A 63,168-nucleotide genomic window follows, 5' to 3' on the forward strand; every position below is an offset into this window, starting at 1 on the left:
GACCAAGGAGCTGTGAAATCAAGCCGACCAATCGCCCATCTAGCTCGGAACTTCGCGACGAGGCGGCCGTAACAACTGGCCGACGGGTTTCTAGGGTTCCGAAACTGGACGCCATGGAGGGTTAGGTACGGTGGAATCAGATGGAATCCGGGAGTATAGGGTTACCTGCGCCGACGAGAGCCGGGAGCTCCGTGCGTAGGGGAGCACGGGCGAGCTCTGCGTCGCGGCGCGGAGCGGCGGCGACGGCGGCGGAAGCGAGGCTTCCGGGTTCGCGTGCGGGAGAGAGAGGGGCCGGTGGTGGTACACGGATGGTTCGTTTTATTTATTTTTTGTAAGGGATATGTGTGGACCTGGTTTGAGGCGTGCACTGGCGGGCGCACTGGGCTAGTAGGCTTATTGGGTTGGGCTGCACAATGCATCGTATTACCATACTTGAAGGGAAAACATCACTACAAAACACTTGGAGGAAAAAAAAACAGCATGCTTTAAAAAAATGGAATGTCTATTTAGCATTTGACTGATTTTTAGTTTGATTTCATTCAAATTTCCCGACAAATCAAGTCTTGACATATGTATGTCTCGATACCATCGAGAAATTGTATGTTTGCATTTCCAAAAAAACGGATCGGACTGCTAAAAATCTGACTCGGTTCTATGCTAACCAAAACAAGGCCACGTAACTATCACAAAAGCATCTTGGACCCGTCGCTCACGCTCCTTTCCTCATTCCTGGACCACAAAGCATCTGACAAAGAAAAATAACAAAATCAGGAAACAGTTGGCGACTCCCAGGCCCCTCCTTCAACTTGTATCCTGATGTCGCTTGAACTACGTCGGTATTTCCCCAATAAGGAAGGGTTGGTGCAACACAGTTACGATAGGTATTTTCCTCAATTATGAAACCAAGGTTACCAATCCAGTAGGAGAACCAAGCAACCGCTATGTAAACGGTACCTGCACACAAAGAACAAATACATGCAACTCGACGCTTATGAGGGGTTGTCAATCCCTCTTAGGGGTAACTGCGTAGGAAATTGTCGAGTTGACGGGATAAATTTGTGATAGATTGGGTAAATAGATCTTGATAAAACGCAAAATAAAATAAATAATAAAAAAGGGCAGCAAGGTATTTTTTGGTTTTTAGAATAATAGAACTGAAAATAAAAGCAAATAAAAATAGATCTCAAAGGCAAATAATAGATCGGAACGCAAATATGATAAAGAATAGACTCGGGGGCCGTAGATTCCACTAGTAGCTTCTCTCAAGAAATAGCACACGGTGGGTAAACAAATTATTGTTGGGCAATTGATAGAACCTCAAATAATTATGGCGATATCCACGCAATGATCAATATATATCCATCACGTTCAAGATTAGTAGACCGACTCCTGCCTGCATCTACTAGTACTACTCCACACATCGACTCCTATCCAGCATGCATCTAGTGTGTAAAGTTCATGAAGAAACAGAGTAATGCAATAAGAACGATGACATGATATAGACGAGATCTATTCATGTAGGAATAGCCCCCATCTTGGTATCCTTAATAGCAATGATACATGTGTGTCTTGCTGCCCCTTCTGTCACTGAGAAAGAACACCGCACGATTGATATGTCTCCAATGTATCTATAATTTTTGATTGTTCCATGCTATTATATTATCCATCTTGGATGTTTTATATGCATTTATATGCTATTTTATATGATTTTCGAGACTAACCTATTAACCTAGAGCTCAGTGCCATTTCTGTTTTTTTCTTTATTTTTTAGTTTTACAGAAAACGAATACTAAACGGAGTCCAATTGACATGTTGATACGTCTCCGTCGTATCTATAATTTTTGATTGTTCCATGCCAATATTCTACAACTTTCATATACTTTTGGCAACTTTTTATACTATTTTTGGGACTAACATATTGATCCAGTGCCCAGTGCCAGTCCCTGTTTGTTGCATGTTTTTTGTTTCGCGGAATATCCATATCAAACGGAGTCCAAACGGGATAAAAACCGACGAAGATTTTTTTTGGAATATATATGATTTTTGGGAAGAAAAATCCACGCGAGACGATGCCCGAGGGGGCCACGACGCAGGGGGCGCCCCTGACCCTCGTGGCCACCCCGTAAGGCGGTCGGTGCCCTTCTTTCGCTGCAAGAAAGCTAATATCTGGATATAGATCGTGTGAAAATTTCAGCCCAATCGGAGTTACGGATCTCCGGGAATATAAAAAACGGTGAAAGGGTAGAATCTGTGAACGCGGAAACAGAGAGAGACAAAGACACAGATCCAATCTCGAAGGGGCTCTCGCCCCTCCCATGCCATGTAGGCCAAGGACCAGAGGGGAAACCCTTCTCCCATCTAGGGAGGAGGTCAAGGAAGAAGAAGACGAAGGGGCCCCCTATCCTCTTCTCTTCCGGTGGCGCCGGAACGCTGTCGTGGCCATCATCATCATCATCACCGCGATCTACACCAACACCTCCGCCATCTTCACCAACATCTCCATCACCTTCCTCCCTCTATCTACAGCAGTCCACTCTCCCGCAACCCGCTGTACCCTCTACTTGAACATGGTGCTTTATGCTTCATATTATTATCCAATGATGTGTTGCTATCCTATGATGTCTGAGTAGATTTTCGTTGTCCTATCGGTGGTTGATGAATTGCTATGATTGATTTATTTTGCTTGTGGTTGATACGTCTCCAACGTATCTATAATTTTTGATTGCTCCATGCTATATTATCTACTATTTTGGACATTATTGGGCTTTATTATCCACTTTTATATTATTTTTGGGACTAACCTATTAACCGGAGGCCCAGCCCAGAATTGCTGTTTTTTTTGCCTATTTCAGAGTTTCGCAGAAAAGGAATATCAAACGGAGTCCAAATGGAATAAAACCTTCGGGAACGTGATTTTCTCACCGAACATGATCCAGCAGACTTGGACCCTACGTCAAGAAATAAAGGAGGAAGCCACGAGGTAGGGGGGGCGCGCCTACCCCCAGGCGCGCCCTCCACCCCCATGGGCCCCCTGTTGCTCCATCGACGTACTCCTTCATCCTATATATACCTACGTACCCCCAAACGATCAAATACGGAGCCAAAACCCTAATTCCACCGCCGTAACTTTCTGTATCCACGAGATCCCATCTTGGGGCCTGTTCCGGAGCTTCGCCGGAGGGGGCATCCATCACGGAGGGCTTCTACATCAACACCATAGCCTCTCCGATGAAGTGTGAGTAGTTTACCTCAGACCTTCGGGTCCATAGTTATTAGCTAGATGGCTTCTTCTCTCTTTTTGGATCTCAATACAATGTTCCCCCTCTCTTGTGGTGATCTATTCGAGGTAATCTTCTTTTTGCGGTGTATTTGTTGAGACCGATGAATCGTGGGTTTATGATCAAGATTATCTATGAAAAATATTTGAATCTTCTCTGAATTCTTTTATGTATGATTGGTTATCTTTGCAAGTCTCTTCGAATTATCAGTTTGGTTTGGCCTACTAGATTGATCTTTCTTGCAATGGGAGAAGTGCTTAGCTTTGGGTTCAATCTTGCGGTGTCCTTTCCCAGTGACAGTAGGGGCGCAAGGCACGTATTGTATTGTTTTCATAGAGGATAACAAGATGGGGTTTTCATCATATTGCATGAGTTTATCCCTCTACATCATGTCATCTTGCTTAAGGCGTTACTCTGTTCTTATGAACTTAATACTCTAGATGCATGCTGGATAGCGGTCGATGTGTGGAGTAATAGTAGTAGATGCAGGCAGGAGTCGGTCTACTTGTCTTGGATGTGATGCCTCTATAAATGATCATACCTAGATATTCTCATAACTATGCTCAAATCTGTCAATTGCTCAACAGTAATTCGTTCACCCACCGTAAAATACTTATGCTCTTGAGAGAAGCCACTAGTGAAACCTATGGCCCCGGGTCTATCTTCATCATATTAATCTTCCAATACTTAGTTATTTCCTTTGCTTTTTTACTTTGCTTTTATTTTACTTTGCATCTTTATCACAAAAATACCAAAAATATTATCCTATCATATCTATCAGATCTCACTCTCGTAAGTGACCGTGAAGGGATTGACAACCCCTTATCACGTCGGTTGCGAGGAGTTATTTGTTTTGTGCAGGTACGAGGGACTCGCGCGTAGCCTCCTACTGGATTGATACCTTGGTTCTCAAAAACTGAGGGAAATACTTACGCTACTTTGCTGCATCATCCTTTCCTCTTCAAGGAAATTCAACGCAGTGCTCAAGAAGTAGCAAGAAGAATTTCTGGCGCCGTTGTCGGGGAGTCTACTGTTGGAAATATGCCCTAGAGGCAATAATAAATTGATTATTATTATATTTCCTTGTTCATGATAATCGTTTATTATCCATGCTAGAATTGTATTGATAGGAAACTCAGATACATGTGTGGATACATAGACAACACCATGTCCCTAGTAAGCCTCTAGTTGACTAGCTCGTTGATCAATAGATGGTTACGATTTCCTGACCATGGACATTGGATGTCATTGATAACGGGATCACATCATTAGGAGAATGATGTGATGGACAAGACCCAATCCTAAGCCTAGCACAAGATCATGTAGTTCGTATGCTAAAGCTTTTCTAATGTCAAGTATCATTTCCTTAGACCATGAGATTGTGCAACTCCCGGATACCGTAGGAGTGCTTTGGGTGTGCCAAACGTCACAACGTAACTGGGTGGCTATAAAGGTACACTACAGGTATCTCCGAAAGTGTCTGTTGGGTTGGCACAAATCGAGACTGGGATTTGTCACTCCGTGTAAATGGAGAGGTATCTCTGGGCCCACTCGGTAGGACATCATCATAATGTGCACAATGTGACCAAGGAGTTGATCACGGGATGATGTGTTACGGAACGAGTAAAGAGTCTTGCCGGTAACGAGATTGAACAAGGTATCGGGATACTGACGATCGAATCTCGGGCAAGTATCGTACCGATAGACAAAGGGAATTGCATACGGGATTGATTAAGTCCTTGACATCGTGGTTCATCCGATGAGATCATCGTGGAACATGTGGGAGCCAACATGGGTATCCAGATCCCGCTGTTGGTTATTGACCGGAGAGTCATCTCGGTCATGTCTGCATGTCTCCCGAACCCGTAGGGTCTACACACTTAAGGTTCGATGACGCTAGGGTTATAAAGGAAGTTTGTATGTGGTTACCGAATGTTGTTCGGAGTCCCGGATGAGATCCCGGACGTCACTAGGAGTTCCGGAATGGTCCCGAGGTAAAGATTTATATATGGGAAGTCCTGTTTTGGTCACCGAAAAAGTTTCGGGTTTTATCGGTAACGTACCGGGACCACCGGGAGGGTCCCGGGGGTCCACCAAGTGGGGCCACAAGTCCCGGAGGGCTGCATGGGCCAAGTGTGGGAGGGGACCAGCCCCAGGTGGGCTGGTGCGCCCCCCCACAAGGGCCCAAGGCGCCTCCAAGAGGGAAAGGGGGGCAAACCCTAGGGCAGATGGGCCCTAAGGCCCACCCCAGGTGCGCCTCCCCCTCTCCCCCCTTGGCCGCCCCACCATATGGGATCTGGGCTGGCCGCCGCCCCTAGGGTGGAACCCTAGGTGTGGCGCAGCCCCCTCCCTCTCCCCTATATATAGGTGAGGTCTTTGGGGCTGCCAGTACATGAGTTCTTGACCTCTCCCTGGCGCAGCCCTACCTCTCCTTCTCCTCATATCTCGCGGTGCTTGGCGAAGCCCTGCTGGATCACCAAGCTCCTCCATCACCACCACGCCGTTGTGCTGCTGCTGGATGGAGTCTTCCTCAACCTCTCCATCTCTCCTTGCTGGATCAAGGCATGGGAGACGTCACCGGGTTGTACGTGTGTTGAACACGGAGGTGCCGTCCGTTCGGCACTAGGATCATCGGTGATTTGGATCACGACGTGTATGACTCCATCAACCCCGTTCACTTGAACGCTTCCGCTTAGCGATCTACAAGGGTATGTAGATGCACTCTCCTTCCCCTCGTTGCTAGATTACTCCATAGATTGATCTTGGTGATGCGTAGAAAATTTTGAATTTCTGCTACGTTCCCCAGCAGTGGCATCATGAGCTAGGTCTATTGCGTAGATTCTATGCATGAGTAGAACACAAAGTAGTTGTGGGCGTTGATTTTGTTCAATATGCTTACCGTTACTAGGCCAATCTTGATTCGGCGGCATTGTGGGATGAAGCAGCCCGGGCCGACCTTACACGTACTCTTACATGAGACTGGTTCCACCGACTGACATGCACTAGTTGCATAAGGTGGCTAGCGGGTGTCTGTCTCTCCCACTTTAGTCGGATCAGATTCGATGAAAAGGGTCCTTATGAAGGGTAAATAGCAATTGGCATATTACGTTGTGGTTTTTGCGTAGGTAAGAAACGTTCTTGCTAGAAACCCATAGCAGCCACGTAAAACATGCAAACAACAATTAGAGGACGTCTAACTTGTTTTTGCAGGGTATGCTATGTGATGTGATATGGCCAAGACGAATGTGATGAATGATATGTGATGTATGAGATTGATCATGTTCTTGTAATAGGAATCACGACTTGCATGTCGATGAGTATGACAACCGGCAGGAGCCATAGGAGTTGTCTTTATTTATTGTATGACCTGCGTGTCATTAAACAACGCCACGTAATTACTTTACTTTATTGCTAACCGTTAGCTGTAGTAGTAGAAGTAATAGTTGGCGAGACAACTTCATGAAGACACGATGATGGAGATCATGATGATGGAGATCATGGTGTCATGCCGGTGACGATGATGATCATGGAGCCCCGAAGATGGAGATCAAAAGGAGCAATATGATATTGGCCATATCATGTCACTATTTGATTGCATGTGATGTTTATCATGTTTATACATCTTATTTGCTTAGAACGACGGTAGTAAATAAGATGATCCCTCATTAAAATTTCAAGAAAGTGTTCCCCCTAACTGTGCACCGTTGCGAAAGTTCGTCGTTTCGAAGCACCACATGATGATCGGGTGTGATAGATTCTTACGTTCACATACAACGGGTGTAAGCCAGATTTACACACGCAAAACACTTAGGTTGACTTGACGAGCCTAGCATGTACAGACATGGCCTCGGAACACAAGAGACTGAAAGGTCGAGCATGAGTCGTATAGAAGATACGATCAACATGAAGATGTTCACCGATGTTGACTAGTCCGTCTCACGTGATGATCGGACACGGCCTAGTTGACTCAGATCATGTAATCACTTAGATGACTAGAGGGATGTCTATCTGAGTGGGAGTTCATAAGATGAACTTGTTTATCCTGAACATAGTCAAAAGGATTTTGCAAATTATGTCGTAGCTCGCGCTTTAGTTCTACTGTTTAGATATGTTCCTAGAGAAAAAATTAGTTGAAGGTTGATAGTAGCAATTATGCAGACAGTAAAAGGCTGATGTCCTTAATGCACCGCTCAGTGTGCTGAACCTCGAACGTCGTCTGTGGATGTTGCGAACATCCGACATACACATTTTGATAACTGCGTGATAGTTCAGTTAAACGGTTTAGAGTTGAGGCACCGAAGACGTTTTAAAACGTCGCAAAACATATGAGATGTTTCGAGGGCTGAAATTGGGATTTCAGGCTCGTGCCCACGTCAAGAGGTATAAGACCTCCGACGATTTTCTTAGCCTGCAAACTAAGGGAGAAAAGCTCAATTGTTGAGCTTGTGCTCAGATTGTCTGAGTACAACAATCATTTGAATCGAGTGGGAGTTGATCTTCCAGATGAGAAAGTGATGTGTCTCCGAAGTCATTACCACCAAGTTGCTAGAGCTTCGTGATGAACTATAATATATCAGGGATATATATGATGATCCTTGAGATATTCGCGATGTTTGACACCACAAAAGTAGAAATCAAGAAGGAGCATCAATTGTTGATGGTTGGTGAAACCACTAGTTTCAAGAAGGGTAAGGGAAAGAAGGGATACTTCATGAAATGGCAAACCAGCTGCTGCTCTAGTGAAGAAACCCAAGGTTGAACCCAAACCCGAGACTAAGTGCTTCTGTAATAAGAGGAACAGCCACTGGAGCAGAATTACCCTAGATACTTGGTAGATGAGAAGGCTGGCAAGGTCGATAGAAGTATATTGGATATACATTGTGTTAATGTGTACTTTAGTAGTACTCCTAGTAGCACCATGGTATTAGATACCGGTTCGGTTACTAAGTGTTAGTAAACTTGAAATAAAAGGTTGCGGAGTAAACGGAGACTAGCTAAAGGTGAGCTGGCGATATGTGTTGGAAGTTTTTCCCAAGCTTGATGTGATCAAGCATCGCACGCTCCCTCTACCATCGAGATTGGTGTTTGCATTGAGCATAGACATGATTGGATTATGTCTATCGCAATACGGTTATTCATTTAAGGAGAATAATGGTTACTCTGTTTTTTTGAATAATACCTTCAATGGTCTTGCACCTAAAATGAATGGTTTATTGAATCTCGATCGTAGTGATACACTTGTTCATGCCAAAAGATATAAGATAGTAATGATAGTACCACCTACTTGTGGCACTGCCACGTAAGTCATACCGGTATAAAACGCATGAAGAAGCTCCATGTTGATGGATCTTTGGGCTCACTCGTTTTGAAAAGTTTGAGACATGCGAACCATGTCTAATGGTGTATATGCATGAAGAAACTCCAGGCAAATGGGCCGTTTGGACTCACTTGATTTTGAATCACTTGAGACATGCAAATCATACCACATGGGCAAGATGACTGAAAGCCTCGTTTTCAGTAAAATGGAACTAGAAAGCAACTTGTTGGAAGTAATACATTTTGATGTGTGTAGTCCAATGAGTGCTGAGTGTTGGAAATATGCCCTAGAGGCAATAATAAAAGCATTATTATTATATTTCCTTGTTCATGATAAGTTTCTTTTATTCATGCTATAATTGTGTTATCCGGAAATCGTAATACATGTGTGAATACTTAGACACCAACATGTCCCTAGTAAGCCTCTAGTTGACTAGCTCGTTGATCAACAGATAGTCATGGTTTCCTGACTATGGACATTGGATGTCATTGATAACGAGATCACATCATTAGGAGAATGATGTGATGGACAAGACCCAATCCTAAACATAGCACAAGATCGTATAATTCGTTTGCTAGAGTTTTCCAATGTCAAGTATCTTTTCCTTAGACCATGAGATCGTGTAACTCCCGGATACCGTAGGAGTGCTTTGGGTGTACCAAACGTCACAACGTAACTGGGTGACTATAAAGGTATACTACGGGTATCTCCGAAAGTGTCTGTTGGGTTGACATGGATCAAGACTGGGATTTATCACTCCGTATGACGGAGAGGTATCACTGGGCCCACTCGGTAATGCATCATCATAATGAGCTCAAAGTGACCAAGTGTCTGGTCACGGGATCATGCATTACGGTACGAGTAAAGTGACTTGCCGGTAACGAGATTGAACAAGGTATCGGGATACCGACGATCGAATCTCGGGCAAGTATCGTACCGCTAGACAAAGGGAATTGTATGCGGGATTGATTGAATCCTCGACATCGTGGTTCATCCGATGAGATCATCGAGGAGCATGTGGGAGCCAACATGGGTATCTAGATCCCGCTGTTGGTTATTGGCTGGAGAGTCGTCTCGGTCATGTCTACGTGTCTCCCGAACCCGTAGGGTCTACACACTTAAGGTTCGGTGACGCTAGGGTTATAGAGATATTAGTATGCGGTAACCCGAAAGTTGTTCGGAGTCCCGGATGAGATCCCGGACGTCACGAGGAGTTCCGGAATGGTCCGGAGGTAAAGATTTATATATGGGAAGTCTTGTTTTGGTCGCCGGAAAAGTTTCGCGCATTATCGGTATTGTACCGGGAGTGCCGAAAGGGGTCCGGGGGTCCACCAAGGGGGTCCACCTGCCCCGGGGGGGCACATGGGCTGTAGGGGTGTGCGCCTTGGCCTATATGGGCCAAGGGCACCAGCCCCAAGAGGCCCATGCGCCAAGAGATAAGGGAAAGGAAGAGGCCTAAAGGGGGAAGGCACCTCCTAGGTGCCTTGGGGAGGATGGACTCCTCCCTGGCCGCACCCTTCCTTGGAGGAAGGGCCAAGGCTGCGCCGCCCCCTCTCCCTTGGCCCTATATATAGTGGGGGGAAGGGAGGGCAGCCACACAAAAGCCCTGGCGCCTCCCTCTCCCTCTCCAACACATCCTCCTCCTCCATAGAGTTTGGCGAAGCCCTGCCGGAGTACTGCAGCTCCATCACCACCACGCCGTCGTGCTGCTGGATCTCCATCAACCTCTCCTTCCCCCTTGCTGGATCAATAAGGAGGAGACGTCGCTGCTCCGTACGTGTGGTGAACGCGGAGGTGCCGTCCGTTCGGCGCTAGGACCATCAGTGATTTGGATCACGACGAGTACGACTCCATCAACCCCGTTCTCTTGAACGCTTCCGCGCGTGATCTACAAAGGTATGTAGATGCAATCCGATCACTCATTGCTAGATGAACTCCTAGATGGATCTTGGTGAAACCGTAGGAAAATTTTGTTTTCTGCAACGTTCCCCTTCAAGTGGCATCATGAGCTAGGTCTATGCGTAGTTCTTTTTGCACGAGTAGAACACAATTTGTTGTGGGCGTAGATGTTGTCAACTTTCTTGCCGCTACTAGTCTTATCTTGCTTCAGCGGTATTGTGGGATGAAGCGGCCCGGACCAACCTTACACGTACGCTTACGTGAGACCGGTTCCACGGACTAACATGCACAAGTTGCATAAGGTGGCTGGTGGGTGTCTGTCTCTCCCACTTTAGTTGGAGCGGATTCGATGAAAAGGGTCCTTATGAAGGGTAAATAGAAGTTGACAAATCACGTTGTGGCTTTCACGTAGGTAAGAAAACGTTCTTGCTAGAACCCTATTTCAGCCACGTAAAACTTGCAACAACAATTAGAGGACGTCTAACTTGTTTTTGCAGCAAGTGCTTTGTGATATGATATGGCCAAAGTTGTGATGAATGATGAATGATATATATGTGATGTATGAGATGTTCATGCTATTATAATAGGAATCACGACTTGCATGTCGATGAGTATGACAACCGGCAGGAGCCATAGGAGTTGTCTTTATTTTTGTATGACCTGCGTGTCATTGAGAAACGCCATGTAAATTACTTTACTTTTTTGCTAAACGTGTTAGCCATAGTAGTAGAAGTAATAGTTGGCAAGCAACTTCATGGAGACACGATGATGGAGATCATGATGATGGAGATCATGGTGTCATGCCGGTGACGAGATGATCATGGAGCCCCAAGATGGAGATCAAAGGAGCTATGTGATATTGGCCATATCATGTCACTACTATTATTTGATTGCATGTGATGTTTATCATGTTTTTGCATCTTGTTTACTTAGAACGACGGTAGTAAATAAGATGATCCCTCATAATAATTTCAAGAAAGTGTTCCCCCTAACTGTGCACCATTGCGACAGTTCGTAGTTTCAAAACACCACGTGATGATCGGGTGTTAGATTCCAACGTTCACATACAACGGGTGTAAGACAGATTTACACATGCAAACACTTAGGTTGACTTGACGAGCCTAGCATGTACAGACATGGCCTCGGAACACAGAAGACCGAAAGGTCGAGCATGAGTCGTATAGAAGATACGATCAACATGAAGATGTTCACCGATGTTGACTAGTCTGTCTCACGTGATGATCGGACACGGCCTAGTTAACTCGGATCATGTTATACTTAGATGACTGGAGGGATGTCTATCTAAGTGGGAGTTCATTGAATAATTTGATTAGATGAACTTATTTCTCATGAACTTAGTCTAAATTTTTACAATATGTCTTGTAGATCAAATGGCCAACGTAGTCCTCAACTTCAACGCGTTCCTAGAGAAAACCAAGCTGAAAGACGATGGCAGCAACTACACAGACTGGGTCTGGAACCTGAGGATCATCCTCATAGCTGCCAAGAAAGATTATGTCCTACAAGCATCGCTAGGTGACGCACCTATTCTCCCTGCAGAACAAGACGTTATGAACGCTTGGCAGACACGTACCGATGATTACTCCCTCGTTCAGTGCGGCATGCTTTACAGCTTAGAACCGGGGCTCCAAAAGCGTTTTGAGAGACACGGAGCATATGAGATGTTCGAAGAGCTGAAAATGGTTTTTCAAGCTCATACCCGGGTCGAGAGATATGAAGTCTCCGACAAGTTCTTCAGCTGTAAGATGGAGGAAAACAGTTCTGTCAGTGAGCACATACTCACTATGTCTGGGTTGCATAACCGCTTGACTCAGCTGGGAGTTAATCTCCCGGATGACGCGGTCATTGACAGAATCCTTTAGTCGCTTCCACCGAGCTACAAGAGCTTTGTGATGAACTTCAATATGCAGGGGATGGAAAAGACCATTCCTGAAGTATTTGCAATGCTGAAATCAGCAGAGGTAGAAGTCAAAAAGGAACATCAAGTGTTGATGGTGAATAAAACCACTAAGTTCAAGAAGGGCAAGGGTAAGAAAGCCTTCAAGAAGGACGGCAAGGGAGTTGCCGCACCCGGCAAGCAAGCTGCCGGGAAGAAGCCAAAGAATGGACCCAAGCCCGAGACTGAGTGCTTTTATTGCAAGGAAAGTGGTCACTGGAAGCGGAACTGCCCCAAATACTTAGCGGACAAGAAGGCCGACAAAACGAAAGGTATATGTGATATACATGTAATTGATGTGTACCTTACCAGTACTCGTAGTAGCTCCTGGGTATTTGATACCGGTGCGTTTGCTCACATTTGCAACTCAAAACAGGAGCTGCGGAATAAGCGGAGACTGGCGAAGGACGAGGTGACGATGCGCGTCGGGAATGGTTCCAAGGTCAATGTGATCGCCATTGGCACGCTACCTCTACATTTACCTTTGGGATTAGTTTTAAACCTTAATAATTGTTATTTAGTGCCAGCTTTGAGCATGAACATTGTATCAGGATCTCGTTTAATTCGAGATGGCTACTCATTTAAATCCGAGAATAATGGTTGTTCTATTTATATGAGAGATATGTTTTATGGTCATGCTCCGATGGTGAATGGTTTATTCTTAATGAATCTCGAGCGTAATGCTACACATGTTCATAGTGTGAGTACCAAAAGATGTAAGATTGATAATGATAGTCCCACATACTTGTGGCACTACCGCCTTGGTCACATAGGTGTCAAACGCATGAAGAAGCTCCATGCTAATGGACTTTTAGAGTCTCTTGATTACGAATCATTTGACACGTGCGAACCATGCCTCATGGGTAAAATGACCAAGACTCCGTTCTCAGGAACAATGGAGCGAGCAACCAACTTATTGGAAATCATACATACTGATGTGTGCGGTCCAATGAGTGTTGAGGCTCGCAGTGGCTATCGTTATGTTCTCACCCTCACTGATGACTTGAGTAGATATGGGTATGTCTACTTAATGAAACACAAGTCTGAGACCTTTGAAAAGTTCAAGGAATTTCAGAGTGAGGTTGAGAATCAACGTGACAGGAAAATCAAGTTCCTGCGATCAGATCGTGGAGGAGAATACTTGAGTCACGAGTTTGGCACACACTTAAGAAAATGTGGAATAGTTTCACAACTCACACCGCCTGGAACACCTCAGCGTAATGGTGTGTCCGAACGTCGTAATCGCACTCTATTAGATATGGTGCGATCTATGATGTCTCTTACCGATTTACCGCTATGTTTTTGGGGCTATGCTTTAGAGACTGCCGCATTCACTTTAAATAGGGCTCCGTCGAATTCCGTTGAGACGACACCGTATGAAATATGGTTTGGGAAGAAACCTAAGCTGTCGTTTCTAAAAGTTTGGGGATGCGATGCTTATGTCAAGAAACTTCAACCTGAAAAGCTTGAACCCAAGTCGGAAAAATGCGTCTTCATAGGATACCCTAAAGAAACTATTGGGTATACCTTCTACCTCAGATCCGATGGCAAGATCTTTGTTGCCAAGAATGGATCCTTTCTAGAGAAGGAGTTTCTCTCGAAAGAAGTAAGTGGGAGGAAAGTAGGACTTGATGAAGTATTACCTCTTGAACCGGAAAATGGCGCAGCTCAAGAAAATGTTCCTGAGGTGCCTACACCGACTAGAGACGAAGTTAATGATGATGATCAAGATACTTCTGATCAAGCTCCTACTGAAATTCGAAGGTCCACAAGGACACGTTCCGCACCAGATTGGTACGGCAACCCTGTCTTGGAAATCATGTTGTTAGACAACGGTGAACCTTCGAACTATGAAGAAGCGATGGCGGGCCCGGATTCCGACAAATGGCTGGAAGCCATGAAATCCGAGATAGGATCCATGTATGAAAACAAAGTATGGACTTTGACTGACTTGCCCGTAGAGCGGCGAGCCATAGAAAATAAATGGATCTTTAAGAAGAAAACAGACGTGGATGGTAATGTGACCATCTATAAAGCTCGGTTTGTCGCTAAGGGTTATCGACAAGTTCAAGGGGTTGACTACGATGAGACTTTCTCACCGGTAGCGAAGCTGAAGTCTGTCCGAATCATGTTAGCAATTGCCGCATTCTATGATTATGAAATATGGCAAATGGACGTCAAAACGGCATTCCTTAATGGTTTCCTTAAGGAAGAATTGTATATGATGCAGCCAGAAGGTTTTGTCGATCCTAAGTATGCTGACAAGGTGTGCAAGCTCCAACGCTCGATTTATGGGCTGGTGCAAGCATCTCGGAGTTGGAACATTCGCTTTGATGAGATGATCAAAGCATTTGGGTTTATGCAGACTTATGGAGAAGCCTGTGTTTACAAGAAAGTGAGTGGGAGCTCTGTAGCATTTCTCATATTATATGTAGATGACATACTTTTGATGGGAAATGATATAGAGCTTTTGGACAATATTAAGGCCTACTTGAATAAGAGTTTTTCAATGAAGGACCTTGGAGAAGCTGCTTATATATTAGGCATCAAGATCTACAGAGATAGATCAAGACGCCTCATAGGTCTTTCACAAAGCACATACCTTGATAAGATATTGAAGAAGTTCAATATGGATCAGTCTAAGAAGGGGTTCTTGCCTGTGTTGCAAGGTGTGAAATTGAGCTCAGCTCAATGTCCGACCACAACAGAAGATATAGAAGAGATGAGTGTCATCCCCTATGCCTCAGCCATAGGTTCTATTATGTATGCCATGCTGTGTACCAGACCTGATGTAAACCTTGCCGTGAGTTTGGTAGGAAGGTACCAAAGTAATCCCGGCAAGGAACACCGGACAGCGGTCAAGAATATCCTGAAGTACCTGAAAAGGACTAAGGAAATGTTTCTCGTTTATGGAGGTGACGAAGAGCTCGTCGTAAAAGGTTACGTCGACGCTAGCTTCGACACAGATCTGGATGACTCCAATTCACAAACCGGATACGTGTATATTTTGAATGGTGGGGCAGTAAGCTGGTGCAGTTGCAAGCAGAGCGTTGTGGCGGGATCTACATGTGAAGCGGAGTACATGGCAGCCTCGGAGGCAGCGCACGAAGCAATTTGGGTGAAGGAGTTCATCACCGACCTAGGAGTCATACCCAGTGCGTCGGGGCCAATCAAACTCTTCCGTGACAACACTGGAGCTATTGCACTTACCAAGGAGCCCAGGTTTCACAAGAAGACCAGGCACATCAAGCATCGCTTCAACTCCATTCGTGAAAATGTTCAAGATGGAGACATAGATATTTGTAAAGTACATACGGACCTGAATATAGCAGATCCGTTGACTAAACCTCTCCCTAGGGCAAAACATGATCAACACCAGAATTCCATGGGTGTTCGATTCATCACAATGTAACTAGATTATTGACTCTAGTGCAAGTGGGAGACTGTTGGAAATATGCCCTAGAGGCAATAATAAAAGCATTATTATTATATTTCCTTGTTCATGATAATTGTCTTTTATTCATGCTATAATTGTGTTATCCGGAAATCGTAATACATGTGTGAATACTTAGACACCAACATGTCCCTAGTAAGCCTCTAGTTGACTAGCTCGTTGATCAACAGATAGTCATGGTTTCCTGACTATGGACATTGGATGTCATTGATAACGAGATCACATCATTAGGAGAATGATGTGATGGACAAGACCCAATCCTAAACATAGCACAAGATCGTATAATTCGTTTGCTAGAGTTTTCCAATGTCAAGTATCATTTCCTTAGACCATGAGATTGTGCAACTCCCGGATACCGTAGGAGTGCTTTGGGTGTACCAAACGTCACAACGTAACTGGGTGACTATAAAGGTATACTACGGGTATCTCCGAAAGTGTCTGTTGGGTTGACATGGATCAAGACTGGGATTTATCACTCCGTATGACGGAGAGGTATCACTGGGCCCACTCGGTAATGCATCATCATAATGAGCTCAAAGTGACCAAGTGTCTGGTCACGGGATCATGCATTACGGTACGAGTAAAGTGACTTGCCGGTAACGAGACTGAACAAGGTATTGGGATACCAACGATCGAATCTCGGGCAAGTAACATACCGATTGACGAAGGGAATTGTATGCGGGATTGATTGAATCCTCGACATCGTGGTTCATCCGATGAGATCATCGAGGAGCATGTGGGAGCCAACATGGGTATCTAGATCCCGCTGTTGGTTATTGACCGGAGAGCGATCTCGGTCATGTCTGCATGTCTCCCGAACCCGTAGGGTCTACACACTTAAGGTTCGGTGACGCTAGGGTTATGAAGATATGTATATGCAGTAACCCGAATGTTGTTCGGAGTCCCGGATGAGATCCCGGACGTCACGAGGAGTTCCGGAATGGTCCGGAGGTAAAGAATTATATATAGGAAGTGCAGTATCGGCCATCGGGACAAGTTTCGGGGTTATCGGTATTGTACCGGGACCACCGGAAGGGTCCCGGGGGTCCACCGGGTGGGGCCACCTGTCCCGAGGGGCCACATGGGCTGTAGGGGGTGCGCCTTGGCCTGCATGGGCCAAGGGCACCAGCCCCAAAAGCCCATGCGCCTAGGTTTCCACAAAAGGGAAGAGTCCCAATGGTGGAAGGCACCTCTAGGTGCCTTGGGGGGGAGGGAAACCTCCCCTTGGCCGCCGCACCTAGGAGATTGGATCTCCTAGGCTGGCGCACCCCCCTTGGCCCTCCTATATATAGTTGAGGAGAGGGAGGACTTCATACCTCAGCCTTTGGTGCTTCCCTCTCCCGTGTTACATCTCTCCCTCGTAGTACACGGCGAAGCCCTGCTACTGTGACGCCCTGCATCCACCACCACGCCGTCGTGCTGCTGGATCTTCATCAACCTCTCCTCCCCCCTTGCTGGATCAAGAAAGGAGGAGACGTCATCCACTCCGTACGTGTGTTGAACGCGGAGGTGCCGTCCGTTCGGTGCTTGGTCATCGGTGATTTGGATCACGTCGTGCTCGACTACATCAACCCCGTTCTTTGAACGCTTCCGCTCGCGATCTACAAAGGTATGTAGATGCATCCAATCACTCGTTGCTTGATGAACTCCTAGATGGATCTTGGTGAAATGACTAGGAAATTTTTTGTTTTCTGCAACGTTCCCCAACAGTGGTATCAGAGCTAGGTCTATGCGTAGTTCTCTTGCACGAGTAGAACACAATTTGTTGTGGACATTGATGTTGTCAACTTTCTTTTTCATATTCGCCATGACTTTCTTTTTCATATTGTATTTTTTGATGTCATTGGTATAGGTTTCTTTAACTATAGGCTTGCTCTACCGGCAAGATGCCCCCACCCCACGCTCCACTCCCGCCCCACCTCCTACCCGCATCGCCGATGGCCCAAGTTGCCGGCGGCCAACCGCAACCCCCCCTCCCCAACACTCCTCCACATCCACCTGCAACCTCGGAGACCGACTTCTCCATGCCAGAAACTACACTTGCTTCCAACTGAGCCTTGATGAAGCGGACGGGCTAGATTTCCAAAATCTTGTCTAGAGTGAGCTTCCCTCTCGCGTTCCGCCATCGAGCTTTGGTCTTCAACCTGCAACCACGCTCCTCATCGACTTTCGCCCGTCCACCCTGTCTCTCGACACCTTCCTGGTCGCCACCCTGCTTCAGTTCCACTTTAGTGGTGAAGCTCCGATTTCGCGGTCTCACCCATCTCCAGCTGCAGCTTCTCCTTCCTATCGTCATCAAACTCTGTCACCACCCGCATTGCTGCATGCTCATCATTCCCTCACCGCACTACTTGTCCTACAGATCCATCAAACCTCTGTCACCCACATGTTTGATCCCCACTCCTCCACGCTTGGAAGGGCCATGGAACCCGCAGATGCTACCATGGGGATGTGATTTGTGCTTCTTCCTCCTTCTCATGCAACGACCCGTGTTGAACTCCAATCGCCGGACCGTCATGGCTTGAGCTCCTCCTCATCGATTCAATAGTTGCTCTCTCACCAGAGCTCTAAGGATAGGCCATTTCACCCTGGTTTTGCTTTTAGTAATTTCATCTTGCATGATTACCATTGCAGATTACCTCTCCTCTAATCCCATAAAAAATAGCCCAAATCAGATCTTTGGTTAGTCTTTGACCTTCAGTGTGTAATCCCAAATGTAGTGTTTGTTAATTCTGCTCTAGAGACCACTTTTTTGAAAAAAAAATGTTTTCAACTCCAGAGAGTTGGGTACTTGCTTGTTCCAAGTTCAGTCTTATACAATAGTGTGAGGAATGAGATGATCTCCCGCTCCTAGTGCTCTTCCAACATTTCAAAATCTCTATATTCACTACCATTTATCACGCCAATGACGCTGCAACAATCGCGCGATCTCGCCTCAAAGCGACCATTGAGGCTCGTTTCATATTCCAGTTCCTCCTGCCTCCGTCAATCCCGGGACTTCTCCCTCTCTCACCCAGGCTTGCGACATGCAACGTCTCGATTGACCAGTCCACTCCCATGGAATCCCCCTAGGGTTTCGCACCGCCAACGCTGCAGGAATTCCCCTCCGCACCGCCGCCGGTTCTCCCTGTCCTGCTTTAAAGAAGGAAGAGCCAACCACTAGTGCCTCATTTCATTCTCATGCCCTCACAACGTGGGAGGGAGGAACTAGAGAAATGAGAGTGATACATCTCCATCGTATCTACTTTTCCTAACGCTTTTCCTCTTGTTTTGGACTCTAATTTGCATGATTTGATTGAAACTAACCCAAATTGACGTTGTTTTCACTAGAACTACCATGGTGTTGTTTTTGTGCAGAAATAAAAGTTCTCAGAATGGCACAAAACTTTTCGGAGTTTTTTATGGAATAAAAGAATAATACTGGAGCCAAGAACCACCGGAGGGGGCCCCTGGGTGAGCACAATCCACCAGGGCGCGCCCCCCTCCTGGCGCGCCCAGGTGGGTTGTCCCCACCTGGTGGCCCCTCAGACCCTGATTCCCACGCTATAAAACCCTATTTTCAAAGAAAAAAGGGAGAAAGAATTATTGCGTTTCACAAGACGGAGCCGCCGCCACCTCCTGTTCTTCATCAGGAGGCCAGGTCTGGAGTTCGTTTGGGGCTTCAGAGAGGGGGATCTTTGATCTTCGTCATCACCAACCCTTCTCCATCGCCAATTCCATGATGCTCCCCACCGGGAGTGAGTAATTCCTTCGTAGGCTCGCTGGTCGGTGAGGAGTTGGATGAGATTCATCATGTAATCGAGTTAGTTTTGTTAGGGCTTGATCCCTAGTATCCATTATGTTCTGAGATTGATGTTGCTATGACTCTGCCATGCTTAATGTTTGTCACTTTGGACCAGTGTGCCATGATTTCAGATCTGAACCGTTTATGTTATCACCATTATATCTATGTTCTAGATCCGATCTTGCAAGTTATAGCCACCTCTTACGTGTTATGATCCGTAAACCCCAGAGTGACAGTAGTCGGGATACTTTCCGGTGATGACCGTAGTTTGAGGAGTTCATGTGTTCACTATGTGTTAATGCTTTGTTTTGGTTCTCTATTAAAAGGAGGCCTTAATACCCTTAGTTTCCATATGGACCCCGCTGCCATGGGAGGGTAGGACAAAAGATGACATGCAAGTTCTTTCCATAAGCACGTATGACAATTTACGAAATACATGCCTACATTATATTTATGAACGAGAGCTAGTGCTGTATCGCCCTAGGTTATGACTGTTATATTATGAATATCATCCAACGAATTCACCGACCCAATGCCTACGAATTTCTCTTATATTGTTCTTGCTAAGTTACTACTGCTGCTTTTACCGTTATACTTGCTACAAAATAATTGCTATCACTGTTACCGTTACTATTGTTGTTGCTACTACTAGCAAAACTATCATATTACTTTGCTACTGATCATACTGCTGCAGATAATTAATCTCCAGGTGTGGTTGAATTGACAACCCAGCTGCTAATACTTGCAAATATTCTTTGGCTCCCCTTGTGTCGAATCAATAAATTTGGTTGAATACTCTACCCTCGAAAACTATTGCGATCCTATATACTTATGGGTTATCAAAGAGCTACCATGCTGACGGAATTAACCTCGGGATCGCGGCAGAGATTCTCATTGGAGGCTAAGAAGGAAGACGGTGGGGGAGGGGTGCTGGTCAAGGCAGCGACTGGGCGTATTAGGTGAGGGAGTGGTGAAGCCGGAGGGCTGAGATGCCCCCGCCATGGTAGCTCGATGCTGCTTGTGATAGGTGTTGGGATTTCCCTGAAGAGGAAGGGTGATGTAGTATAGTAGCAGATAGTATTTCCCTCAGTTAAGAACCAAGGTTTATCGAACCAATAGAAGACACCACACAAAAAGGTAAGCGGTAACTGCACACACACACACACACAAAGCAAATACTTGCACCCAACACGTGCAAGAGGGTTGTCAATCCCCTTGTACTTGTTAATTGCAAGGATTAAATCTTAAGTGGTAGATAGATAATATAAAAGGAAAATAAAAGTAAATAAATTACAACAAATATTTTTAGGGTTTTAGTAAATATAAAGTGAATGGAGCATGGGGGCATAGCGTTCACTAGAGGCACCTCTCTCATAAGCATATCAATAGTGGGTAAACAAATTACCGTTGGGCAATTGATAGAGTAGCGCATAGTTATGATGATTCTTCATGGCATGATCAATATATAGGCATTACGTCCGAGACAAGTAGACTGACATCCATTTGCATCTACTACTATTACTCCACCCCAAGACCGCTATCCATCATGCATCTAAAAGTATTAAGTCCATAACAAAGAGAGTAATGCCTGAAGCATGATGACATAATGTAGACAAAGCAAGACCAAATAATATGTTCGAGCCCCATCGTTTTACACTTAGTAGAAACAATACAAAAACATGTTCTAAAAGTATTAAGTCCATAATGTAGACACAGAGTAAGGACACAACAAGATTGAACCTACCACCAAGCACCTCCCCACTGAAGATAAATGAATCTAATTGGTTGAAAGAGATAGATAGACCGGAGAGAAATACAAGGCTATAAAATCTACATAAATAAAACTCAGAAAAGACTCAAATACTTTCATTGAATAATCTGATCAAACCCATAATTCACCGTATCCCCAACAAACACACCGCAAAAGTTTACATCATATTGATCTTAGATGAGATCATTGTATTGAAGATCAAGAGAGAGAGAGAGAGAGAGATCTAGCTACTGCTATGGACCCGTAGGTCATGTGGGAACTTCTCACACATCATCTGGAGGCAACAAAGGTTGATGAAGATGGTCTTCGTGATCGATTTTTCATCTGGCAGAGTACTAGAAAAGTCCTTCAGATGGGATCACGGAAGAATAGAGGTTTGCGGCGGTGAAAGTAGTTTTTTGGACCTCTCCTGGGGGTTTCTGGATATATGAGAATTTGTAGCATTGGAATTAGGTCAAGCGGAGCCAAAGGGGGGCCACAAGGCACCAGGGCGCGCCCCCCTGCCTGGCCGCTCCCTCGTGCAGCGTCTGGTCTCCTCCCGAAGCTTCCAGGGTCTATTTTTGTTTAGAAATAATCATCAAAAAGTTTCATCATGTTTGGACACTGAGTTAATAGGTTAGTTCCTAAAAATGATATAAAATAACATGTAAAGCATACAAAATTGATAATATAATAGTATGAAACAATCAAAAATTGTAGATACATCAGAGACATATCACGATGGCGCACCATAGACCAAGCGAAGGAGGATGTCCTACTGGAGCTTGGCAGAGGCGAGGTCCTGGGAGGAGACACCATGGAGCCTACGCCAGCTGCTCATGGGCTCAGCGAGGACGAGCATTGGGCCGGGATAGAGATTGCATCCTCATTTGCTCTCGTCAATAGTTCTTATTTCCTTCTCTTTATCACACGCCGACACGACTGAATCGTCATTAACCAGTAGTGGAATTGTGCGAAGAGCCATCCTGAGGCTGAGCGTGGAGCCGGCTGTCGAGACCTACTATCGAGGTAGTGGCACCGACTGCTTTCTCTTTAGCTCACCCAAGTATAACTACTTATCCTCCCCTTCCCTCCTTAATTTTAGTTTTGTGGCTGCACGAATTGACATGAATACAGTGTAATTTGAATTATATTTTCTTATAAATATGTAATATCGTGTACATAAATTGTCTCGGTTAAACGAACATTTTTTTATTTAGCAATACGTCTGCGCCTTAACTTAACGTGCAGGTGACTTAGTTGGGACACCAGCTCGCTAGCTTGCACTATAAGGGCTGACTAGAGCTCCCGGTTGACGCTCCTTCACTATGTGAATTTGGGGTGGCCCAAGTAGCGCAGGCTCCTCTTCCGTTATTTTGTTTTTCTCATTTTTATTTTTATTTGTTTTCTTTTCTTTTTTCAATTTTCATTTTCTTTTCTTCATGTTCTTTTTTCTTTTCTTTTGCTTTCCTTTTGCTTTTTTCATTTTGCAATGTCTTTTCAAATTCTCAAACATTGTTTGAAATGGTGAACATTTTTTTTGAAATTATAAACATATTTCAGTTTGCAAACATTTTTGAATTGTGTCCACTTTTTTTAAAATTCTGAACTTTTTTTGTAACAGCGAACAATTTTGAAATTTGAGAACATTTGTTTTACAAATTTGCAACATTTTTCAAAATTATGAACATTCTTTTACAAATTCACAAACTTTTTTTCCAACCGTGATATTTTTTCCAATTTGCGAACAATATTTGAAATCATGAACATTTTTACAAGTCATATTTTTTAATTCATGAACGATTTTTTAAATTCGTGAACATTTTTTGAATTAGCTTCATGAACTTTTTCCAAATTTGGGGACACTTTTTGAATTCATGAACATTTTTTTAAATCACTAATATTTTTTGAATTCACCAACATTTTTCAAATTCAAAGTGTTTTTTCAAACTCATGAACATTTTTTGAATTTGAGGGAATTTTTAAATTTTGAGAAGATTTTAAAATTTGGTTTTGTTGAAATCTTGAACATTTTTAATGAAGTAAATAAAAATAAAAAATAAAAGGAAAAAAATTGGGGTGGGGGTGGGTGGGTGGGTGGGAATCTCATGCCCCACACAAGGGCCAGCCCAAAAGCATGCGTGAGAGGGGGGTGTTTGCTCGTTCTCCGCCGTGCAGGTCAATGAATAGGAGGTCCCGCCGGACAGTCCAGACTGATTCATCCAGACGGTCCGGATGAATGCCTGGACGCTAAAACAGGCTAGCCCATGTATGCCAGCTACCACCCTTCGTCCCTTACCTATACATACATTTCCTTGGGTCAGATCTAGGGTTAGTAATAACATAAACTGAGAACTTGATAGAGCTTTGGTCATCTAACTTCCGAAATTGGGATAAGACCTCCAAGGGGAGAAGACTCTGTGAGGAGTACAAGCCCGCCCATGGGAGAAGACTCCGTTCGACTACAATACCCCCACAGGTGAAGGATTCCATGAAGCACAAGACCTCCATCTCTAAAATTTGGGGATGAACTATGTTTCTTCGTTTTACCTTTCTCCCTCGGAGTTGTTGGATCAATTGTACCTCGTTCAGTAGAATTGGCCGTGAGATGTATGGTCGGTTTGAGGATGTTATGTTTCTTGAGTGAATCCTACTTGTATATACTCCCTCCGTCCAGAAATACTTGTCCTTGAAATGGTTGTATCTAGACTTATTTTAGTTATAGATACATCAATTTTATCCATTTCGAAGACAAGTATTTCCGGACGGAGGGAGTATATACAAGTAGGATTCACTCAAGAAACATAAGATCCTCAAACCGACCATACATCTCACGGCCAATTCTACTGAACGAGGTACAATTGATCCAACAACTCCGAGGGAGAAAGGTAAAACGAAGAAACATAGTTCATCCCCAAATTTTAGAGATGGAGGTCTTGTGCTTCATGGAATCCTTCACCTGTGGGGGTATTGTAGTCGAACGGAGTCTTCTCCCATGGGCGGGCTTGTACTCCTCACAGAGTCTTCTCCCCTTGGAGGTCTTATCCCAATTTCGGAAGTTAGATGACCAAAGCTCTGGATACAACCATTTCAAGGACAAGTATTTCTGGACGGAGGGAGTATGTGTGTTGACTAGTGTTTTTTCACTCTTGTTCTTTGTGTCTCTTATGTTCTTACACTCGTCCACCTTCAATTTGTGAAATCGGACACACGTCCCGGAATGATCTGTAACTCGTTTGGTGCTAGTTATGATGTTGCCAATTTTTTTTTATAATAACACCTGGCCTCACATCCCTTAGCACCAGTGCTAGTAAATTTCCCCACATCTTAGTTGATATGTGTTATTGAGTAAAAGGGTTTTTGCTTAGTGCAGTAATCTGAGAGTTACTATTCACTTATGAAGAATAGATTATTGTGACAAGAGGAATAATTTGAGTGGGGCTGAGGATGAGTGAGGTAGCAGACTTGAATGTTCGAGTATCCACTTTGGTATATCTTTGCCTTTTCTTGTTCCTCATGGCAATTCATTCATGCTTCACACACAGACATGAAGAATCCATCCCCACTTTCCTTCCAGCACCAGCAGAGGGCAGAGGGAGATCACATAGCTAGCTTCCTACTTTGTGAAAAGCAAGAAGAGAAAGGGAGAAAGGTTGCTTTCCATCTCCCACTTTCCTAGATTATATGATGGTCATGATGATTACCAGCTTCCTTAATCACCTTTGCTCGCTCTTGTCTGGTCTTAAGTCTTAACTGCTAGCTAATTCACCAGCCATGGATATACACATGCATCTTCCTTGGCAGCTTTAGCATCTTGTGATGTAGCCTAGCCAGCCATGGACGTCTCCATCAGGGCAGGCAGGCAGGCAGGGGCAGGTGCTTTTCTTCCCCTCAGGCCAAAGGGGAAAATGGAGTGGAAAGACAACATGATGGTTGATGCAGCAGCAAGCAAGAAACCATACATTTCGATCATCATAATTCATAATCACCACTAAGAAGATGTTTACAAAGTCTCAAAGTTTATTAGTGGTTATATCAACTACCACTAACTATAACCAGAGAAAATATATACTGGTAGTGCCACTCACAAACCTTATCTCAGCTCACACGCACGCCTCTCTCTCTCTCCTCTTGTGCACCACCATGTCTCGCATCACGGATGACCCCGAGCACTCCCCGAGGGACTGCGCCACCAAGCACCGCCACCACCACTCGGCTGGGCGCCGCCGGCTGCTGATCGGGGCGTTGTCGGCGGCGGCCTCGCTGCTGGCCTTGGCCATCATACTCTGGCTCACCCTCCGCCCTTCCAGCCCGCGCTTCACGCTGCTGGCCGCCACCGCCACCGCCCCCAACGCCACCGCCGGCGGCATCGTGCGGCTCGACGCGGCCTTCGTCGCGCACAACCCCAACGCGCGCGCCGCCGCGCTCTACGACCGGCTCCAGGCGCGCGCGTCCTACGCCGGTGTCCAGCTCGCCGCCACCGCGCCGCTCCCGCCGTTCCAGCAGGCCCAGGGCGACGCCGTGCTCACCGCCTCGCTCTCGGCGTCATCTACGGCGGCGTCGGCAGCCGAAACCGCAGAGGCCGGGCGCACGACGCTGCTGCTGAGGCTGCGCGTCGAGGGGCAGCTCCGGTGGAAGGTGTCCGCCTGGGTGTCCGGCAGCCGCGCCCTCGCCGCCGAGTGCGTCGCTGTCGTCGTGCCGTCGCAGCTCACGGCCGTCGTCGTGCAGGGTTCCCAGTGCGCCACCACCCTCCAGTGAATGAATAATAAATCTACATATGTGCACATATGTATGCATCAGTCGATAAATTACTTTTGCAATTAGCGCCTGTGTTTAGCTTAATTGCACTATTGTTCTTGTACTTATGAGAGACATTCTACGTCCTCTGCTTAATTTTTTTAAAGGAGAAGATCCACGGCACGTGCATGTTATGGTTGCCGCGTTTGCTAAATCTCAGGTTCCTGAGAAAGTTATAGCGTTAGTCATTTGTGCTTCCCCCTGAGGCCAAAGGCGAGGAGGACGTGAGGAGCGACATGAACGATCGTCGGCCACGGCGAGGCCAAGCCATGAACGAGCAGGAGCCGGTGGGTCTGAGACAAAAACTTGACAGGTATATGCCGGGACGAGGACGGCGATGCAGGGGTTACCGGAGTGAACATGCATACTAAAATGTGTCTAGATACATACAATTCAATAAAATCCTAAAATGTCTTATATTAGTAAACGGGGGGCTATGTTACAGCGTGGCAATGACTTGGGAGATATTGGATTTGCCTTCTTGACTCTAGGGTGGGGAGGGCGTCATGGATGGCGCAAGCCTCCTCCTCCCCCCCCCCCCCCCCCCCCCCCCCCCTCTCCCTGATGGCGGTGGCGGATCGGCACAAACACATGGGGATGGGATCAAGGCGGATAGCGAGGGACTCCTCCTTGGCAATCCATGAGAAAGTATGGTGTAAAGGAGAGAAGGTGAGATGGCATCATTTGGTTTTAAAGAAGAGGACTCTAGCAAGAAATTTCCCACTATGGCGTGAAACCGAGCGAGAAGCGGAGGGTCGCATAGGAAATGGGAAGGGACTTTTGTGTTGTGCCCGCATGTTGAAGATAACATAAATGATAGTTCAAACAACCATAACCCCCTGGTCTGGATATATGGGTGCCCGGATTGTCCAGACACCAGTTTGATGTCAAAACACGCTCAGACGTATGAGTAAAGAATGAGCATCGACCTTCAATTTGTAGGCGAAAGCTAAATCAAACCTTGAACTCTCAATCTCTGAAATCAGCACACCAAACTCTTTCACCCTGGTCTATTTTAAACCTTGACAGAACATAGTCGGCTTTGCTGAATTGGGTCGGCCCAGTAGCGCAGTTGCTCGCGCGCGCGCACTAATCTGTTTTTTTTCTTAGTTTCTTCCTTTTTCGTTTTCATTTTTACACATGTCTAATTTTTCTCAGTACTCAATGTACATTTTAACACACACATTAAATATTTTTGGATAAACTTTTGATATTTTCAAATATGTTATGTACATTTATAAATTACATGTTTTCAAAACTTTTTTAATACATGGTAATATTTTTTTTCAACTACATGTTTTACATTTTCTTTATGATGATAAACATTTTATAAAACTACACAACACTCTTTTACGTGGTTCAACATTTTTAAATTTGCATACACTTTTTTCAAGGGCATGCCACATATATTCTGTTAAGGTTTTAGCACATTTTTTTACATCACGCAAACATTTTTTTACATTGTAAAAACATTCTTTTAAAAATGTCACAAACACATTTTTTGGAACTCGTGATCATTCTTGAAATGTTACATTTTTTAATGTATAAAACATTTTTTTGAATCACACAAATATTATTGTACATTGTATAAACATTTGGATTGGCCCATACATTTTTTGAAACTTGTGATATTTTTTAGATGTCACAAAATATTTTCAGGTTTCAGAAAATGTTTATGTATCAAAACATGTCCGCACTTTAAAATTTTGTTCAGGTTGCAGAAAAAAATTTATGTTTCAAAAAGTGTTTGCACTTTAAAATTTTGTTCAGGTTTCAAAAAATGTTTATAAATGTGTTTGCTTTTTCAAAGTTGTTGGTTTTTGAAAATATTCGAAATTATCAAAAAGTTCTCTCACATTATAAAATGTTCAAAGATTTCATAAATAAATATGTTTTTAATAAATTTTTTCCCCTAAAAAATGTTTACAAAGTTCGGCGCTTTGGTTTCTGATTAAATATTTTGGGCCTCTGACTATGCCAGTCATAGTCGTCTGGTGTAGTGGCTACCAGGCCCAAGTTCAACTCCACAGCATGTTTTTTTTGTTTTGGAATTATTACGTCGCCGTTAAGAAAAAGAAAGAAAGAATTTTGTACGTGGTGTGTTAAGGAAAAAAAACTCGCTACATGTCTGGTGGGTTGGCGCAGTCGAGTCCACTCCCAACAATCTGAAACATTTTTTAAATACATTATTTATGAAATAATTTATGAAATTACAAAAACAGAATTAAAAAATGTAACACAATTTTGAAAATACGAAATATTTTTCATAGGATGTGAAAAACTGTTGGAATTCTGAACATTTTTTATAAATATGTTTTTTTGTAAATCGCGAACAGTTTTTTAAAATGCTAACAGAGTTGATTTTGTGCGAAACACGAAATTCCAAACAGTTTTTAAAAACACAAAACGAATTGAATTTGCGCGAAAAATAGAAAACAGAAACATTTTTAACTTTTGAACAATTTTAGAAACGTGCGAACATTTTTTAAACCTCACGAATTCTTGTTGTTTTATAGTGGGCCGGCCCAAATTCTAGTCCGTGAGAGTAATAGGTGGAATCCCGGCCGGGATTGTAGTCTTCCCAGCGTGCCAAACAGGTCTAGGGTCTAAAATAGACCGAGATTACAAGTTCAGAGTGCCAATTTCCGGGATTCAAAGTTCAGGGTTTGATTTAGCTTTCGTCTACAATTTCAAGGTTTATTTTGGACTTTTTCCCTCCATAAATAATGGCACCCTTGGCCCCGTTTCCCTTGTCCTTTGCCTGTCTCCCCTTTCCCTCCCATTGCTTGCCCTTCGCCAGAGCCCAGACGCAGTCACACAGAGGACTGCTGGTGCTCTTCCCTCCTCTCTTGCTTGTTTAGTGGCCAGCAATTCAGCTGATCACTAATGGCGTCCGCCTTGCAGATGAGTAGCACCACCGGCACCATCACCGACCTGGAAGCCGCCACGACGGTGAGCCAGATCGCTCAATCGTTGTGCCCATGGGCTTCGCCCACGAGGGCGCAACTGGCGCGCTCGCTCTGGGCTACAGGGTCTGTGACGCTGGTCATGGGCATGACCACCGCGTTCCACCTGCCGTCGGTCGGACCGATCTTTGGCCCGGCTGTCTACTACTTCACCCTCATCCTTGTCCTCACCGCCGCCGCCGTGGAGATGGCGACGGCTTCGTCCTGCTCCGCTCCGACGAGCCGCGCTGCCACACCTTCGCGAGGCGCCTGCTGCCGTTCGCCTACCTTCTTCTCCTTGTCGCAGTCTCAGCTAGTGGCTTCCTCGTACCATTCAAGATCGCCTAGTAAATTTTAGAGTGAATTCCAGTTTTTACCCTTTACTTCCACATTTTTTACACTAATTATCTCATTTAACATTTTTTCATTCCAATTACCCCATTTAGCAAAAGTCTTGCCAGTTTTTACCCTAGTAAGATTTTTGAGAGTGATCTTCTTGCTAACTCCCCGCCATCAGATTTCTTGGCATTTTTTCCAAGAGTTAAATGCACTGGAGGTCCTAAAAGTTTCGTCGTTGTGTCACTTTAGTCCTATTTCTTTGAAAATGCACCTTTAGGTCCCAATTCTTTCATAAGTGGTTCACCCGAGGTCCTTTTCTTCACTAGCGCTCGCTGACCTGCCCTCGTGGCGCGTTGACCCACTCGAGGTCCTTTTCTTCACTAGTGTGGCTGCATCTACCACAACACATGTGTATGAGCGGAATGTTTCAGTGTTGGAGATACTACAGGAACAAGTATGTTGTAATACTCAAGTTAACTGTGTTGATCTCAAACCATTTCAAACTCAAAATATTTTTTGTTCTTTCAGGCCATATCAACTCAGCAGTCTCAAACCACTGCTCAAGGCCCTCTACCAGAAAGTGCATTCATTGCAAACTGTAGAGATGCTATTCCAAAGCCAAGACCTACTACAGCAACTCTTGGTTTAAAAAGGCAGAGGAAGAAAAGGGTAGTGAAGACCAAGGAGAACACAGTTCCTGAAGTATAGAAGAAGTGTTCTGATGTTGTACTTTGAGCTTGAAAACTAAAAAGCTTCTTTTGGGCTAGCACTGATTGGTTTGAAATTAAACCTAGTGTTCTCATGATGTAGGTTTCATCCAAACCATCAACAGTTTCTTATGAACTAGACAAGCAGGGCATGTTTATGTGCTTGCCTAGTACTAGTATGGCCAAGTGAACTATTCTGTGAACTATGCAATGTTGGAAATGAACTATTGTGTGAGCTTTGTTGTTCTCAATGTGGACGAAAATGAAGCTATTCATCAATGTGGATGATCGTCGCGACCGTCCACATTGACCAAAATGAAGCTATTCATCAATGTGGACGATAGCCGCGACCGTCCACATTGACCAAAATGAAGCTATTCGTCAATGTGGACGATCGCCGCGGCCGTCCACATTGACCAAAATGAAGCTATTCATCAATGTGGACGATCGCCGCGACCATCCACATTGACCAAAATGAAGCTATTCATCAATGTGGACGATCGCCGCGACCGTCCACATTGACCAAAATGAAGCTATTCATCAATGTGGACGATCACCTCGACCGTCCATGAGACAAAAAAGAGTAAAAATAAGCTAACTTTCATTCAAATCAAACACTTCATTTAGATCAAAATGCTTCCAAAATCTCAATCTTGCTTTTCAATTCAGATTAAACACTTCATTCAAATAGTTCATCCCAATAGTGCTTACATGTACTTCATTCATTTCAGAGCCACTACATAAACCATCACAACCAACAAAGTGACAATACAAAACAAGAACATCCTAACTAAGCAGATCAGCTCATCCAACTTCTTCACAACATCAATCATCACACCATTGCAAATCTTCTGAACTTCAACACCTCTATCTTCTTCCTCCTCTGCCTCTTCACTTTCTATGTCGCCCAATGAATGACCAGAGAAACCTCTAGATCTTCCTGTTCTTGCAATAGATATGTGGCCATTCTTAACTAGAAAATCAAAATAGTTATCTGGGCCATCTTCCCACTAGTAGTGTTGGCATGGATTCGTTCCAACCTGGACGAATTTGACACATTCAGAAAAAGAGAAATGGGATAGAATCAAAGATAAAGGCTTCAAAACATCAAACTCTTGGTTCTTACACGATGGTTGGGGCACTTGTAGAACACCCGTCCAGGGTTGGCAGCAGATTTCGAACGGAGCACAATGGTGTCACGGACATGGCAGCAAGGGCAAGCCACGAGCGGCAACATACCAGACGAAATTGGAGCTTGCACCGGCAGCGACGGTGGCGCTGACGACAACGCTACCATGCTCCTCTTCTTCAACTGCTTCCCCGCCGAGGAGCTTGAAGTGCCGGCCATGGCTAGGGTTAGGGCACGGGAGAGACAGAGGGGGATTTTGGGAAGAAATAGAGCAAGGGACCGGGGAATGTGAAGAAGAGTGTTTCTAAGGGGTTTTCTGTAAAAAAGAGCAGCCTCCGCAGCCCCTGTGTCGACGTGGCGTGGGTCAACGAGGGCAGGTCAGCGAGCGCTAGTGAAGAAAAGGACCTGGGGTGAACCACTTATGAAAGAATTGGGACCTAAAGGTGCATTTTCAAAGAAATAGGACTAAAGTGACACAACGACGAAACTTTTAGGACCTCGAGTGCATTTAACTCTTTTTCCAATGCCCGACCAGGTCACTTGGTTTAGTCGCACCCAGTTTTTTTCTCATGGCTGTCAGGTACGTGCGCACCACATCGAGGAAAAGAGGAATAGTTATCTTCGGCGGTCAAGTACGTTAAATTTTGCATTGTGGGTTGTGGTTTGTAGGTTACCGAAAAAAGCTTTCGTCCCACTTTATATATAAAACAACGATCATCCACAACCAGTACAAATGCACGCCACCACAACACACGCACACACCAAGGCATGATACATAGGCGTTGAGCACAACAACACCACCCCTAGCACTACAAGAGCAACCGGGGTCCTCAACCGTGAACACGCCATCGCGAAGAGATGAAGCCGCATATAACAAACCGTGGGCTCCAAGATGGCACCTTCAGGAAGGTTATGATACCAGAGGGCCATCACCACCCGACCTGAGAATCAGAGTTTCCCCTGGAGCAACACGATGGGCAATGAGAGCCGCGACGATGCCTTCAGGAAGGGAACGAGCTTCGCCACCGCCAGTCCATCTGAAGATCGAACATGTTTTCACCCTGGTCAACACTCACCGCCACCGTACGCCACACCCCGTCGACCACGCCGCCCACCACCCCGCCCACCCGGCCATGGCCACCGGGCAACACCGAGCCACGGGCTCTACCCATGTGCACCGTGCTACCACCACCAGGGCCACCGCCCTGGCATCCAAGACCTTGACACCACCTCACCCGAGACTCGCTGGTACCCCAACAAAAGATACGAGTGGAAAGGCCCCGCCTTTCACACCCCTGGGTAGCCCCCCAGCGCCGAGACCCAATAGGCCAGCCAAAACTGGCCTCCATCGACCCGTCTTGCTGCACCGGGTGCGAGACGAGCTCGGTTGTGCTGTAGGGCATGAGACGAGGTCAGTCGTGCTGCCGGGCGCGAGACGAGCGATGGACCACAGCTTGGAGAGGTCCAATCCTTCGACCAAAGTAGTGCCCGGACGACAAGGAGAGGAATCAAAGGCCGACATAAGCCGCCTACGCGCCAGCCGACACCAGGACATGCCAGCCGCCACCAGCGCTGGCGAGGCGTCGCTCGGCCGCGGACTCTGGCGGCGGCGAGGGAGGGAGGAGGGGGCCTGGCGGCGGCGGTAGGGTTTGCCTCCCCTGCCGCTCGTGGGAGCGCCAGATGAGGTCGTGCCCGGCGCGTAACACTTTCGTACTCGGTTTCTAGGTTTAATGTGTTGATATTTTAGTTTTCTTCGTTGATGCAAAACATCGAAGGAACCACTTATTTTAAGCTTTGGGAGATCATTAAACAAAAACACCACAGTCTATTTTACATGTCTGCAGTGCTATTGTCGTACATGTGTTTTTTTAGTGGGCTCCAATGATGTGTGTCCATTGAAAATTAGTACCATCAATTTTTGACATGATTCTTGCAAAAAAAAATTATTGGCATCATAGGATCGGATTTTTTTTCTTTTTATAAAAATGTACATTTGGGCACTTAGTCTCAAGTAAAATTAACATGATCTTTACAAGAAGGCTCTTAAAATTTAAAAGGGGTAAGAACAGACAAGATTGTCACTAAATGGGGTAATCTGGATAAAAATTTGTTAAATGGGGTAAATAGTGCCGAAAATGATTAATTAAGGGGTAGAAGCCGGAATTCACTCTAAATTTTACTGCCACATTTCCACCGCTTTACTCTGCGGTGTCCGTGAACACCAGATCAGTAGCTAGGCTTGCTATCCTGTCCGATTCTGTGTTGGTGCATATTCTTTCCGGGCGGGGAGACAACGGTCGCTGGTGTATGTAGTACTGCTCTTGCACTGTTGTGAACGTATCAATATTGTGTAATAATTGCACTGTGTTGTAGTAGTACGTGCTGCCCATCATCAATCAAAAATTATGAAATGTGTTGCGTACCAATCCAAGCGTGCGACCAGATGAATACTCTAAATACCCTCAAATACTACTGGTACGGGAGTACAAAAGAAAGGGAAAGCATTTTAATTTTGTGACCGTACAAGTACATTAAATAATGTCCCTGAACCACACAAAATTAGCTAATTGTGATCTATGTCATGCCAAAATTTGAGGGAAAACATTCGGTGCTTCTTTCTTTTAGTCTAGAACACTGAGCAATGCTAGACGTGTGGGGGGTTTGCTATGGAATTGACGGACAGAGCAACATGGAGGCTTAGGATTGGAAGTAGAGGGAGGTGAGGATACACCCTGGTGAAATTAAGAGAGAGTTTTTAAAACTTGCATAAAACATACGTAGATGTACTGCCTCTGTAAACAAGTCTCTAAAATGTCCTATATTAGCCTACATAGAAAGTAGTAGTATTATTGCTAAAACCCAACACTCCAGATTGTTGCCATAAATTTCGATGTACGATGTTTCATTAATTTCGCTTCGCACTTTTGCGGAAATTTCACCGTGCGATTTCGCGGAAATATGTTGCAACGGCAACAAGAAGCGATGGACAAAAGAAGCAATCGGAGCAGTCTACATTGACATGAAGGATAAATTAATTTATGAACCAACCTGTGGTTGGATCGTTAGATGAACAGTGTTATCATCAGCCCACCAGGGTTTAAGTTTTGATTATCGCATTTATTTCTGTATTTATTTTGAAATTTTTGGCGATGCGTGTTTAATGGAAGGAGACGTTTCTGTCGACTACGAGGCGTCTATGGTGACTTCATCAGTTTTAAGATGATATGTCTTTGCATGATGCTCATAAGGGTAGGGTTTACGTGTGTATATTTATAGGAATGAATGTATGCGTGTATGTATGAGGGTGTACATCTATATTGAGTTCTAAACAAAACATTATGAATTATATACAGACCGAAACGAGTGAACAAACACACTACAGTATGTTTATATATGGACTGAAACAAGTATCTGATTTAGAAAAAGAAATAGAACACGTTATACTTCTTCCGTCCGGAAAAGCTTGTCCCTCAAATGGATATATCTATCATCAAGTTAGTGCTAGATACATCCATTTGAGAGACAAGTTTGGGACAAGTTTTTCCGGACGGAGGGAGTATTTGTGAACGAAGGGAGTATCTAATTAATTTTGTAATTAATTTTATAAAGAGAATCCCTCGCAAAAAACAATTTTGTAAAGAGAAAACTGGATTGGAGTGTGTAGCTCGTCGGCACGATCGACGGCGAAATCCGGGCCCATCACCCGTGGGCGAAGCAACCGATGACAGACAGGTTCATCCATACCTCGTCCGCCCCCGGCCGCGTACGTAGGTGGAGCGCGTCGCGTCAGTCCCACGCAGTCACGCACCGACCTCCCCTCCTCCGCCACGTCTAACGCCACACGATCGCATCCGCTTATATAATCCCCCGCGGCCCACCGACCGACCGACGGACCCGATCGCTTTCCTCTTCCTCCCACACCCGCTCCGCTCCGCTCCATCCATCCTCCCGATCACCGCCGAATTCCCCCACCTACCCCCGCCGGCCGGCCATGGGCGCCGCCAACAGCCGCGAGGACCTCGACCTCACCTCCTCCTCCGGCGAGGAGGAGGAGGAGGACGCCGACGAGGAGTACGACCCCGGGTCCGCCTCCGGGGCCAAGCAGCGTCAGGACGACCCGCTCCGGGCCACCACCCCCGCCTCCATCGAGTTCCTCGACGCCAAGCTCCGGGCCCTCGACCTCAAGTACAAGCAGCCCGACAACGCTGCCCGCCTCTACCTCCACGTCGGCGGCGCCTCCGCCGACGCCCGCTGGGTCCCCGCCGAGCGCCGCGCCACCTACGCCTTCCTCGACAAGGCGGCCGCCGTGGACGACGACGACTACTACGACGACGAGCGCCGCGGCCGTCGCTCCTCGTCCTCGGCCTCCTCGCGGGGGCCCCGGTGGGTCCTCGAGGTGGACCCGGGCCGGCGGGTCTCGGCGCCCGTGGGGCAGGAGCTGCAGCTCAAGGCGCTCCCGGGGCAGCGCCGGGCGGACTTCGCCGCGGCGGGCTCCGTGTGGGCGCTGCGCTTCCCCAACGACGCCGCCTTCCGCCGCTTCCGGGAGCAGTACGACCGGTGCCTCTTCGAGAACACGTACGGGGTGGAGGCCACGGACGAGGGCCGCCGGGAGGTCTTCGGCGCCGACTTCGCCGCCTGGGCGCGCCCCGCCGAGGCCGACGACGCCGTCTGGGCCGACGCGGAGGACGACCTCGCCCCTCCCCCCGCCGCGCCCGCCAGGGACCTGCTCGAGGAGTTCGAGGAGGAGGCCGGCGACGGCAGCGGCATCCAGAGCCTCGCGCTCGGCGCGCTCGACAACAGCTTCCTGGTCGGCGGCGCCGGGATTCAGGTGGTCAAGAACTTCCGGCACGGCGTGCACGGCAAGGGCGTGTCGGTCAGGATCTCGGGCGGCCGCGGTGGCGGCACCAGCACCAACTACTCGACGCCCAAGAAGGCCTTGCTGATGCGCGGCGAGACCAACATGCTGCTGATGAGCCCCGGGGACACCGGCGCGCCGCATTCCAACGGCGTGCACCACGTCGACATCGAGACCGGCAAGGTCGTCGCCGAGTGGCGGTTCGAGAAGGACGGCACCGACATCACGATGCGGGACATCGCCAACGACAGCAAGAGCGCGCAGCTGGAGCCCTCCGGATCAACCTTCCTGGGGCTGGACGACAACCGGCTGTGCAGGTGGGACATGCGCGACGCGAGGGGCAGGGTGCAGACCATCGGCAACTCCGACGACTCGCCGGTGCTGCACTGGTCGCAGGGCCACCAGTTCTCGCGGGGCACCAACTTCCAGTGCTTCGCGAGCACCGGGGATGGCTCGATTGTTGTTGGCTCCGTCGATGGCAAGATCAGGCTCTACTCCAGGAGCTCGATGCGGATGGCCAAGACGGTCTTCCCGGGGCTTGGGTCGCCGATCACGCATGTGGATGTTACTTATGACGGGAAGTGGATCCTGGGCACCACAGACACATACTTGGTTTTGATCTGCACCATCTTCAAGGACAAGGATGGCAAGGAGAAGACCGGGTTCAGTGGGCGTATGGGAAGCAGGATCGCCGCGCCGAGGTTGCTGAAGCTCAGTCCGCTTGATTCAATCTTGGCTGGGAATGACAACAAATTCCATGGTGGACAATTTTCATGGGTAAGTGTCATATTCTTATTCCGGCACATACCATTGACTGTTCCTACTGCTATCTGGCAATGCACTTTCTAGTCTTAACCAAATTTTATCTGGAATATGCAATATTAGCTGTTCATCTAGACTTATGTAGTCCTGGTTATAGGTGAATTCAGTGAAGGCACTATGCTAGTAATCAGTTAAGGCAAAATGTTCGCTGTCCATAATGGCAGTTCGCTAACTTACTAACTTGTCATAGCTCTAACTGGAAGTCTGTACTGATTAAATACCAGTTTACAGGAAAATTCATGCGGTACTAATTATTAACTTTGAATATGCGGTACTAATTAGCATATCCATCTCGACATGGCAGTGTGCCTACTTCTAGGGTAATCAGTAGCCAGACAGTTTGTTGATACTCTCAGTTTAGACTGCATTACTTTTGGTACTAATGAGTAGAACAAGTTCAGTTCATAGTACAAATGTCAATTCAGAACCAACACCAATTGAACCCTTTCTGAAATCTCCTCTCTGTTTTTTTACATGAAACTAACTTGTGACTTCAACGCCACTACCAATGGAAGTACTCCGTATGAAATTTGTCCATCCTTTCTGTGGTTCCATGTTTTCATGGATTATAAACATGTTTCTTCAATTGGAAACAGGGTATAGTGTTTGGGAATAACAATTTCTGCAGTGTACGAATTAGTGTTCTTCCTAAATGACACTTGAATGCAATAGTCTGTCTCTCATGCCATTGCTCGTTTCAGATATTATATCTCTGTTATGTTCATTTGTACGCAAATGGCTTCTTACAGCTTCCTTAATTCTTCACTGTTGATAAGCATATCCTCTGATCCGTGTTCCTCTGCTGTGATTTTGCCCCCAGGTAACGGAGAACGGGAAGCAAGAAAAGCATCTCGTCGCGACAGTCGGCAAGTTCAGCCTCATATGGAACTTCCAAAAGGTGAAGGACAGCAACCATCACTGCTACCGCGACCAGGAGGGCCTGAAGAGCTGCTACTGCTACAAGGTCGTCCTCAAGGAAGAGTCCATCGTCGACAGCCGGTTCATGCACGAGAACTTCGCAGGATCCGACTCCCCTGAAGCTCCCCTGGTTGTCGCCACCCCAATGAAAGTTAGCTCCTTCAGCATCGCAAGCAAGCGTTGATTCTGAACCGTAGTGTTAGAAGTTACGGGCCTCTGTGCAGATTGGTCACTCGTCTAGTTTTTTCTGGTTCTTTTCAATGTAGAGTCATGTACTTATTTGCTTGCGGTTTTAGACTTGCGTGTTTGCTTGTTGATAAAACATATGGCCTCATTCTGAATGTTCGGACAAGAGTGTAGTGAGTAGTGTTCTGTGTGTGTAATGCAAACATCATTTTCACGCGTGTGCAATGGAAGTGTGTTGAAAAGAAGCATCTGAATGTTTGTTCTTTCTCCTCCCTCGTTTTTGGTATTCAATTTCGTACCGCTCCGCAATTCATCGGTGGCATAGATCAGTAGTGCCATACGCTGACATGTCACCAGATGGCATTACAAGAGCGAGACGAACTTGCAAGTGTTCAGCATAAGAAAATTACTTACTGAATCCCTCAAGAATAAAAACGATTAACTGAAGGTACTTCGAGAAGTCTGAGCGCAGGAGTACACATCATATAAGACGTTTTCGCAGTTAGTAGAAACAAATATTTCATGAACTGGTTCCAGTAGAAATTGAAGATTTCACTTCACCCGACAAGACCTAAAGTATCGCTAGGCACCCATCATTCTGAACCGTAGTGTTACAAGTTACAACAGGTTCCTGTGCGGCACTCTCTAATGATTTTTGGGCCAGACAGACGCAGCGACCATTGTCAGATCGAGGCACACTGCTGATAAACAGAGCCCAAAAAACCCTTCTAAAGACCAACCTGTGGTCAACTACGAATCGCAGCACAACCTCAATCAGCAGTGCTTCAGCTTGCAGCACCTCCGCGTCTTTTTACAGCGCCGCCTTCTCATCGCCTTCCGGAAAACCTGCACCATCATCTCAAATTACGTGTGTTCAAGTTGTAGACAGAAAGAAATTCATGAGCTTGCCAGCAAAGAGGAACACACGGTAGGTTTAAGTATCTGGCGACACGGTAAAATTGCTCACGAAAAATATCTCGGGAAGAGGCAAAATACTAGTAGGGCTCAACGCAAAGCACACACAATGCAATGCAGAATCATCCTTACAATCCTCACCCTTTTTACCCGTTGTCCTTGGAATACATGGCCAGACAGGCATGTGAACGCAAAGAAATAAATACAGCAAAGGGCTTCGGAGCGGTAAAAGAAATGGTAGCTTCGTGTTGCCGGACTTCTCTTACGGCGTGTTTGGTTGCCCGCATCGAGCCCAACCAGGCCCGCGCAAAAAGGAAGAGGCCTGTTTGGTTGCCTGGTTTTCCTGTTGGGCCTGCATCGCACGCTCCTCAAAGCAGCCCAAAGCCTGACTCGTTGGAAACCCTCGGATCGACAGTTTCTCGCGAGTCAGGCTCAGTGCGGCGCGAGGTCGCACGGGCGGGAGTGAGGCGAGGGCGAGGGGGATGGCGGGAGATGGAAATCTGGCGCGCCGTCCTGGCGCCAAATTAGCCTCACCCCCTTTCACTCGCTCACCCATAGCCACTGCCCCCCTTTCTTCCCTACTGCCTCACCACCGGCGGCGGTTGCGATTTCAGATCTGCGCTATAGGCGGCGGAAGAGGCGGCGGCGTTTGCGGCGGATCTGGTGCTGCCCTTGCTGTTGGCCACCGTCTGTGCCATGGCTCCCCCTACGCCGTCCTCGTCTCCGATGTCGGTAAGCAGCACCCCTCCCCCATTTGTTACCTTATTGGTTAGGCCGTTAAGCTAGGTGTACGATCGATTTCCCACTGAACGAACCGTCGATGTCGACTAGGTTATGGACACACGGATGAGGCTGATAATCCAGGCAGCAACACTGATTAGTGTGATTCAGACATAGGTCATGTTCATGCACCAGAGAGTTGTTCGTCGTGCTGGGAGACCTTTGCTCCACTATGGTCCCTTGTTTCCCCGGGAATAGGAGAGGATCCAAAATCTGAACTACATCTACAACTGCAATGACGTCGAGGCTCTGTAGATGCTTGGAATGAAAAGAGCACCATTTGCCAGGCTTGTCGAGACCTTTAGGAGCAGGGGCTGTTACAAGATAGCATCAACACCGGTGTAGAAGAGCAAGTGGCGATGTTCCTCCATGTTGTTGGCCATAACCAGAGGTTCAGGGTCATTCACAACACGTTCAGGAGGTCAATGGAGACCATCTCTAGGTACTTCAAGCAGGTGCTTTATGCTGTTGGGGAGCTTAGAGGAGAGATGATCAGGAGACCATCTGGCCAGACACCACCCAAGATTCATGGAAGCCCAAGATGGTATCCATACTTTAAGGTGAGCATTGACAATATACACTTTTCATAGCTTGATATGCTTGTATTGTTCAAGTTGAGCACTAACACAGGCTTGTGATGCCATTTTCAGGATTGCATTGGGGCAATAGATGGCACTCATATCACTGCCAGAGTTTCTAGGTCACAGTCTGCAACATACAGGGGGAGGAAGCACTACACAAGCCAGAATGTGCTTGCTGCTGTTGACTTTGATCTGAAGTTCACATATGTGCTGGCTGGCTGGGAGGGGTCAGCGCATGATGCTAACATTCTCACTGACAGCATGAGTTGACCTGATGGGATCAACATCCCGACGACAAGTTCTACCTTGGAGATGCTGGCTATGCATGTCGGCCGGGTATTCTTCCACACTTCAGGAAAACAAGGTACCATCTCAACCAGTTCTCTGGTAGGAACTATCCTAGGACTGCACAGGAACTGTTTAATCTCAGACACTCCAGCCTTAGAGTAACTGTTGAGAGGGTATTTGGAGCTCTGAAGAATAGGTTTAAGATCCTGGATCAGAAGCCATTCCACCCATACCCCACTCAGGTTAAGCTAGTTCTTACTTGTTGCATTCTGCATAACTGGATCCTACAATGGAGCTTTGATGAACACGTGCCTGAGGAGGAAGATGTCGAGCCTGACGATGTTGTAAGCTCCGCCATGGTGTGAAGGCATTTGACAATGACGCTTGGAATAACAAAAGGTTGGAGTGGGCAGAGGCGATGTGGCTTAACAGAGGTCAGTGCAGGATTTGAAGAAGATGGAAGAAGAACAAGAAGCAGCAGGAGCAGTAGCAGAAGCAGAAGTAGAAGAAGAGGAGAGGAAGAGAAAGATCTGGCAGCACCGATGAACTAGCCTCTATTTAGCCAATGGCTCTTAATAATTTGAATTGTCATTTGATAGTAGTTAGGATGAACCGTCATTTGTTTAAGTAGATGGCGCTACATATTCAGATTCTGTGTGGCAAGCTCACCACTAATTAGAAGTGGTGACAACACCTTATGCAGGTTGCAACCAAACACCATGTCATATGTGCGCCTAATGCAATGCGGGCAACCAAATGCCGGGTCGAAAATGGTTATCTCATGCAACTAGGGGCATGCAGGCAATCAAACTATGTGCATCTGATTTTTTTTGACCTGTATCCCCTCAAACCGGCTTAATAGAGCCAGGCTCGCCGGACCAGGCTGAATCAGCAATGTAACCAAACACGCCCTAGTGATTCAACAGATTTCTAACTCATATTTTTAGAATAACAGGGAGTGAGCTGAGTTCCCCGGCTCCATTACTGGAAAACAAACCTGTGATCAGGTACAGTTTTACAACGTTCAAAACAAAAGAAGCGCTCTGCAGCAGCGTTTTAGGACAGACCCCCTCCCCCCCCCCCTAATGTGCTTCGATCCCACTGTTTTTCCTACGCGTGGCTGCAGTTTACCATCCAGCAACGGCTCATGTGGTTGCGTCGCGCTTGAATCATACCGCCTCTGATGATAACTGAAAGTCTGAAATTACCATAGGTCAAGTGCGAGTGTAGGATGAAAAAAGTGTCTATAAATTGCTTCAATATTTTTGTTGTGCTTTGTTTATATAGAAAGCAAGTCATATGCTGCTCTGATATGAGATTATTGCATAAACAGATTAACTTTTTTTATCTTAAAATTATATCTATGTATGGAGGTGCTACTGTTGCTGGAGGCAGCACTTCCAGTTTTCAGTTGAGACCAGATAATTGTGATCGATTTCACCCCCTCTTTTGGGTCATCTGTTCTTACTTCTGCTTTGGCTCACCAGCATTCATCTAGTGTGAATCCCCAACCTGCATTTAAATACTGCACTGAATATCTATAGTCTAGCAAATCAAGTTTGTTTGATGCAAAAATTCTGAGGATGTTGCTCTCTGCTATTGTCTTCGCAAATTGCCTGCTTCACGGTTTTGACTTCATTGTGGTTGTGTTTCTTTACTGCTAAAATACGAAGGATTGTAGTGACATGTCCTGAATCCTATGAATTAGAAAACTACATGAATTCGAATAAAAGACTGTTTGATATTATCCCTATAAAAGCAAAGGAAGTCTACAAAGATATTTCAGTGGATGCGCATTTTTCTCTAGAATAAAGTGCAAATGAATTTTAAGGAAAATTACTAAACATTTCAATCCTATAAATCAAACAGCAACATAGAGTGTACATTTGGCTTCAAAATTTGTCCACAAAAGAGTGTACTTCTATCTTCCCAATGCACTTTAAAGTAGAAAAACATACTTCTCTCTCATCACACGGTAATCAAGACAAGTAACAATCTACACATGATCTTTTTAATTTCTACATACACTTAGCTCATTAGGGTTGGATAATTAAAGATGAGAGAGATGATGGCTTGCATCTTTTCAATACATTTTTTACTTCACTTCATAATTTGTTCTAAAATCTCTAAGGACAAATTACCGGACGGAGAGAGTAAATCGTCTAAAAATCCTATAATAATTTCTTTTGAATCAAAGCCCTTAGCTTCTCGTATGCTTCGTCGTTACATGCCGACACTTTGGATCTTCCATCCTCTTATCTTAAGCAAACAATACCATTTTTGCAAGCGAAAAGAAGGATCAGATTTTTCGGGGAATCATCTTCTTCCCGGCCGGACGAGGACGAATGAGCTGGGACGTGGCGACCGGGACGCGCCAACTAGCTTAAGAGGCCCGGCCCCTCTAGTCGGCAGCCATCTGCCGACCACCGATGCCACCGCACGTAGCGCCCAGCCGCGGCGATTCGTCCATCTGACCACCCCTCTTTATGGGCTAGTCGGCACTCACCTGCCCGTCCACTCACGACCGCGCACGTCGTGCTTCGTCTACCCTCCACCGGCCTATAAATACTGGCCCGTGCTGCACATACTTTGCACAACCACCTGCTTCACACAGCCAAGAGAAGTAAACACATCAGCACTAGTAGATTTCACGAGTCAGAAGCTCAGCGCAAGATGGAGAACCAGGCACACATCGCCGGCGAGAAGAAGGGCATCATGGAGAAGATCAAGGAGAAGCTCCCCGGCGGCCACGGCGACCACAAGGAGACCGCTGGTACCCACGGGCACGCCGCCACGGCGACGCATGGTGCCCCGGCCACCGGTGGTGCCTACGGGCAGCAGGGTCACGCTGGAACCACCGGCACGGGGTTGCATGGCGCCCACGCCGGCGAGAAGAAGGGCGTGATGGAGAACATCAAGGACAAGCTCCCTGGTGGCCACGAGGACCACCAGCAGACCGGTGGCCACTACGGGCAGCAGGGACACGCCGGCACGGCGACGCATGGCACCCCGGCTACCGCTGGCACCTATGGGCAACAGGGGCATACCGGCACGGCGACGCATGGCACCCCGGCGACCGGTGGCACCTATGGGGAGCAGGGACACACCGGAGTGACCGGCACGGGGACGCACGGCACCGGCGAGAAGAAGGGCCTCATGGAGAACATCAAGGAGAAGCTCCCTGGTGGCCATGGTGACCACCAGCAGACCGCTGGCACCTACGGGCAGCAGGGACACGTCGGCACGGGGACACATGGCGCCCCGGCTACCGGCGGGGCCTACGGGCAGCATGAACACGCCGGAGTGGCCGGCGCGGGAACATACGGCACCGGCGAGAAGAAGGGCGTCATGGAGAACATCAAGGACAAGCTCCCTGGCGGCCACGGCGACCACCAGCAGACCGGTGGCACCTACGGGCAGCAGGGACACACCGGCACGGCGACGCATGGCACCCCGGCCGGCGGCGGCACCTATGAGCAGCACGGACACACCGGGATGACCGGCACGGGGACACACGGCACCGGCGAGAAGAAGGGCGTCATGGAGAACATCAAGGAGAAGCTCCCCGGTGGCCACGGCGACCACCAGCAGACCGGTGGAGCCTACGGGCAGCAGGGACACACCGGCACGGCGACGCATGGCACTCCGGCTGGCGGCGGCACCTACGGGCAGCATGCACACACTGGAATGACCGGCACGGAGACGCACGGCACCACGGCCACCGGCGGCACCCATGGGCAGCACGGACACGCCGGAACGACTGGCACTGGGACACACGGCACCGACGGGGTGGGCGAGAAGAAGAGCCTCATGGACAAGATCAAGGACAAGCTGCCTGGACAGCACTGAGCCCGGTGTGCCGACGGCCGCTCCCTTGCAGAATAATAACCCTACCGTGTATAAATTGATCTGAGTCTAGTTCACCTAGCTCACTTGGCCGTTGGAGGAGCGAATGTATCTTGTATCTTGTTTAAAGTTTTCACGGACAATATTGTGTTCACGGTTTTCGTCTGTTTACACTCTGTAGTGCAAATTTCCTTTTGTTCTTCCTTTTTTGTCCATCTTATTATCCGACAGACAGACGCAGCGACCATTGTCAGATCAAACTCCGGGTTAATTTCAATCCTAGTATCAGGCGACACTCAGAGTTTGATCTCGATCCTAGTATCAGGCGACACTCGGTGAAATTGCTAACGCTTACGAGAAGAGGTCGGCAAGAAGCAAAATGGCTGAGACAAAATACAGCGACGGCGACGTGGCCACACAGGCATCCTAGAGTACAATGCATGGCCAACCAGGCATCCTACATTGGAGTAGTGCTTAGCGCAAATCACATACAACGAATACAGAATCATCCTCCAAAAGTCCAAATCCTCGCTCTTTTTACCCATTGTCCATGGAATACATGGCCAAACAGGCATGTCAACAATGTTGAAATAAATCTTGCAAGTACTTCGGAGCTGTAAAAGAAAGGAATGGTAGCTTCGTGCTGCAGGACTTTCCAAGTGGTATGACAGTTTTCTCTTCTTTAGAATAAACCCTGGCTTCGTGCTACTTGAAAGAAGCCTGTGATCAGGTTCAGTTTTACTTTTACAAAGTTCAAAACAAAAGAAACACACTCTACAACAGCGTTCTAGGACAGATTTCTGGCTTATAGGCCACTTAAAAAAAGCTGAACACAAAACCCGAGGTCGCCCCTGCCGGCGACAGGGATGAGGATCCCTTGACGTGGGCTATCCTACCTTTGAGTCAATGACATATGTGTCCCACCGAGCGTGGGGCCCATCTCAGTGACTCAAAGGCAGGGTATGGCAGGGGTTGCTACGTCGGAGGATCCATGTCCCGGCGACAGGGGGCGAACCCTAGCGCGCCGCAGCTTCTCCCTCCCCTTCCGGCCTCCCTCCCTCGTTGCCGCCATGAGGTGCCATCGAGCAAAGCCCCGCCGGTGTAGGTGCTGGCGGGGCTCGCGTTCCTCTCTGCTCGGGGCTTGGGCTGGCGCGGGACGACCCTCTCGGGCGGAGTCGTGGGCCTAACGTGGGTCTCCTCGGCACAGCGGCGGGCATGCTGGACGGCGGCGCGGTGGCATGCTGCTGCATGTCCAAGGCGCAACGGCCACTGAGGGTCCTTCTCTAGCCGATGCGTGCGGGATGTGCCTTGGCCAGGTCCGGCCGGATCTAGTGCCAGTGGCCTAGAGCGCGGCACGGGTGGTGACAGGAGGCCTGGCCGAGTCTCTACAGGAGGTGGGCACGGTGGCCTGGGTGCACCGGGGTTCCGAGTATGGCGGCAGCAGGCAGCTGGGTCTCGGCCCAGATCCGGTTCTCTGGTGCCTCAGGGGGCCTTGGTTGGTGTTCGACAGTCGTGTAGTGGTGGCACTCTGGTTGCCCAGGCAGCCACATCTTCTTGGGCAGCGACGGTTGGTGCTCAAGGCCGGTGTGCCTGTGGTGGTGGCGCATCCCTTCTCCTAGTTCCGGGCCAGCGGCACGAGCTTCTCTCGCGCAATGGAGATGGCAGGGACGTGAGGCTTGTGCTCGGGAAGATATGATTGGGTCCTGATGTGGGTCGGGGCTCCCGCTCCTGGTAGGTGATGTTGGGCTTGGCCCCGGTGGTCCCACGGGCGATGAGGTCCCTCTTGTTGTTGTTGCGGTGCTCGGGCCCCCGCTACTTTGTTGGGCAGATCATCGTCGAAGAAAACTACCGAAGGGGGCCCACCCAGGAGCCACAAGCTCAGGGGGTGTGCCCACCCCCAGGACACGCCTAGCAAGCTTGTGGGCCCCTGGAGCCTTCGACAACCCTAAGTCCAACTCCATAAGTACCGTCTCACAGAGAAAAAAAAAATCAAATAGAAGGAATCGTCACATTTTACGATACAGAGCCACTGCCAACTCCCGATCTTCATCGGGAGGGCTGATCTGGAGTCTGTTTGGGGCTCCGGAGGGTGGAATTCATCGTCGTCGTCATCATCAACCCTTTTCCATCAACAATTCCATGATGCTCACCACCGGGAGTGAGTAATTCCTTCGTAGGCTTGCTGGTCGGTGATGGAGGTTGATGAGATTTGTCATGTAATCGAGTCAATTTATTAGGGCTTGATCCCTAGTATCCATTATGTTCTGAGATTGAAGTTGTTATGACTTTGCTATGCTTAATGCTTGTCATTAGGGCCCAAGTGCCATGATTTCAGATATGAACCCTTTATATTTTCATGAATATATTTGAGTTCTCGATCCTATCTTGCAAGTTAATTGTATGCACCTATTATGTTTTATGATCCGCATACCGCAAGGTGACAAAAATTGGGATTCTTTCCGATGATTACTGTAGTGTGAGGAGTTCATGTACTCACTAAGTGCTAATGCTTTGTTTCAGTTCTCTTTTATAAGGAGGCCTTAATATCTCTTAGATTTCCTTATGGATCCCGCTGCCACGGGAGGGTAGGACAAAAGATGACATGCAAGTTCTTATTATAAGCATTTATGACCATATACGGAATACATGCCTACATTACATTGATGAATTGGAGCTGTTATGTATCGCTCTAGGTTGTCACTGTTACATGATGAATATCATCCGAAACAATTATCCATTGCTGATCCAATGCCTACACTTTTTTCATATTGGTCTTTGCTAAGTTACTTTCGTTGCTGCTGATGTTACAATCACTACAAAACTGCTTCTGTTACTATTACTGTTACTACTGCCATCAAACTATTATATTACTATGCTACTAAACATTTTGCTGTAGAAATATAATTTCCCAGGTGTGGTTGAATTGACAACTCAACTGCTAAGGCTCATAAATATTCTTTGGCTCCCCTTGTGTCGAATCAATTGGGTGAAATACTACCCTCGAAGACTGTCGTGATCCCCTATACTTGTGGGTTATCACTAGACTCTGTGGCTGATGCCGGGCTAGGAGTGAAAGGAGATGCCTTTTACTCCTACTATGTTAGTGAGTGCATTGTGATGTGGGGGTGTGGTGGTGTCTCGGACATGGATGCCGGGGCGCCGACCCCGGATGGCAGTTCGCATGGTTGGCTCTCCGGCGGGCACCATTGTGGTAGTGTTTGCTTTTCATATTGGTCGTGTGGGCGGCGAGAGGTGGAGTGCTCTGGGGGGGGGGGGGTGGGGGGCTCGGGCGCGCTCTCTGTCACTGGCAGTGGAGGCTCCCCAATCTGGATCTGGAGTTCTGAACTCTTCACGCTTGTCATGGAGGCCTCGTGGTGGCACAAGGGAGCTGTCGAGCGAAAGCTTTACACTTTGTCACCCACGAGAACAACACTTGTGGTCGTCTATCTCTTCTTGAAGATGTCATTGTGGTGCATCTCCCCGTGTTTGGGTTTGATACGTCTCCATCGTATCTCCTTTCCAAACACCGTTGCCCTTGTTTTGGACTCTAACTTGCATGATTTGAATGGAACTAACCCGGACTGACGCTGTTTTCAGCAGAATTGCCATGGTGTTATTTTTGTGCAGAAATAAAAGTTCTCGGAATGACCTGAAAATCAACGGAGAATATTTTTGGAATATATAAAAATACTGGCGAAAGAATCAAGGCCTGGGGGCCCACACCCTGTCCACGAGGGTGGGGGGCGCGCCTACCCCCCTGGGCGCGTCCCCCTGCCTCGTGGCCCCCCTGGTGCTCCACCGACCTCAACTCCAACTCTATATATTCACATTCGGGCAGAAAAAAAATCAAAGAGAAGGATTCATCACGTTTTACGACACGGAGCCGCCGCCAAGCCCTAATCTCTCTTGGGAGGGTTGATCTGGAGTCCGTTCAGGGCTCCGGAGAGGGGAATCCGTCGCCATTCTCATCATGAACCTTCCTCCATCACCAATTTCATGATGCTCACCGTCGTGCGTAAGTAATTCCATCGTAGGCTTGCTGGACGGTGATGGGTTGGATGAGATTTATCATGTAATCGAGTTAGTTTTGTTAGGATTTGATCCCTAGTATCCATTATGTTCTGAGATTGATGTTGCTATGACTTTGCTATGCTTAATGCTTGTCACTAGGGCCCGACTACCATGATTTCAGATCTGAACCTATTATGTTTTCATGAATATATGTGAGTTCTGGATCCTATCTTGCAAGTCTATAGTCACCTATTATGTGTTATGATCCGTTAACCCCGAAGTGACAATAATTGGGATACTTACCGGTGATGACCGTAGTATGAGGAGTTCATGTATTCATGAAGTGTTAATGCTTTGGTACGGTACTCTATTAAAAGGATGCCTTAATATCCCTTAGTTTCCAATAGGACCCCGCTGCCATGGGAGGGTAGGACAAAAGATGTCATGCAAGTTCTTTTCCATAAGCATGTATGACTATATTCGGAATACATGCCTACATTACATTGATGAACTGGAGCTAGTTCTGTGTCACCCTATGTTATAACTGTTGCATGAGGAATCGCATCCGACATAATTATCCATCACTGATCCATTGCCTACGAGCTTTTCACATATTGATCTTTGTTTAGTTACTTTTCCATTGCCACTGTTACAATTACTACAAAACTGCTACTATTACTTTTGCCACTGTTACTGCTGCTATCATATTACTTTGCTACTAAATACTTTGCTGCAGATATTAAGTTTTCCAGGTGTGGTTGAATTGACAACTCAGCTTCTAATACTTGAGAATATTCTTTGGCTCCCCTTGTGTCGAATCAATAAATTTGGGTTGAATACTCTACCTTCAAAAACTATTGCGATCCCCTATACTTGTGGGTTATCAAGACTATTTTCTGGCGCCGTTGCCGGGGAGCATAGCTCTATTCTTTGAGTCACTTGGGATTTATATCTTCTGATCACTATGAAGAACTTAAAAGATAAAAGAACCAAGATTTTCCCCTCAACTACGAGGGGAGGTAAGGGACTGCCATCTAGCTCTGCACTTGATTCACCCTCTGTTTTGAGTAAACTTGCGACACCTACTCTTGCTATTCATTCTAATATGTCGCATGTTATTGATGATGCCACTTCTCCTTTGCATGATGCTTATGATGAAACTACTTCTATGCTTGATAATACTGTGCCACTAGGTGAATTTCTTGATGAACAACTTGCTAGGGCCAGGGAGAATGAAATTATTAAAACTGATAATATTGATGAAAGTGATGATGAAGATTATCCCCTAGATATGAATTGCCTGTTGTGCCTGAGGGCTATGTTATGGATGAAGAAACTGCTAGAGACTTCTTAGCTTGCAATGATAGATATGATCTTAAGAAATTATTAGCTAAGCTTAAAGAAAAGTCTTTGAATGCTAGAATGAAATATGACCCTGCTTTTGCTACTTCACCTATCTTTATTTCCGATAAGGATTATGATTTCTCTGTTGATCCCGAGTTAATTATTTTGGTTGAATCTGACCCTTTTTATGGCTATGAATCTGAAACTGTTGTGGCGCATCTTACTAAATTAAATGATATAGCCACCCTGTTCACTAATGATGAGAAAACTCACTATTACTTTATCCTTAATTTGTTTTTGTTCTCATTAAAGGGTGATGCTAAAACGTGGTTTAATTCTCTTGATCCTGGTTGTGTGCGTAGTCCCCAGGATATGATTTATTACTTCTCTGCTAAATATTTCCCTGCTCATAAGAAACAAGCTTCTTTAAGGGAAATATATAATTTTGTGAAAATTGAAGAAGAGAGTCTCCCACAAGCTTGGGGAGGCTTCTCCAATTACTTAATGCTTTTCCTGATCATCCTCTCAAGAAAAATGAAATACTTGATATCTTTTATAATGAACTAATCGATGCTTCCAGAGACCACCTGGATAGTTGTGCCGGTTGTGTTTTCAGGGAAAGAACTGTTGATCAAGAATAATATGTTGAGTAATGAAAATGCTTGGACACTTCCTGAACCAACTCCTAAGCCAACTCCGAAGAAAAGGGGTATTCTATTTCTCAGTCCTGAAGATATGCAAGAGGCAAAGAAATCTATGAAAGAAAAGGGTATGAAAGTAGAAGATGTTAATAACTTACCACCTATTGAAGAAATACATGGTCTTGATAACCCGACACAGGTAGTAAAGGTAAATTCTCTCTATAGATTTGATGAAGATGATATTCCTCGTAATAAGTCTGCTAGCCAATGCTTGGATGAGTTTGATAATTTTATTGTTAAACAAGAAAACTTCAATTCTTATGTTGGTAGACAATTGAAACGCAACGCTTATATGATTAAACACTTGAGTGATTATATGTCTAGAGTTAAAGGTGAACTAAAACTTATTAGTAACATGCTTCTATGGTTACCACTCAAGTAGAACAAGTACTTAAGGCTCAGAATGATTTACTCAGTGAATTAAATAATAAGAAAAATGATAATGATGTTAGAGTTATGACTAGGGGAGGTAAAATGACTCATGAACCTTTGTATCCTTAGGGCCACCCTAAGAGAATTGAGCAAGATTCTCAGAGAACTAATGTTGATGCACCTAGTTCTTCTAAGGAGAAGAAAAAGAAAAAATGATAAGACTTTGCATGCTTCTAGTGAACCTTTTGTTGACACACCTGAGAATCCCAATGATATTTCTATTTTTGATGCTGAAACACAATCTGGTGATGAACATGAACCTAGTGAAGTAGTGATAATGTTAATGATGATGTTCACGTTGATGCTCAACCTAGCAATGATAATGATGTAGAGATTGAACCTGCTATTGATCTTGATAACCCACAATCAAATAATCAATGTTATGATAAGAGAGACTTTGTTGCTAGGAAACACGATAAAGAAAGAGAACAATGGGTTCAGAAACCAATGCCTTTTCCTCCTAAACCATCCAAGATAAAAGATCATGAGGATTTTAAGCGCTTTGCTGAAATGATTAGACCTATCTTTTTGCGTATGCGTTTGACCGATATGCTTAAAATGAATCCTTATGCTAAGTACATGAAATATATTGTTACAAATAAAAGAAAGATACCGGAAGCTGAAATTTCCACCATGCTTGCTAATTACACTTTTAAGGGTGGAATACCAAAGAAACTTGGACATCCAGGAGTACCAACTATACCATGCTCCATTAAAAGAAACTATGTTAAAACTGCTTTATGTGATCTTGGAGCCGGTGTTAGTGTTATGCATGTCCCTTTATATCGTAGACTTGATTTGAATAAGTTGACACCTACTGAAATATCTTTGCAAATGGCTGATAAATCAACTTCTATACCTATCGGTATTTGTGAGGATGTGCCTGTTGTGGTTGCAAACGTTACTATTTTAACGGACTTTGTTATTCTTGATATTCCCGAGGACGATAGTATGTCGATTATCCTTGGTAGACCCTTTTTGAATACTGCAGGGGCTGTTATTGATTGCAACAAAGGCAATGTCACTTTTCATGTTAATGGTAATGAGCATACGGTACACTTCGCGAGGAAACAACCTCAAGTCCACAGTATCAATTCTTTTGGAAAAATTTCGACAATTACTATTGGAGGTTTTGAATTTCCTCTTCCTACTGTCAAGAAGAAATATGATATTCTTATTGTTGGGGATGTGCATATCCTAGTTGAGGTAACCTAGTGTTATTCGAAATTTCTCCGGTTTCATGCAATTCGGAATGAGTTTGTTAACAAGACTTGATCAACCTTGTTAGTGGATTCCTTTTGATGAGCATGAGATGGATGAAGTTAGAAAGCACGACTCTCTGTACCCTCCTTTTACTTTCTATTATTTAGTTTAAATAAAGCAAAAATAGTATTTTCTGTCTGTTTTCTGAATTATCCTTGCAATAAAAAATACCCTGAAAATAAAAGTTCTCCAAATGCCCTGAAAATTTAATATGATTTTTTCTGAAATATTTAAGAATTTTTGGCACTGAGAACACACCAGGGGACCTCACCATGTGCCCACGAGGGTGGAGGGCGCGCCCACCCCCTGGGCACGCCCCATGCCTCGTGGACCCCACGTGGGTCCCCTCCACTTATTCTTGCACCCACATACTTCGTCTTCCTCCAGAAAAAATCATCCACCAGCCCAAACCCGTGTTCTAGCTCATCTTGCTGCCATTTTCGATCTCCTTGCTCAAAGCTCCATTCACAAAACTGCTTTGGGGGATTGTTCTTCGGTATGTAACTCCTCCAATGGTCCAATTAGTTTTTGTTCTAGTGCTTTATTTATTGCAAATTTTTTCTGCTTAGGTGACCCTGTTCTTGAGCTTGCATGTCAAATTTATGTGGTCAAAAATAGTTTTAATGCATGATATGGCCTCTAGGCACTTGTAGGAGTAGTTGCTATCAATCTTGTTGAGTTCGGTTCACTTTTATTTTGAGTTACTAAAATTTTCAGAAAATTATGAATAGATTTTTGAGGGGCTCCTCGAGCCGAAGCTCGAAGGATAAGCAAAGTGAAGAGAATAAGAAGCCCAAGTATAATCTCCCTCGTACTGCGGAGGTTCGGCCGTGCGAATGGCCCTGTGATGAGTTTTTGAGAGAAGCTGGGATTTATGAAGATTTTTATTATTTGGCTGAGAATGCAGGCCTCACCGACTTCCCCCATGACCAGTGTGAATAGTATCTCCCACTCACCAATATTTTTGTGCAAAATTTTCATTTCCATGCTAGGAGATCGTCACCTTTGGTGGAATTTTGTTTATATGATGAGCATAAGGAGATGTCACTTTATGACTTTTGTGCGGTTTGCAAGTTGCCCTTTGAGGGCAGCATAGAGAAACCACATCGTAATGAAGTGGAGGGATTTATTGATATGATTGCTGTAGGGGAAACGAGGAAAGTTTCTGATGCAAGACTCACTAGCATACATTTTCTTGTTCTACGTTACTTTGCAATATTTGCTAGTATATGCTTAATTGGTCGCGGGAACTGTGGAAATCTTAGTGCCCCTGATATTGTTATTTTGTGCCATGCTTTGTTTCGTCGTACCACTTCTAGTTTAGGCGCTATTGTTGCTAAACGGTTAAATCTGAACCGTACAAAGGGCCCCGTCTTTGGAGGCATCTTTGCCTCGCACCTTGCTGCACACTTTAATATACCTATTAGGCATTTTGAGAAAGAGGAAAAGTTGCTGCCTCCTATTTTTCTAGATTATAAGAGTATGGTAGCACATAACTTTATTGTTAAGAATAAGAAGAAGATGCTTAACTACACACTGATATTTGATAAAAATTACTTTGAGACTATTACCTTGCCTGCTCCCTCTTTGTTCAACATATTTTCAGGCACGTACCTTGTTCTGTCGGAGGCCGTTCAGGCATACCAGAGCCTGACATTAGCTCCAGAGCCGGAGCCACTATTGGATGCTCACCGTCAGTCTGTTTATCAGTGGGATCCGAAGGAGATCGCCAACCAGTGGCACCCCGAGGACCCTCCTCAGTACACCGGAGAGGACAGCTTTGATCCGTGGGCATAGACTAACTTAGGCCAAAAGCCTAAGCTTGGGGGAGTACGTATCTCTCACCAACATTACATTCATGTTCACACACTCATGCCAGTTGTCGGTGCTCATACTTTTTCATTGTATCATCCATGCTAGTTTATTTTTTGTTTTAAGCTTTCTTCTTGTGTGTTTGAAAAACCTTAAGGAAATAAAAAAAAATTAGTTGTAGCTTTTAGCTAGTTTACTTTCCATGCCTGTAGTAGTAATTAAAAATAAAACCGAAAAAGATTTCTCGTTCTTCTTTTGCTTGTTAGGAGCTTTCCCGTATAAATAGTTTTGTTTCTTTTCTTTTCTTTGGGGGTCGAGAGGATAAGACCTTGATGAAAATGTTGAGTGGTTCTCATATGCATTATTGTTGATCTAACAAAGAGCCCATATTACCTTGTCTTCTACCTTGAATTGCATGCTTGCAGATTCCAGCTTAGTCCAATGCACGTGCACTATTATTATTATCCACACTATTCGGTTGTGCAAGTGAAAGGCAATAATGACGATATATGATGAACTGATTGAGATGAGAGAAGCTGGTATGAACTCGACCTCTCTTGTTTTTGTAAATATGATTAGTTCATCGTTCCTGATTCAGCCTATTATGAATGAAACATGTTTGCAATGACAATTAGAGATTATAGTTGCTCAGGCCATGCTTAATTTGCTAGGAGTTTATAATGGTTTACCTTGCATGCCAACATGCTATTAAAATGGTTGTGATGTGTTATGATAGGGTGGTATCCTCCTTTGAATGATTCGAGTGGCTTGACTTGGCACATGTTCACGCATGTAGTTGAAACAAAATCAACATAGCCTCCACGATATTTATGTTCATGGTGATTTATATCCTACTCATGCTTGCATTCAGTGTTGATTAATTTTAATGCATGTTCATGACTGTTGTCGCTCTCTAGCTGGTCGCTTCCCAGTCTTTTCTAGCCTTCACTTGTACTAAGCGGGAATACTGCTTGTGCATCCAACTCCATCCCCAAAAGTTATTCCATATGAGTCCTCCATACCTTCCTATATGCGTTATCTACCTGCCGTTCCAAGTAAATTTGTATGTGCCAAACTCTAAACCTTCAAATGAAATTCTGTTTTGTATGCTCGAATAGCTCATGTATCAACTAGGGTTGTCTGTATCTTCCATGCTAGGCGGGTTATTCTCAAGAGGAGTGGACTCCGCTCCTCACTCACGAGAAAATGGCTGGTCACCGGGATGCCTAGTCCCATGCTCAAATCAAATCAAAATAATTTCAAACAAAACTCCCCCAGGATTGTTGTTAGTTGGAGGCACCTGTTGTTCCGGACAAGCCATGGATTGATGCTTGTTGGAGGTGGGGGAGTGTAAACTTTATCATTCTACTTGGGAACCGCCTATAATGTGTGTAGCATGGAAGATATCGAGATCTCTCGGTTGTCATGTTGACAATGAAAGTATACCGCTCAAAATATTATTCATCTCTATTTCAAAATCGAGCTCTGGCACCTCTACAAATCCCTGCTTCCCTCTGCGAAGGGCCTATCTATTTACTTTTATGTTGAATCATCACCCTCTTATTAAAAAGCACCAGTTGGAGAGCAACGCTGTCATTTGCATGTATTATTATTAGTTTACATTGAGTATGACTTGACTAGATCTCTTTTACCATGAATTACAATTTCCAATCATCCCTTGATCTTCAGAGGTGCTCTGCATTTATCTTTTGCGGTCTCAGAAAGGGCTAGCGAGATACCATCTTGTTATATCATATTATGATTGTCTTGAGAAAGTGTTGTCATCCGAGATTTATTATTATTGCTCACTAGTTGATTATGTCATTGATATGAGTAAACATGAGACCTAAATGTTATTGTGAATATGGTTAGTTCATAATCTTTGCTGAAAACTTGAATGCTGGCTTTACATATTTACAACAACAAGAGCACACATAGTTTGTAAAAGTTTTTCTTTATCACTTTCAGTTTATCAACTGAATTGCTTGTGGACAAGCAAAGGTTTAAGCTTGGGGGAGTTGATACGTCTCCATCGTATCTACTTGTGGACGTGCATGACTTTCATGTCCAACTAGGACTCCTGGGAGGTTCATTGTGACTTGACTGCTACACGCTTGGCCACAGGTGCTGGCAAAGCATGCTCGAAGGAGTTCCGATAGGTCGGTCGTTAGCACGTGCAAGCACCTATTACTTAGAACAACTCTAGCAGAGTTGCCATATTGGTAGCCGCTCCACATGCATTATGGAGATTGTCGAGGTGATACGCAAACTTGTATCTCCATATTTGCTACCTTTATAATTGTGGGACCCACTCAATAATGGTGCATCTTTTCCCCCAATATCCCTGCCATCCCAGGTGAGGTGAGGGACCACCTGAAGTTTTCTTCATGACACATGCAACTTTCATATGGACTGTGCTCCAAAAGGCAGGCCTGACTTGCCAATTATGGTGGCTGGAAGGCTCGATATGGAGGGAGATCCATAAATTATGGTGATCCAGAGGCATATGTGTTGGAAATATGCCCTAGAGGCAATAATTGAAGGAAATATGCCCTAGAGGCAATAATAAAGTTGTTATTTTATATTTCCTTATATCATGATAAATGTTTATTATTCATGCTAGAATTGTATTAACCGGAAACTTGATACATGCATGGATACATAGACAAAACACCATGTCCCTAGTAAGCCTCTACTAGACCAGCTCGTTGATCAAAGATGGTTAAGTTTCCTAACCATAGAAATGTGTTGTCATTTGATGAACGGGATCACATCATTAGGAGAATGACGTGATGGACAATACCCAACCGTTAGCATGACATGTGATCGTTCAGTTTACTGCTACTGCTTTCTTAATGTCAAATACAAGTTCCTTCGACCATGAGATCATGCAACTCCCGGATACCGGAGGAATACCTTGTGTGCTATCAAATGTCACAATGTAACTGGGTGATCATAAAGATGCTCTACGGGTATCTCCAAAGGTGTGTGTTGAGTTGGTGTTAATCGAGATTGGGATTTGTCACTCCATGTATTGGAGGGGTATCTCTGGGCCCTCTCGGTAATACACATCACAAGAAGCTTGCAAGCAAAGTGCCTAAGGAGTTAGTTGCAAGATGATGTATTACGGAATGAGTAAAGAGACTTGCCGGTAACGAGATTGAACTAGGCATAGAGATATCGACGATCGAATCTCGGGCAAGTAACATACCGACAGACAAAGGAAATTACGTATGTTGTCATAAAGGTTCAACCGATAGAAGATTTTCATGGAATATGTAGGAATCAATATGGGCATCCAGGTTCCGCTATTGGTTATTGACCGAGAGGTGTCTCGGTCATGACTACATAATTCCTGAACCCATAGGGTCGCACGCTTAACGTTCATTGACGCTAGAGTAGTATTGGGATATTTGATGAGTGGTAACCAAATGTTGTTCGGAGTCCCAGATGAGATCCCGGACGTCATGAGGAGTCTCAGAATGGTTGAGAGGTAAATATTTATATATGGGAAGTCATATTTTGGGTTCCGGAAAAAGATGTAGCTTTTTCGGTATTGTACCAGGAAGCTTCTAGAAGCTTTCGAAGGATTCTGGAGGGGTCCGGAAGTCCACAAGTGGTTCCAGGACGACCCAAGGGCTAGCCTGGGCTACGGGGAGGCGCCCTGGACTTATTGGGCTAGGCGCACAAAGTCCTCAAAAGCCCATGTGGCTAGGAAAGGCAAAAAAGGAGGAAGGAGTCCTAGTAGGAATAGGATTGGACTTGGAGTCCAAGTTGAGGGAGTCCTGGATTAGGGGGTCTCCGGACAGCCGGACTATCTCCATTGGCCGGACTGTTAGACTATGAAGATGCAAGATTGAAGACTTCGTCTCGTGTCCGGATGGAACTCTACTTGGCGTGGAAGGCAAGCCAGGCAATACGAATATGGATATCTCCTCCTTTGTAACCGACCTTGTGTAACCCTAACCCTCTTCGGTGTCTATATAAACCGAAGGGTTTTAGTCCGGAGGACAACAACCATAATATACAATCATATCATAGGCTAGCTTCTAGGGTTTAGCTTCTCTGATCTCGTGGTAGATCTACTCTTGTACTACCCATATCATTAATATTAATCAAGCAGGACGTAGGGTTTTACCTCCATCAAGAGGGCCCGAACCTGGGTAAAACATCGTGTCCTCTGCCTCTTGTTACCATCCGGCCTAGACGCACAGTTCGGGACCCCCTACCCGAGATCCGCCGGTTTTGACACCGACATTGGTGCTTTCATTGAGAGTTCCTTTGTGTCGTCGCCGTTAGGCTTGATGGCTCCTACTATCATCGATAGCGATGCAGTCCAGGGTGAGACTTTTCTCCCCGGATAGATCTTCATATTCGGCGGCTTTGCACTGCAGGCTAATTCGCTTGGCCATCTGGAGCAGATTGAAAGCTATGCCCCTGGCCATCAGGTCAGATTTGGAAGTTTGAACTACACGGCTGACATCCGCGGAGACTTGATCTTCGACGGATTCGAGCCACAGCCGGGCGCGCTGCACTGTCGCGATGGGTATGACCTAGCTCTGCCTCCGAACAGTACCCCAGAGGCCGCGCCCGCATCAGCTCCGACCCTTAGCTCGGAGCCAACTGCGCCAATCGAGGACGGGTGGTTAGACATTGCCTCAGGGGCTGCAGTCTCAATGACGATCGAGCCAAACACCAGCATAATCCTCTGCGCAGCCCATGACTCCAAGGTGTCGGACTCTTTTTCTGACTCCGAACCATCCGCGCCCCTGCCAATCGAATCCGATTGGGCGCCGGTCATGGAATTCACCGCCGCGGATATCTTTCAGCACTCGCCCTTCGGCGACATTCTAAATTCACTAAGGTCTCTCTTTTTGTCAGGAGAGCCCTGGCCGGATTATGGCCAACATGATTGGGATGCGGACGACGAAGAAATTCGACGCCCACCCACCACCCACTTCGTAGTCACTGTCGATGATTTAACTGACATGCTCGACTTTGACTCCGAAGACATCGACGGTATGGACGACGATGTAGGAGACGAACATGAATCAACACCTATAGGGAACTGGAAAGCCACCTCGTCATATGACATATACATGGTGGATACACCCAACGAAGGCAATGGCGACGAGATAGCGGAGGATGACCCCTCCAAGAAGCAACCCAAGCGCCGATGTCAGCGGCGCTGCTCTAAGTCCCGCCAAAGCAAAAGTGGTGATACCGGCACAGGAGATAATAACACTCCGGATAGTGCCGAAGACAACAACAATCCCCTCCAGCAAGATTTAGATAAGGAGGATGAAGGAGCCAGCTCTCCTGAGAGAGCGGCAGACGGAGAGGAGGAGGATGATCACATGCCCCCCTCTGAAGACGAGGCAAGCCTCGGCGATGATGAATTCGCCATACCAGAGGATCCCGTCGAACAAGAGCGCTTCAAGCGCCGGCTTATGGCCATGGCAAATAGCCTGAAGAAAAAGCGGCAGAAGCTTCAAGCTGATCAAGATCTGCTAGCTGAAAAATGGACTGAAGTCCTCGCGGCTGAGGAATATAAACTCGAGCATCCTTCCAAGAGTTACCCAAGGCACATGTTACTACCCCGACTGGAGGAAGAAGCGTATGATACGGCTGATTGGCCACCTCGTGGCCGCGATAGAGAGGCATTCCAGCCAAAAGCTCAGCCTCCACCCCAATGCCATTCAAATAAAAAGGCATGGGGAGATACGCCAGACCTACGAGACATATTGGAGGACAAGGCAAAGCATTCAAGATCGATCTACGGATCACGAGGACGCACCACTCTGCGAGACGACAAACGTCACGCCGGATACAGTAAAAGCAAATCCGGCTGGGCCGAACACAGCGGGAAAGACCTATTCGAGCTGCGTCGCGATATAACCCAATACAGAGGCGCCGCACACCCCTTATGCTTCACAGACGAAGTAATGGAACATCAATTCCCAGAAGGTTTCAAACCTGTAAATATTGAATCATACGACGGCACAACAGATCCCGCAGTATGGATTGAGGATTTCCTCCTACACATCCACATGGCCCGCGGCGATGACTTACCCGCCATCAAATACCTCCCACTAAAGATCAAAGGACCAGCGCGGCATTGGCTTAACAGCTTGCCAGCGGACTCCATTAGCTGTTGGGAAGATCTGGAAGCCGCATTCCTCAACAACTTTCAAGGCACTTATGTGCAACCACCAGACACCGATGACTTGAGCCACATAATTCAGCAGCCAGAAGAGTCGGCCAGACAATTCTGGACTCGGTTCCTTACAAAGAAAAATCAAATCGCCGACTGTCCGGATGCGGAGGCCTTAGCGGCTTTCAAGCACAACATCCGAGACGAGTGGCTAGCCCGGCACCTTGGTCAGGAAAAGCCGAAATCTATGGCAGCTCTCACGACGCTCATGACCCGCTTTTGTGCGGGAGAGGACAGCTGGCTGGCTCGCAGTAATAACATATCAAAGAACCATGGTACCTCAGATACCAAGGACGGCAATAGCAGGTCACGTCGCAACAAGCATAAGCGCCGCATTAACAACAAAAATACCGAGGATACGACAGTCAATGCCGGATTCAAAGGCTCTAAACCCGGTTAGCGGAAAAAGCCATTCAAACAAAGTACGCCGGGTCTGTCCAGCTTGGACCGTATACTCGATCGTTCGTGTCAAATACACGGCACCCCAGACAAGCCAGCCAATCACACCAACAGGGATTGTTGGGTGTTCAAGCAGGCGGGCAAGTTAATTGCCGAAAACAAGGACAAGGGGCCGCGTAGCGACGACGAGGAGGAGCCCCGGCAGCCGCACACTAGAGGACAGAAGAGGTTTCCCCCGCAAGTGCGGACGGTGAACATGATATACGCAACCCACATCCCCAAGTGGGAGCGGAAGCGTGCGCTCAGGGACGTATATGCGTTGGAGCCAGTCGCCCCAAAGTTCAACCCTTGGTCCTCCTGTCCGATCACCTTCGATCGCAGGGACCACCCCACTAGTATCCATCATGGCGGATTCGCCGCACTGGTCCTAGACCCAATCATCGAAGGATTTCACCTCACTCGAGTCCTTATGGACGGCGGTAGTAGCCTGAACCTGCTTTATCAGGACACAGTGCGCAAAATGGGTATAGACCCCTCAAGGATCAAACCCACAAAAAGACCTTTAAGGGTGTCATTCCAGGCGTAGAGGCCCATTGCACAGGCTCGATTACACTGGAAGTGGTCTTCGGATCCCCGGATAACTTCCGAAGCGAAGAGTTAATCTTCGATATAGTCCTGTTCCGCAGTGGTTATCACGCGCTGCTCGGGCGAACCGCATTTGCTAGATTCAATGCGGTACCGCATTATGCATATCTCAAGCTCAAGATGCCAGGACCTCGCGGAGTTATTACAGTCAATGGAAATACAGAGCACTCTCTCCGAATAGAGGAGCACACCGCGGCCCTCGCAGCAGAAGCGCAAAGCAGCCTCTCAAGGCAATCAACCAGTTCGGCGTTTCAAAGCCCAGACACCTTCAAGCGCGCTCGGGGCAATCGGCAAATAAACTGCCTGGCACAATCTGAGCTCGCGTAGCAATACGGAGGACACCCCAATCCCAGCCCAACGGCGATATTCGTGCCGCGCGTACATAATTACGCATTAAAAATACCATGGGCACAGGTGGGGAGGGGGGCACAACTGCGGCACGCCCCAAAACGTGGCCTAAATCGCACTAGGGGCTTCCCGTTTGGTTATTTTTCTTTTTCTTTCAGGACCTTAATCTCTGGAAACACTGTCCGGCAGCACTATTGCCGAACACATGATGCAACAACCAAGGAGGCAGATAGCTACGTTATACCACGGAATTCCTAGGTTGATTAAAGTAACGAGCGAAATATTCGATTTCATATCATTCCTCAGCTTGCCCTTGGAAGGGACATAGTCCTACTCTTTGCTTATCGCACTATCTGTATCACTCTGCTTTAACGCAATTTTTCAATAAACAATGCATGACATTACGACTATTATTGCAATCTTGTTATATATATATATATATATATATATATATCTATGTGTTCATTAATGACGCCTTGCAACCGTACACTCTGGTACGGCCAATACACCAGGGGCTCACGTACCCCACAATGCGGTGTGAAAAGTCCGAACACTTCCACAAGTGCGGCAACCCGAACTTATAGCATTATATGCATCAACTCCGAATCATGTCTTTGGTCAAATGTTGGGTTTGCCCGGCTCCTATGTTTTGGTACCTTACGTTCCGCTCTATCGGCTAAGGTAGCGCTAGGAGAACTACTGCGATTGTGCCCCGGTTCTGCCGGGCTGAGCACCTCAGTAGAGAAAGCTAAAACTGACTGTCATGATAAGGCGAGAGACTGGTCGCTGTTCGGCGAGGTTTTTCGAGTCCCTAAAGACTTATGCCGCTTAGGGCGAGGGGCCGGCCCTGTCCGGCTTACAGGCGTGTATCGCGCCCCGAATTCAGCCTTCCGAATACCAGGGGCTTCGCCGAAATTTAAAATTATAGAATTCTATGGCTAAGTGAGAGTGATAAAGCATTATTAGTCCGGTTGCCTTGTTCGTTGTGCTGAGCACCTCCCTCGAAGGACCCAAACATGGGAACAAGAGTGCTCAGGTTTATCCCGAACACCCCAGCACTCGTGGCATGGGGGCAGAAGCCGAGGACTAGCCATCTCTCAGATTGGATAAACAGCCAAACAGAAGGTAATATTTTAAATTCCAACAAGCGTTGCATAGCGCATATGAAACAAGTTTTCATACATACAGGATAAAACGGGCAAGTTTCATTCAAATATTACATCTTTCGAACACTCGTCCGCGATGAGACGGGCGCCCGGCAGAACACCCTCGTAGTACATCTCGGGGTGGCGGTGCTCCTTTCCCTCTGGGGGCCCCTCTTTGATCAGCTTCACGGCGTCTAGCTTGACCCACTGCAATTTCACACGGGCGAAAGCCCGGTGTGCACCTTCAATGCAGACGGATCGCTTGACGACCTCCAGCCGCGGGCAGGCATCCACGAGCCGCCTCACC

The 63,168-nt window shown here is 46.3% G+C and overlaps 4 protein-coding genes and 1 pseudogene across 6 annotated transcripts in view; 4 read left to right on the plus strand and 1 right to left on the minus strand.

Moving 5' to 3' along the window:
- The window catches only part of LOC125515049 (serine/arginine-rich splicing factor RSZ21-like), a 2,980-nt gene extending 2,606 nt beyond the window's left edge, over positions 1-374 (minus strand). For 2 of the 3 annotated variants that reach the window (XM_048680468.1, XM_048680469.1), the window contains exon 1: positions 166-320. The gene's annotated coding sequence lies outside the window, so the exon portion shown is untranslated. Of the gene's footprint in view, positions 1-165 lie in introns of all 3 variants that reach the window. The other variant, XM_048680467.1, reaches the window with a different exon arrangement.
- Positions 375-25,510: 25,136 nt separating this feature from the next.
- LOC125512768 (NDR1/HIN1-like protein 26) lies at positions 25,511-26,408 on the plus strand. The gene has a single exon (XM_048677850.1). It carries the CDS (start codon positions 25,583-25,585, stop codon positions 26,195-26,197), a length of 615 nt encoding a protein of 204 aa, XP_048533807.1. The 5' UTR covers positions 25,511-25,582; the 3' UTR covers positions 26,198-26,408.
- An 8,822-nt stretch (positions 26,409-35,230) lies between these two features.
- LOC125515050 (protein CYPRO4-like) lies at positions 35,231-38,385 on the plus strand. The gene is made up of 2 exons (XM_048680470.1): positions 35,231-36,988; positions 37,854-38,385. The coding sequence occupies exons 1-2, from the start codon at positions 35,348-35,350 to the stop codon at positions 38,133-38,135; spliced, it is 1,923 nt and encodes a 640-aa protein (XP_048536427.1). The 5' UTR covers positions 35,231-35,347; the 3' UTR covers positions 38,136-38,385.
- Positions 38,386-39,886: 1,501 nt separating this feature from the next.
- On the plus strand, positions 39,887-41,885 carry LOC125516941 (annotated as a pseudogene).
- A 1,392-nt stretch (positions 41,886-43,277) lies between these two features.
- Positions 43,278-44,718, plus strand: LOC125515053 (cold-shock protein CS120). Its single transcript, XM_048680472.1, has one exon. It carries the CDS (start codon positions 43,375-43,377, stop codon positions 44,548-44,550), a length of 1,176 nt encoding a protein of 391 aa, XP_048536429.1. The 5' UTR covers positions 43,278-43,374; the 3' UTR covers positions 44,551-44,718.
- Positions 44,719-63,168: the final 18,450 nt, after the last annotated feature.

Source organism: Triticum urartu, chromosome 6 (genome assembly GCF_003073215.2).
Source record: "Triticum urartu cultivar G1812 chromosome 6, Tu2.1, whole genome shotgun sequence".
Classification (NCBI taxonomy): domain Eukaryota; kingdom Viridiplantae; phylum Streptophyta; class Magnoliopsida; order Poales; family Poaceae; genus Triticum; species Triticum urartu.

Bases quoted from the DNA above. Each gene is read 5' to 3' on its own strand.
- LOC125512768 (XM_048677850.1), top strand. From the start codon at position 25,583: ATGTCTCGCATCACGGATGACCCCGAGCACTCCCCGAGGGACTGCGCC.
- LOC125515050 (XM_048680470.1), top strand. From the start codon at position 35,348: ATGGGCGCCGCCAACAGCCGCGAGGACCTCGACCTCACCTCCTCCTCC. The intron at 36,989-37,853 runs GTAAGTGTCATA...TTTTGCCCCCAG, and splicing joins ATGGTGGACAATTTTCATGG to GTAACGGAGAACGGGAAGCA.
- LOC125515053 (XM_048680472.1), top strand. From the start codon at position 43,375: ATGGAGAACCAGGCACACATCGCCGGCGAGAAGAAGGGCATCATGGAG.